This window comes from Pinus tabuliformis, chromosome 3_1 (assembly GCF_031772625.1).
Source record: "Pinus tabuliformis cultivar Carrire ecotype Pingquan chromosome 3_1, CPIR1, whole genome shotgun sequence".
NCBI classification, from domain to species: Eukaryota; Viridiplantae; Streptophyta; class Pinopsida; order Pinales; family Pinaceae; genus Pinus; species Pinus tabuliformis.
The window spans coordinates 24681323-24753411 of record NC_142301.1 but is presented as its reverse complement, the minus strand read 5'-3'; the positions used below and the strand labels follow the sequence as shown (position 1 = coordinate 24753411).

The following is a 72089-nucleotide window of genomic DNA, read 5'->3' as shown; positions in this document are numbered from 1 at the left end:
ATGGCAAGACATCAACACTATTTCTGCATGCAACTTTGAGGAGAATCTGGAGGACCGACAAGTCTATGTAAATATTCATAAGTCAAGATTATACAAGGTTGCACGCAGTGGAGTAGAGCTTGTTGCCTTCAGGACGGAATATTATCAGCAGATGTATCATTTTCCACAGTCGGTGAATAGGATGGATGCACCATTCTACACTCCCAACAGCAACGCGAACACAAGAGACATCTTGAAGCGTTGGGTAAGGGATCCATCAAAGTTCAGGACGGAACCCAACCAAATATACAAGACGAAGACACTCAGGAAGGCTTACCAATTCTTGGTCATCTTTGCATGTCGCTTGTATGGCCAAGAGAGTATGGAGACCTTCCCGCAGAGTTGGGTTGTTATGTTGGATCAGCTGGAAAGTGAAGGAAAACATTTCAACTAGTCTGACATGTTGGCTCTCCAGCTGAAAGTGCATGTATCAAATGCCCGGAGTCCGCCCAAGGATCAGCAAGAAATATTCTTCATGTCTGCCTACCTGCTCGATGCAATATGTGCCCATCAACAGTTTCCTGGCATGGATTGGGCATGGACACCTTCAGAGAATGTTGTGAACATATATTCCAAGTTGTTCTCGAAATGCAACTATCGAGGAGTCATGGCTAGACTATCTGACCACTTCATCGCCCCTCTGTACATGATGATCTTTGAACAATATCTGCCTTACATGTCCCAGGCAGCAATGGAGGCATTGTTGAACATTGATGATTGGTATGCCTCACCTAGTGGCACCTTCATCAGGATGTACAGCGCGGAGAAGGCTTCACATTTGTTGTCGAGGTTTTCCACGGAAAAGTTGGTCATGCAGGAGGTTGCATACCACATCTCGACAGGGTTATCAGTTGGATTGCACAAGAAGAAGAAGGCACCATGGCCTATGCTTCCTTTGCGAATTGGGTTGTACGCGATCTGAAGTTTGAAAGAAGCGGATGCCGAGGTCGAGGACTTCAAGAAGTTTAAGTTCGGCACCAAGAGTTTCAATCTGTACAATCCACATGGCTTATGCAGGGACCACTGTGCGAGAGTGTATTATTCTTGGATCCACGGGGCGTGTCATTGGCCAGAGGAAGACCCATGGAGATATTTCTATAATTCCTCTAGGATCAATGAACCAGTCAACATGGCAGTAGAGTGGCTAGCAGCACTCAAGGCAGCAGCACCACAGGGAGCATCAACGACAGCAGCAGCAAGCAGCAAACCTGCACAAGACAAAGGCAAGAGGAATATTTCCGAAAGCGCAGAGGTGGAGCAAAGCTACAAGTTTAAGGAAGACCCACTTGTGGAAAGAGTAGATTTGGAGATAGAAGCAAAGAGGTGACAACGCGACAGGAGAGGAGCGCAGAAAATGAGAGATGAGCAAAGACTGGAAGAGACAAAAGAGGAAGTTGCAGGAAGTAGAGCAGAAGCTCAAATAAGAACCAGAGTTGCGTAGAAGAGAGAAAGAAACACAGCAGGAACAAGAACAAGAACAAGAACAGGAGGAAGTGCAAGGTGCACATACAGTGCAAACTATGTCGATACAGGTTGAAGACTCAAAACCAGTAGAAGATGAGGAACAGGGTGAGAAACCGCAGGGACAGGAACTTTCTCAGCAGGATGAACTGATAGTAGAACAGATGGACACGGAGATGGAGCAATCGGAGCAGGATCAAGACACCGACCTCATGCCAAAAGCAACCGAGGTCACCCCACAGGCTTCACCATCTCCATCAACAGAGCAAGTCCCAAGTGAGCAAGGGGATATTGTTCTCCTTGAGGATAATCTAAGAACAAATGTGTACAACATAGCCTTTGATGAGTCATATCACAGAGTTGTACAAGCACGTAGAGCACACACCCCGGATGAGCATACATCACCTGCGCACTTTGAAGAATCGGTGATTGTGTCATATGTGCGAAGGCATCCAGATGCCTTGGCCGATGCTACAAAGGCTTATGCCAAATCCACAAGTTCAAGTGTGAAGTTCTTGATAGCAGAAAACAAGCACATGGCTAGGGAATTGCAAGCATCCAGATAAAGAGAGGAACAATCAACATGATCTGACAGAGCAGAGATGAAGAAAGCGATACTGGCTGAAGTATCATCTCTTGAAACAGTCATGCAAAGACAGTATGACAGGTTCCTCACCATGCACAAGGCAATTGTCCATCTACATGGTCATCAGCAACGCTGCATCAAGATAACGCGAACACTCAAAGATATACATGTCGTTGTTGGTACAATGAGGCACAAGGAAGACCCGCTTTACTTGCACAAGATGATGAAGCCGCAGGTAGATTTGGACAAATCACGTATCCGGACCCTGATCCGGATTTATGAGTAACTCTCACCTCTCATCACCAATATTGAGGCTTTGTATGCACCGTTGTACAAGAGTTTGGATGTCGTTGATCTGGGTCCGGGTGTGACAAAGGACCCTTCCAAGACCTTTTACTTTCGTGATGTCTTAAATTGCATTTTTAAAAGAACATAAATGAATACATTTGCATGTTGTAAAGAAGAGGAACATGACATTCATCAACACATGAAAACATAAGTCGTTGATAACGGAGTTCGTCTAGGAGGGACTACATCTCCGGGCCCCGGTGTCACGATGGTGCAGGTCGCTGCATTAAGTGCCATCAATAGTGATGATGTACATAAGAGGTGATGTCGCTATCATACAAGGAAAATGCCCTCACGCAGGAGTGGCGCCAAGAGATGTTCCACTACAGGAACTCTCAGTCAAAAGGACTCTTATCAGTATGACACAAAATCATGCATGATGATAATGAACATCCCGCCAACATGGCATAAAAGGGATTTCAATGCAATCATACATGGCAACATGTGTATCCCATCAACATAATGACAAAGGGATTTCAAATAAAACATGACGAATAATGACAACAAGTACATCTCACAAATGATTCCGCATCACATCAAGTAGGAATCATGAGACAAGTAAGAAAACAAGATCCCACATCAAACATCAAATAGGGATCAGTGCAGCACAATGCATAGCAAAAGAAGTACATGAACGCACTACATATACCTCACATCCAGGGGCCATCTGAAGAAAAGGATGTCAAGCTGCTAAAGTTGTTCGTACCATCGATCTGATGGTGTCGAATAGCATGGAAATGACTGCTCACACATGAATGCTGACACCTGCACTCCACTTTGAAAAGTGGCCGAAAAATTAAATGATCAAATGGAAAATATGAATGCACCATCATATTTGTGGCATCAAACAGTGAAAAATCGACTGTCAAATTTCTGAATTCTGAGAAAGTGGAAATCTAGGGCTTAAGGAATTTTTTAGATTCCCCCTGGATTCCTCAAAGATTCCCTCCTTCGGGTCTTCTGCAAATCTGTTGCTCAGATTAAAATTCTGATTTCTCCATCAAGTTTGTGTCCCTGAGAGGTGTAATATTGACATAAAATTTGTCCAATTTGGACACTGCAAAAATTTCACCCTCTTGAGAATTTCACCCAATCATGGTTCCACCTGCAATAAATTAATTAAAAGAATTACAATCTCGGTTTCCGTGCCCAATCCTGGCTCCTCCATGCTGGGTGCACTAACAAAATGAGTCTATATGTAAAATTTCAGGTGTATTTGTCAACAAAAGGGTCGTTGGCCTAGTGGTTAAGTCACCATATTAGGCGCGCAGAGGTCGAGGGATCAAATCCCGCCCCCGCCATATATAACAAAATCCTTTTAATAAAACACGCATGTATTTTGTTGTTTTTGGGGTTGGGTCCGCATTGGGCGGCCCGCCCCATACCCTCCGCAATACGTTGGCATTTTGGTATATATTAAGTGGGCGCATTTATTATTTTGTTGTTTGGGTTCATGGTGGCGTGTTATATGAGGCCACCGTGTGGGCGGGGCCGACCCTCCCGCCGGTCGTGGGTTCAACTCCCACCGGCCTCCCTTTTAATATGGCATGTGGAGTTGGGGTGTGGGCCGGGTCCACCAAAGGTGGCCCACCCATCCCTTTAATAATGTAACATGTGTGCAGTTGAGTTGAGGCCGGCGAGGTTCATGGCCCGTCGGCGATTTTTTATATTAATTTTTGTATAATACGATTGGGGGGGCTGACGGGGGTCACGGCCCGTTGGCCATATTTTAATAAAATGTTGTTAATATAGTTTTGGAGGTGGCAGGGGTGGTGGCCCGCCACCACATTTATATTTTTTTGACTTTTTATTTAAAATAGGAATAATTTTTTATTTTGTCTAACATAAGGGTTACTAGACAAATTAAAGAGGCAACAATTTCTCCCACTTTCAGGGGCTAGGTTTTATGCCTTGGGGTCAGTCAAATTGTAGGACACTTGAACCTGGTCCACAACCCAAATTTGACCAAAACTTTGGCTGGCTCGTTATCCCTCATATGAGCTTGGATTGACGAACCGTTTGCACTGACGCGATCAAGACGACAAGATCTACGGTCTGGTTCTGGTTCGAAAGCATTCTGATCATTTTTATTTTCGAGCTTCCATAAGCCCTCTTTGTCTTGTGTGTCTCTGGAGCCACCTGGATCAATCCTCCCCATTGAGGAGCTTTTGGTCCTCCAAAAGCATGAAAAATAATTTGCAACTTCTCTGTACCTTGTCTGCATCACAAGTGTCCTGAAAGGTCTCACTTCCATCTCCTTCACCTTTGTTCTTTGGAGCCTTAAGCAATAAGCCGACACCTGCGACCTCTGCAACCTGTAGTACATTGTTTTTCAAATTACATGCTTGACTTTCATGACCAACTAATGACCCAAGCATCCCACACTTGCCACGAGTTTATAACACATACTCGGTGGTCAAGTTTACATCAAGATGGACACAATACCCCAGCTATGAACACAAGGCCAACATATCATTGTTGCTTCAACAAGTGATGGAAAAATCATTATCACTGCAACACATGATTTACAAAAATAAGTCTAACACAAGTGATGGAAACACAACATCACTTCCACAGTTTATCATGCAACTCAAAATAAGACCAGACATCATTGTTTCTTAGCAAGTGATGGAAACCACATCATCACTTTTACATTTTAAAACGCAACAAATGATTTACAAAAGCACGACCATGACACACTAACAGATCTAGAAACCATTTTTCACTTATCGTTGTGAATGGGTCATCCCCCTGTGGTGATTTTGCTTGTCGAACAATCATTTCATCTGGTTCATGTACCAAAACTTTGTCTTTAAGGCGCTGCTCTTGATGGAGCCTCCAACAAGTGGCTCTTTGATGGCCACTTCTGTCGCAATGACTGCAATAGGTCTTCTTCCTCTACATCTGCTTAACATGTTTCTTTACTTGCGGTTGAGAGGGTCTTTCATCCCTCCTCCTTTTGTGTGCTTCCATTCTTTTCCACCACTTAGAAAATGTATAGTTATGTAATCTACAAAAGGTACATGTTTTTTGATGTCTTGATTTACGTTCATCTTTAAAAACATGATTATAATCGAAATGACCATTCGAATATCGATATTGGTTATACCTTTCCTTGCCGTCTCTGATGTCAATATGGCGATGAGAGCTTGCCACGGCTCTTTCCCTGCGATGGGCACTGCCATGGGATGATGGGGATGTGTTCCCATCGTTCTCTTTCCTCGACGATATCTTGGAACCATATGACACCTTTGAGCATTCTCCGTTGGTGTATCCCAAGCTTGCAAATTGAGGTTTCTACACAATCTCCAATGGTTGAGTTATGCCTTGGCTATTAACACCAGGTTTTTCTTCCTCCTCGTGCCTCATCCTTCTAAGGAACCTCATGTTTGTCCCTGTAATTGTGATCCCTAAATCCCCAACAGAAATCATACTATGTGAAGACGAAACCGAAAGGAAATCAACATATTTTACCTCCTTTGTCGATTTGGAAAGAACTGATGAGGGATTCTCATCATCTGTTGTTGGTGGTTCGCTAGTTGTCTCGACGCATTCCCCAACTTCCTTTTTGACATATCCAAGTCCTATCTGACGGGGTAATTCCTCCACTTTGATGGGGTTGAAAATGCCTTGGCCATTAATGCCCAAGCCTTTTCCTTCATACCCCATTTTCTTCAACAATTTAAAGCCAATTCTTGTGGTATGATTTTCAAAAATAGAGAAATCATCATCAGGAAACATACATGAATTTAGAGAAATACTTTTTACCTCACATGGGTCACGTTGTAGCTTTTCCAAGGCCTCGTCCTTTGCCTGCAACGATCGTAGAAAATTATGTTTCTCCTCTTTCTGTTCATGTAGAAGCATCTTCAATTCAGCATTCTTTGTTTGAAGATTTTGTTTGTTGTGCTTCAATTATTCCAAGGCCTCTTCCGTGGCTTGCAACTGAAGCTGCAATCGCTTATTTTCCTCTGTCTCTTTTTGTAGAGTTTCATACATTATTTCCACCCTTTTGGAAATTTTGAGCATGGTCTCGTACATCGCTTTTTCTTCCTCTGTCGTTGCACATTCCATTGTTCATGCTTGCAATTCACATCCATGCAAAGACCGCTCTGATACCACTTGATCTGGGTTTGGGTGTGAAAAAGGAACCTTCCAAGACCTTTTACTTCTGTGATGTCTTGAATTGAATTTTTAAAAGAACATAAATGAATACATCTACATGTTGTAAATAAGAGGAAAATGACATTCATCAACACATGAAAACATAAGTTGTTATCGTCCAGGATGGACTACATCTCCAGGCCCCGTGTGTCAAGATGGTGTAGGTCGATGCATTAAGTGTTGTCAATAGTGATGATGTACATAAGAGGTGATGTCGCTATCATACAAGGAAAATGCCTTCACGCAGGAGTGGCGCCAAGAGATGTTCCGCTACAGGAACTCTCAATCAAAAGGACTCCTATCAGTATGACACAAACTCATGCATGATCCAACATGGCATAAAAGGGATTTCAATGCAATCATACATGGTGACACATGAGTATCCCATCAACATAACAACAAAGGGATCTCAAATAAAACATGACGAATCATGACAACAATTACATCTCACAAATGATTCCGCGTCACATCAAGCAGGAATCATGAGACAAGTAAGAAAACAAGATCCCACATCAAACATCAAACAGGGATATATGCAGCACAATGCATAGCAAAAGAATTACATGAACACACTGCATATACCTCACATCTAGGGGCCATCTGAAGAAAAGGATGTCAAGCTGTTGAATTTGTTCGTACCATCGATCTCACGACGTCGAATCGCATGGAAATCACTGCTCGCACATGAATGCTGACACCTACTCCCACTTTGAAAAGTGGCCAAAAAATGAAATGATCAAATGGAAAATCTGAAAGCAACATTAGATTTGTAGCGTCGAATAGTACAAAATCGACTGTCAAATTTCTGAATTCTGAGAAAGTGGAAATCTGGGGCTTAATGAATCTTTTAGATTCCCCCTAGATTCCTCAAAGATTCTCTCCTCCAGGTCCTCCGCAAATTTGCTGCTCATATCGAAATTTTGACTGCGCCATCAAGTTCGTGTCCCTGAGAGGTGTAAGATTGACATAAAATTTGTCCAATTTGGACACTACAAAAATTTCACCCTCATGAAAATTTCGCCCAATCATGGTTCCACCTGCAATAAATTAATTAAAAAAATTACAGTGTCAGTTTCTGTGCCCGCTCCTGGCTCCTCCATGCTGGGCGCACTGACAAAATGAGTTTATATGTAAAATTTCGGGTGGATTTGTCAACAAAAGGGTCGCTCACCTAGTGGTTAAGTCACCATATTAGGTGCGCGGAGGTCAGGGGATGAAATCCCGCCCCCACCATATATAACAAATCCCTTTTATTTAAAACACGCATGTGTTTTGTTGTTTTTGGGGTCGGGTCCGCATTTGGCGGCCCGCCCCATACCCTCTGCAATATGTTGGCGTTTTGATATATATTAAATGGATGCATTTATTGTTTTATTGTTTGTGTTCATGGTGGCGTGTTATATGAGGCTGCCGCGTGGGCGGGGCCGGCCCTCCCCCCGGTCGTGGGTTCAACTCCCACTGGCCTCCCTTTTAATATGGCATGTGGAGTTAGGGTGTGGGCTGGGTCTGCCAGAGGGCCCGCCCACCCCTTTAATAATGTAACATGTGTGCGGTTGAGTTGAGGCCGGCGGGGTTCATGGCCCGTCGGCCATTTTTTATATTTATTTTTATATAGTGTGGTTGGGGGCGTCGACAGGGGTCATGGCCCGTCAGCCATATTTTAATAAAATGTTGTTAATATAGTTTTGGAGGTGGCGGGCGTGGTTGATATTAATTTTTTTATAGTGTGGTTGGGGGCGCCGACAGGGGTCATGGCCCGTCAGCGATATTTTAATAAAATGTTGTTAATATAGTTTTGGAGGTGGCGGGCCACCACGCCCGCCACCACATTTATATTTTTTTGATTTTTTTATTTAAAATAGGGATAATTTTTTATTTTGTCTAACATAAGGGTTATTAGACAAATTAAAAAGGCAACAATTTATCCCATTTTCGGGAGCTAGGTTTCATGCCCCGGGGTTGGTCAAATTGTCGGACACTTAAACCTGGCCCACAACCAACTTTGACCAAATATTTGACTGGCTCGTTCTCCCTCATACGAGCTCGAATTGACGAACCATTCGCACCGCCATGATCAGGACGACGAGATCTACGCTCTGGTTCTGGTTCGAAAGCATTCTGATCATTTTGATTTTCGAGCTTCCATAAACCCTCTCTGTTTTGTGTGTCTCTGGAGCCACCTGGATCAGTCGTGGTGAGAAAGTATAGCACCCCGTCAATTGGAACACTCACCGAGGCCAAAGAGAAGAACCAAGTCTGGGTGGAGCTCAACACGTACTTTGATTAATTGATGCTCATGGCCACCAATGCAGATTTACAAACTCAGCGCAAATAGCATGCAGATGTATATCGTCGGTCCGACCTTGCTCAGGACTAAGCTCCGCATGTTACAGGACGAGTTGGACAGAGTTTCCAAATCAGTATACCTAGAAGCAATGGAGGCAAGAGTTCATTTCCAGGAAGACATCATCAAAGAGTACATGGACACCATTGCGCATTACCAAGCATGGAATCAGTTCGTCATCGAGGATCACGGAGAGGATGTTGATGACCTAGTCTTTCCACAACCATCTGAGTCTTAGTGTTGTCTTGTCTGGCTGACTCAAGCCTATTTTTGTCCCACATGGGTATATGTGTAAAATTTATTGTGTAAACATGATGTAAAGTGGAATTCCAAATGTCATTAGTGGAATGCAAACAGTGATATTAATGTAACGAGTTATGTAATGAAGTTGAAGAGTCATGAGGGTATTCCAAGAGTCACAAAGGGGAATGTCAAGGGTCACCCCACCCTTTGTTATAAATAAAACCTCATAAATCATAAAAAAGGCTTTTGGGAGCCAAGTATTTGCTAGGCATTGCTTAGAGAGAGCTTGAAGAGTCTTGTGATGAGCCTTGGCTTATCCTCAATTGCAGAGCGAGTATATCTCTTTGGAGGAGCAGGCGGTGTTGACTGTAACGTTCCACTATTGGGGCTAGTGGTTGCCATGGTCGTATGGATGGATGGAACTTTTACTTTATATAATATAATAGATCCAACACGTCTTCATGCATATTTTGTTGTCATTTTATCAATAATTTTCTTCATGCAAAAGTATCTTCTTGTTGTTGATAGGTGAGTGGATAAGCTAGTTCCCCAAATAAGAGAGGGAATTTGTATTAGGAACTTTAGGGATGAAATAATGAAGAGGAAGCTACCATGTCATAGCCCAATAAATGCCCAATAATCACGTGATGTCATCCTAGCTAACATCCCTACTAAAAATAGAGAATGCTAAAAATAAGAGATGATCCCAAATGATAATGAATGTCTAGTAGTGAAAAAGTGGTCATATATACCCCTAATAATGTATGTTAAAGGATCAAATAATGGTGTCAATGGCGGTCCTACTAAACCATTAAGTGCAATGAACCCCAATACCAACTACAATCAATGCAAATTACAAATACGACCACAATCCACTTGACCTCATCATATTATTAGCTTGCACTAACTACAATCGATGTGGATTATGAATACTCAATCCCTATAAACTTTTTATTCAACTAAACTTTTAAACTTTTATTTGCTATGTTTGCAGTAATGGAATTAGTAGCCAAAGAACAGAGTGGCATATGAAACCATTTAGAGGTACCAAAAAATAAGAAAAATGTATTGATAATTAAAATAATATGAACATCATATAAAGAACAAACAAAAATCCCCATCCAATTGTGAACACATGGAAAGAGGAACAAACTTGAAGATCATCTTCAAAGAGAACAATCAACCTAGAAAAATGGTTTTTAGCAAATGAATTTACACATAATAATCAGTTTGGTCCATCTCAATTTAAACTCTTTCAATATGAATGTTAATCATGTAAATCTTGAAACCTGCAAAAATATGATTTATCATCCTACTTTTACTTCATTCAATATGGATGTTAATCATGCAAATCCAAACATCACTGATTTTAAGATGGATAGAAAATATTGTTAATTGGATTGTATCTAGGATTTTTTTTATTCATGCAGTATCCAATTATTTATTCGATAGATTCATTGTGCTTGCAATGCCCATTAGGGATCCATTAATGAGATTGAAAGTCAAAACATGGGAAGTTTTCGTTGCAATTTCCTCATGACAATGATAAATTATATATGTTTGTCAATTGGGTCTAGCCCAAGTAGTTGAGAGGTACATTATCCTTTCCACTTGGGTCAATTGCCACAAGTAACATGTTGAGCTTTTAATGAGTATACATTATCCTTTCGACTTGCGTCAATTGCCACAAGTAACATGTTGAGATTTTAATGAGTATATTCTATCAATCGTAAACCGAAAAATAAATTTCACCCTAGATACTATCATTGTAATAAGAAGAAGTGTCAGTTATATATCCTTAAGATATACCCCTGCAAAATATACTTATGTAAATTTGAGATATATATATATATATATATTGAAAGAAATAAAAAATAATGAATTTTTTATCTATAAATAAGAAACAAACATAATCAATATTATGTTCGTTAGGTCTATGCAAAGCAATGTTAAAATGGGTGACAAAATATTAATCTGCATTTATAATAAAACATTAAATAAATAAATATACAACTAATTTATAGTATAACATTAAATAGATAAATATACAACTGATTTATAGTATAACATTAAATAGATACCAACTAGATTATAATATAACATTAAACAAATAACAGCCAAATGGTCACACTCACTCTTTGTAATGAGATTACAAATAGTAATATCAAAACAAGTTGCACCCAAAAATATAAGTCTAAATTTATGGTGTAATTAATTAGATAAATTTTATAACATAACATTAATAGATATCAACCAGATTGAGACATTCACTGCTTGAAATTACAAATAACATTGACTGCTTTTCAAATTGAGATGGATTGGAATGAATAAATAATGAAGCCAATACTTCCATATTCTTAATCCATCCTCACAAATAGATAATAAAAAAAATATAAAATATAAAAAAAAAGCTTTAATTTGTTAAGGAATAACATCCATTCTCACAAATAAATAAAACACAAAACTAAGCTCTAAAGAATAACATCGTCTTAGTTGAAGGACATCTCCAAATATAATATTTGTTGCTATTTATTCACTATTATAACCCAGCCATGATTTTGTAAGTAATAACTTCATCTTAGTTCAAGAACATTTCCAAACACAATATTTGTTACTATTTATTCATTATTATATACGAGCCAAGATTTTGTGTATAGGGTAAATAACTAAGAATTTTGAAATTACAAGAGCATGCAAATAAATCAATTGTAACAAGTTTAACTAACTGAGTTTAAAAACCCTAGAAAAATTGTTTATCAGTGCCCAATAAATAAATTACTTGTAATATAAAGATTTATGGAATAATGTACTTCATCCACTATTTGATTGTTATTTACATATAAAAGTTGAAAGATGGCCTAAGGGAAGTCTTTTTGTTATTTAAAGAGAGAAGTCGAAAAATGGCATAGAGGGAGGAGTGTGCAAGCACAAACCTAGCAAGGTTAGTTATCATCCCCCTTTTCTGTGAATGGTATTGGTCTTCTAGCAAGAAACCCTTCATATATGTGTGTGTGTGTGTTTTTAATTCTAAAGATAATAGCATTAACTCAAGGTTTATGAACATTAATTTAATAAAAAAAAGAGATAATGATCATCAAATCTATAAATGTCACATACTCAAAGTTTGTTTACAATAAGCACAACTTGCAAGAAGTCATTTCATATATATATCATGGCGTTGACATCCCTCGTAAACTAAATAATGCTCCCAAATATTTCAAGAAAGATTCATTGAGGTTGGAAAAGTTGTCCACCCTATAGCAGTTAAACATTAGTAAAACTCACTTGATTAAAGAGAGAGTGGACAAAAGATGTTGCGTTGCTCCTTATTTCCATTATCGAGGGAAGTAGCATAGGAGAATGTCATTCCAAATATCAACACCATTCATAGTATTGTCATCACCAACTTTATAGAAAACTATAATGTTACAACAATATTGAAAATAAGAAAAACAATAAATTTGCTATGAAAATACCATAAACCTTAAGTTAAAGGATCATTGCTTTATCAATTCTTTTACCTCCGGGAATAAAATAAGTAATACAAAAATAGAAACAAACGCCCATAAGCTTCAAAACAAAAGTAAGAGGTGAACAAACCCTAAAACAACACAATAAGGGAAACAAAAAAAATTGTAAAGTTTATCAATATAACAAAGTAGAAGGTGAGAGCACTTTGTCTTATAGTAGAGTTATCAATACAACAAGGTAGAAGGTGAGATCACTTTGTCTTGTAGTGCATATAGCCTACACAAAGAATAAGTCTTATTTTCAAAGCATTTGTAATCCCACCATGTATAATGTGTTCAAAGCATTTGTAATGCCACTAACATGTATAATGTGTCAAAACAAAATCCAAAATGAGCTTAATAATCATCTTGCAAACTATTTGATCTTATCACAATGTAATAAAGCCAAATAATTATTTTTTTGTCTAATAGAACAATGTTAGTCTCAATGGACAATGACATCATCATCAATATCCTTGGATGGGGTGATGCAAGAGGCACCCGTTGGGAGGGCACATGGCAATCATCCCACCAAGCAAGCATAGGCGAGGACATGCCACCACACGTTCCCTAATTATCATAGTTGGTAATTACCCATGTCATGGCAAGGTATGTATCATTACTCCACTCCTATAATGCACCAAAATGAAATTGATAACAATGTGATGAGAGAAAATAGGTGGAAGATTTGTGTGGTGAAATTACTCCATTCTCATTATGTAGAGCACCTGCAGAGTCAAACTCAACCTATATCTCCAAGATTGTTCATCGTGATCTAAATAGACAATTAAGAATGTATGGACATAGTTGTAACTTGTTAATAACAATCACTTCTTCCCAGCATTTGGTATTGATGGTATTCTATTTCCTTGCTAGCACAATCTCATCTGAAGAAAATTTTGGGGGCTAATATTCGCAAGTGGGCTAAATTTCCATGGTTTTCCAACAACAAAAAATCACCAATTTCCATTTTCCAATAAACAATTCACCTAAATTTTACATTATAAAATTATTTTATCTTTAAAATCACAAAAAAAAATAGAGACTATATAAAATCATTAAAAATTTGAATATTTTTACAAAAATAACACCAAACATTTTATAGTTTACACATTAAGAACTAGTAAAATTTGTGAATAATTCTAAAATTTAAAATAAACTTCCATCCATACACTTTTCCTTGGTCTCATCATGTCATTCTCGTCAACTTTTCCTTGGTCTCATCATGTCATTCTCGTTAAATTGGCATGATCATGTTATCCTTCAAGGGTCTCCACAAAGTGCTTGCTTTTCTCCGCTACATCTAGTCCATCCTCAATGCACACTCGCTTGCAGGTTTTCAATACTTGATCTTTCCACCCTCCTCATGCTGTCTTCTCTTGTTCACTCTCTGCTCTCGCCAATCTCGAGCTCCACGAGCTCCATTCTCACCGGTTGCAATCTCATCCCCGCTTAGGCTCTATAGACGTCAATTCTTAGTAAGTGGGAAGTCCATCATGAAGGAAACATGCTCTCGTAATCATTAAGGGGGGGGCAGGGGGGCATTTTATCAAAGCAAGGGGTGGAAATCCTGCTCACCAATGAGTGGAGTCCTTAGCACATCACTTTCCTAAGCATATGCCATAAAATATTCAGGAGATAGAGAGAGATACACATTACCGAGGAGCATGATTGCTTATTGGATATAGATATATTAGTTGAGATAGCTCATGGATACCCAACATGGGTCATACAATAGACAAACACAACCAATATATGTACAACGTTGATCTATAGTGGACTCGAGTTCTATTGCACAGTGATGAAGGTAAGGAAGAGATCCTCTTAATGCTAGATGAACTCCAACTATATATGAAGACCTTGGTCAGGGGAATGAAGCGGATTGAGGACCATCTTGGACTCCCACCCAACCCAGCAGCTCCCCTCAACATGGACAGGAACCCATTGAGGTGGGGCGTTTGGACTCCTTTTAGCCTCATGCTCACCTTTTTGTTATCATTATGTTTCCTTCTGGTTTTTACTATATAAATTAGATGGTCATGATTAGGTAGATAACATCCAGCTATGGATAACAACATTTTCAATTTTTGGGTATAATTTTGAATCTCAAACTCGGATTTTTAGAAGTTTATGGTTTCACCACTGGTCTGGTTTTTAGAAGTTTATGGTTTCGCCTCTGGTCTGGTTTCCCAATGATAAACCAAGGCAAACCAAAATTGTGTTGTATATGTTTACCTGATAAAACAATAAACTTTAACTTGAATTAAAACACTTTAGAGCGATATGGCTTGAAGTATGAATTGGTCAACCTTCAAAGATTTGAATTTGTGATGGCTACTAAAGTGCTACTTTGTACAAAAGTAGAAACTAATACCAGAGAAATATAACAAGTAATTCCATGTCTCTCCAGTCTGACAAAGAATTCGGAACAATGAGAAGTAAATGCAGAAAACATCCCCTTAATTTCACACTACTGAATCTACAGAAATTCACAGATTTGGTACTTGCACAACACCCATTTAGTTGAATCACATTCAAATGTCTGATCCAAAATAACAACACAGTCAGATATCACTACATCTAACGTGATGTTGATGTTTCCCATCTGTTGGAAACCTAGACCCCGAGGCATTGTAAGGAAAAAAACACTGAAAAACAATGACCAGAATAACTGAATTTCTTGTCAACGTGGACAACACGGGTCCACGTCTCCATAACCAGAAGAATGAATCAACAATCTTAAACATCCATTTTAGACAGAACTACTGGCTTAAATGGAGAAGAATAGTCTAAAGTTAATACGTGTAAAAAAATATAACTGCGATGGATAACAATACTCATTAGTAGTTCAATAGTTTTCCACAATAGATTATTACCCCGATCAAATAATCTCCCACAGCGAAAAGAAAGGATCTCATCATGAGTTCCCGGAGCAGAATAGTCTAAAACTAAGACGCGTGTTATTGAAAAATATAACTGCAATAGATTCCAATATCGATAATTCCATAGTTTCCGGATATTAGATTACTAAGTGGATCAAATAGTCTCCCACCGGGTAAAAAAAGGATCTCATCGTGAGTTCCTCATTAACCATGGTTTCACAGAACAAACTTAGTGGCGTAATCATAGAAAGCATATGGATCAATACACCATAGTCAACGGAAGTATTGTCTCTTGCATGAACTTTTTACTACCTACGCCATGTACATATTTGAAAACAAGCTTTCAAAAAAAACATTTTAAACCCTGTTGTTTTCAAAAGATATATATATGCCACGTAGAAAATTTGGAGATCCGTCTTCCATTACCCAAGTGAACATTAAAAATATTTATGTTTTACACGGTATCATCATGGAACCACCATCTGGTCTCCTTGGGTGATCTTCCATTTCTACAATTTTTTACATAATGATCATTATCTGCCGGCCTTTGCTGCATCCCACAAATATATATTAATGATGAATTTGAGACAACCACCTATAATTGGTGATAACATATAAAAAGAATCGAAGATCAGAATTACTAAAGATAGGCATTAGTATAGAACCTTGATAGTGGAGCTTGATAGCATTGAGAGAATGCTGATGCAGATAGAGCTGACGGTCATAGCTGGGGACCACGAATCATACAGAATATCTGCTAAAGCAAGAAATAAGTCAGATATATCATGTATGCATTTGGTAAATATGAATGGGGTAAAAAGCTGGAAGTTTTGGAGTCACTCAAGGGTCATGCAAGTCATCAGACATTTTTCTAAATGCGAAAGACATAAGACTATTTTCACAAAACAACTGAAAAATAACTTTTTCCGCAGAAAAACTGAAAAGATAACAATTTTGGTACAAAAGACGTAAGATTCCAGTAAAGAGTGAAAATGCACTTGTAGACACGAGTAAGACATGGGGCAAAACCTGGAACATAACAAAAAGAAATACAGAACCATGGCCCCTGCAAAGTGGATATTCCTCACTTGCTAATACAATTCCCAACAATTCCCCAAGGGGCAACTTGATTGCTAATGGTCGTGCATGGGCACATAAGGGTTCACCTAGAGAGTATAGTAATGGCAGTCGAAATCAATGTTATCGGAACCGAACCGGTGACTGAACCGAAAAAACTTGTGGGCCAGAAACTCGAGTGGAACTGATAAAAGAACCAGACCAAAAAAACAGTGGACCAAAAACACATAAATATTCAAATTCTAAAGAAAAACATATATATTCATGTGCATCCATATGATCCAAACCTTTTCACATAGCATGTAAGGGTGCACATAACCAAAAAGTAGCATAGAGTGGAATTCATCTCTGAAGCAAAAATACATCAACAAACAGACAATATGGTCTCTAGCATCCAAAAAAAACCTACCTATCATCAAAATCATTGCCTATATTGGGATGTTATTCATCAGTATCACCCTCTAAGCATTAAAATAAGTCAGATATATCATGTATGCATTTGGTAAATATGAATGGGGTAAAAAGCTGAAAGTTTTGGAGTCACTAAAGGGTCATGCAAATCATCAGACATTTTTCTAAATGCGAAAGACATAAGACTATTTTCACAAAACAACTGAAAATTAACTTTTTCCGCGAAAAAACTGAAAAGATAACAATTTTGGTACAAAGGACATAAGATTTCAATAAATAGTGAAAATACACTTGTAGACACGAGTAAGACATGGGGCAAAACCTGGAACATAACAAAAAGAAAATACAGAACCATGGCCCTTGCAAAGTGGATATTCCTCGCTAATACAATTCCCAACAATTCCCCAAGGGGCAACTTGATTGCCAATGACCGTGCATGGGCACATATGGGTTCACCTAGAGATTATAGTGATGGCAGTCGAAATCAATGCTATGGGAACCGAACCGGTGACTGAACCGAAAAAACTTGTGGAGCAGAAACTGGATTGGAACTGATAAAAGAACCAGACCAAAAAACAGTGGACCGAAAACACATAAAATATTCAAATTCTAAAGAAAAACATATATATTCATGTGCATCCATATGATCCAAACCTTTTCACATAGCATGTAAGGGTGCACATAACCAAAATAGCATCGAGTGCAATCCATCTCTGAACCAAAAATACATCAACAAACAGACTATATGGCCTCTAGCATCCAAAAAAAACCTATCATCAATGATCAAAATCATTGCCTATATTGGGATATTATTCATCAATATCACCCTCTAAGCATTAAAATAAAATAGAAAAAGCGTAGCATGTCAAGTCAAGATTTTGTTTGACTAATGGGTACATTTTCACATGAGTATGAGCCTCGCCCATATTCCTCTAGATACCTAGGATAATTAACAATTATAAAATAAAAAAAGAGACAACACAATTCCTAACAAAATAAAAGGTGAGTGGAGTGGTCCTTGTTAAATAACCAGACATTATTATTTTGTTGATAAGCAATCAGGATGATAGTAAACCGTAAATGCCATTCAATGCAATAACAGATATCATTATAATAAAGGAGCAGAATACCATGGAAGTTTTGCACAACAATGTTGAATAAACAAGGAGAATCATATTCAACTGTAAGCAGCAACTGACTAGGCCTTGTATATATACAAGTCTATAGTGCTCGTGTGGTCCCTATCAATTGGTGATGTAAACCAGGTTAGATAATACGCCATGTGTATGTGATACAAGATTCTTAATTTTGGTGGCCTTGGAGACTGGACTCAAGTCCTCTAGTGCAGTTTAATAATTTAATGAGAAACTGGCATTTATCTTCAGAAAATAAATATGTTATTATACTATTATATCATTAATTAATTACATAACGCTAGGACTTCCACTTATATTGATCTATTGCTATATAACTAATCCTCTATCCATCCATCAATATCCTATTCTTAATATTGTCTTCTATTGATCTAATGCTATGTTACTAGTCCTTCATTTCCGTGCATTTCTGTAGATTTGCCAGTTTTGCATCGAAGTTGATCTCTGATAATACTTCTTGCATAGTTGCTTTTAATTAATTACATAACGCTAGGACTTCCACTTATATTGATCTATTGCTATATAAATAATCCTCTATCCATCCATCCATATCCTACTCTTAATATTGTCTTCTATTGATCTAATGCTATGTTACTCGTCCTTCATTTCCATGCATTTCTGTAGATTTGCCAGTTTTGCATCGAAGTTGATCTCTGATAATACTTCTTACATAGTTGCTTTTAATTATACGCATTGTTCTGCTATCTGCTTTCCTCAAAACGCAAGTGACGTCTATATGCATCAATGTTGCAAACATTGTGTTGGTGAATATTGCTGCGTCTGGAAAGGAATTTATTGGCAACATTGAGGAAAATACTGAAAAATATCAACAAACTTCAATGTGTGTGTATTCAATTTTTTTCAATTTTTAAAACTTCTAAAGCAACCCCCTACCCCTCTAGCCCTCATATGGGCAAATGTAGCAAATGAATAATCCCTTTGTTCTCAATCGCATGCTAAGTCACATGACACGAGGACACGAGACACGGATGACACATAAATATGAGTATTCGACACAAAACGCAGCGACCCTGAAAACAGGACACGTGGAACACGTTATATATATATTAAAAATACTGAAATATAGTGCTTGATCCATATAGATATGAATCATGATGATATCTATTTAGTATTTAGTATACACTATTTACTATTTAGTAATTTACTAGTTAGTTTATTAATTTACTACATCAATGATGTTCACAATTCAATGTTCATTGTTCATGTTATAATTTTTGTTATTAACTTCAAACAAGTTTGATCATGTTTAAACTTCACATAAGGTAGTTTATGAGCTATAAATTTATATGTGTTCAAACTTCATTGTTGACCAGAGCTTTAATCGAGCTTTCCCTCCCTTTAGAACTCGAAGGTGTAGTGAGCAATGAGCACATGACAGGGATCTGGGATTTTTATTTCAACACACGATCTATACGTGGTCACTCGTGTATAATTAAGTTAAGTTCCATAGGCTATAACACAACTTACAAGAAATTTAAGTGCTCCAAACTCTCAGCAAAGCATGCGAACGCTCGTCTCCTACATCTCCAGGTCCAGGTCGATGTGAAGTTGTGAGCATTGCGCTCGAATCTAATGGAATTCTTCACACTGCACAACAAATTGGATTCCAGCGACGAGCAAACTCAACTTCGGTGGTGAACAATGACAAAAAAACCCAAAAATAAACCATGTTGCAGGTTTTAAATGTCACTTTTCATGGGACACATGTCCTAAGAACCAAAAACGTTAGGGCACGTTTTCGACACGTCCAAAACACGTGTCTCGATTGGAGGACACGAAGAAAAACGTTTTCGACACGTTTTAGGGCAGTTTTCGTGTCCGACACGTGAAATATGGGACACGAGACCCTGAGGGACGTGTCCTGTGACTTAGATCGCATGTTTTAACTTTTTCCTCTTCAAACTGAGCTGAAAAATCCAAAAATCTGCTTGCTTAGTCAATGTTTTCCATTTTCTCGCAATATTTTGCAGGTATATACGTAATGATCTGTTCAAAATTTGAAAAATCTAAGATTTTTTTCTGGTGATAATATTGCCACACTAAAAGAATGTTGATTTTGGTGATATATTGCCAATAGCTGCAACACGGATATGCATCCCTTTGTCTTAATAACAGACTTTCCTAGTAATGAGAATGTGGATGTGGCTCAAATTTTGGTCATTTTTCTTCAATATTGTGACTCGTCATCAGCCCTTTCTCCTGTCTTCTTAATCAATTCTCTTGCGTTCTTTTCCACTTATGCTCCCTTATTTCTCATTTCAGCAAGAATACCTTCCAACCTTTCGTTTTTGTTATATCTCAGATTTACTCTCCTCAAGCTGAAGAGCAATTACTTTTAGCATATCTTTTTGGCACTCTTAATTCTTTTCTTCTCTTTTTCAGTTTTAAAGGTAACGTCTACCATCATTTTCTTCCAATCTTCAATTCTTCATTGCACTTCAGACTAATTTTTGTTTAATACTCTTGGTAATCTCTTCATCAATGACCTTCAGTTGGCCTTCATGATGAGGTTCTATTCTTTTAAGCCTTTAATTAAAAAGAACTTGATTGTAATTCCACAACTTATATTTTCAATAGCTTTGCTTGCAAGTTATCCTCCTTTGGCTTCCTTTCTTCTCTTAGACTTCTTAAATACCTTATCAAGTACTTGATTAAAGCACTGTAACTTTAATATCCTGTCATTTTTTTCTAGCGAATTCTTTCTTGAATTCATCCAATAGTCTATTGGCCTTCAAATGCTCATCAACATGGCCATCTTCTTGAGTATCCACCCGAATTATGTTTGTTTATTCTGTCTATCTAAGACAATTTGACTTTTTGGGTGGAACTCTTATGCAATATTCATGATTAGTGTGCCATTTCCAAACTTCATCTTCAAGATAAAGACTTATTTGAGTACAGCTACTACATGTTTCTTATCATTATAGAAGAATTGTCTAGGATTTGTATCATCTCGTTCTCAATAGAATTTTGATATTGTATATTATCGTGGTCTCAAAGTTTTGTCTTCTCCAACTTCTTAAATGTCAGTCTCCTTTTGCTTCAACAACAAAAAAAGAAATCACATGGAAAAACGATTAACAAATGAGAGAGAATATAATGACTTACCTTTGTTTTGACATTCAATCTTCTTGCAATATTTTATGCAAAAAGTTCAAATTTCATTTCCATTTTTAAGAATCCAATTTTCACAAATGCCTAACACTTTAATTAATTAATTATATATGTGGCACCTGTAACATAGGCTTGTATGTTGTCAAGATTGTAACACACTAGCAACCTACTCTTGGGGTATCAAGATACAACTTGCCTCATTCTGTGTTTGTATGGTCAGCAGTATATACTATAAACAATATTCGCCACGTACTTGTTACCACTGAAGGTACTAGACCATCCATTAAGCACAAATCATTTTAGTGCATATTTGAGTGTTATTACCTAATAGCTTTGTGTTTAGAAGTTATGTTTGGTTTCATTGATTTTAAAGTGACTCCATGAATTAGTAATTTTGAGAGAAATGTAATGATAAATGTTAATACAAAGATTATATCCTTTGGAAAATATTCAATTGCACTCCATTTTCTCTCATATTAAGGACTTGCAGATCGAAAATAATAAAGATCATTCTAAAAACTAGGGAAAATAATTTTTCCCTTATTTTTAGTTGACACAAGTTAAAACCCTGTACCCGTATGATCCACAGGGAAGAGCCGGGATAGCTCAGTTGGTAGAGCCGAGGACTGAAAACTATAGCTTTAGCTGGTCGTGATCAAGAAACCACTGGTTTTGTTTGGTGGGCCAGTAATGCCCGGCTTATCAATTTGTCTGGTAAATTGCTTGGGGCTCACATGGCTCATGCTGGATTAATTGTATTCTGGGCCGGAGCAATGAACTTATTCAAGTGCCTCATTTCATGAACAATGATTGATTCTGCTTCCTCATCTAGCTACTCCAGGATGGAGAGTTTAGGTGGTTTAAATGTTGAGGTTAAAGGTTAGGTGGTTTACTAGGGGTGATATTAATATTGTTAGACACCTAATCTGTTAGGGTTGGTGTGAAGGAATACAAACCATCATTGAGAGTCCAAGAGACATTGGAAGCTGAACTCAAAGGTCATAAACACTGTATTTAGATCTATATCATTCTAATGAAAGGCATTCCACACTTATCCTCTAATATGGCCTGCAGCGCAACAGTGGTATCAGAGCAGGTTCTAATTCCACCTGCCCTCAGAATTCGCATTCCATCATTCGTTTCCATGCCTGCTCCACGAGTCCTTTGGATCTCCAATGCTGGAGAGGTTCATGAGTCAAGTCTTGTCCCGTTGAAATTTTTGCTAGCTTCATGCTTAAGCAACTTTCTGTAGAAAAACTCTAGCTCACACCATTTTATTTCTGGAGGTATATGAGAATGAGGAGCGAAAGAATCTGCTAGATTGTGAGGATGCATTACATTGTCAAGGTGTAGCAACGTTCTCTATCACCATCAATTCCGCTGTATTCCACTGTATTTCATACTTAGGAGAGACATGAACACCCAAGACGACACGAGTAATTCTCACATTGTAGAACCCACACTCTCAATGTATTTAGAGAGGGTCAACATGTTACTTTTGAGGCATTTTCGTTCATTCTTACTGTTTTAAATTTAAAATATAAAACATGTATTCATAATAAATTGAAATAGACACAGTTTTGGGCACTCATAAAAATCTGCAAATATATGAAATCCTAGAATGTTGGTATCATGGAGATTGTCTAGGTGAAGATGGATTTATTAAGAATCGGGAATTTTACAAAATGAAGAAACAAAATATGTTGTAAAAATAGAGAGAGGGAGAGAGAGAGAGAGAGAGAGAGAGCTTAAACAAGTGAAACAAAGAATGTTTACAAGACAAAGCCGAAAGAGATGAAGCATCAATTGGTTACCCCTACTAAAAAGGCTCCAAGCAAGGGGTGCTCAAGATGGAAGGTTGTCTCAGCCATATCTACCTCCCACGTCAAAATGGAAGTGAAGGCACCTTGAAGAAGCACCAATAATGGGATTCTGGACAAGATGTTGCTGCTAAGAATATTTAGTTGTTGACATGAAGTTAGATCATATAGCCAGCAGACTCTCCTAGAAAATAAAAGGGCACCACAACAAGTTACCCAATTCACATGATATATGGGAACTCGACCATAAGCAGTTTTCACATCAACATCCAGAGGGAATAAAAAAATTAGTAGTATTATTCCATGTTAAGGGAACTCGGCCATATGCAGTTTTCACATCAACATCAAGAGGGAACAAAAAAATTAGTAGTATTATTCCATGTTAAGGGAACGTATTGGAATAGTGACTCTAAACAAAATTAAGTTGACATTAGCTTTAGAAGTCATTGTTAGTTATGTTTTGTTAAAATTGGCAACTAGGGCCAAATTCCACTTTGAACAGCTCCTTTGGGGAAGATAATTATGTCATTAAATTCCTCTTTTCGAGAGGACCAAAATCGACCTAAAGATCATCGAATTTGGACAAGTAGAAGTGGGTTTTTGAATTTATTCTCTCACACGAAAATGATCAAGGTCGGCCTTATCTCTATGTCGGCTCATCAAGCCCAACTGACATGTCTCTTCACCCCTCTCCATATTATATAAATAGAGACGTCCTCCTATCTCATAGGCACCGGTGGCAAAAGGATATCTCTGAGGCAGCGAGGCTTAAGGACAACTGCTTTGGTTAAGGTTCTGGTCTCAACAGGTCCAAGTTTAGGAGCAGAACTGCGCTGTGGTTTAGGGCATGTTTGTGGATGGGTTATGACTTGTTTTGCATGGGTTTCTCTCTCAGCAAGAAGGCCGCAGCTAGGAGACCCTCTTACAGTTGGGCCACAGGTCTAGAAACACCTGCTCAGGAGGCCAAGCTGTTGTAGCAGCCGCAAACATAACATTCTAGTAATCTGGTCACTGTTGGAGGTGATTTGGATACCTTAAAGGAGGCCAGAACAACAACGAAGTATAGTGACCTTGTTTAGAGTGTTAGCTGCATTGTTTGAAGGCCTTCAAGTTCTACAAGCAGCATGACATTGAAGCCCTATCCAAGATCCACTGAGATAAAGTCAACAACAACTTTCATATGGTCCTTGCCCAACTTCTAGAGCCAGCAAAGGACAACATCATGAAGAATAAGGAAGGCCGCAGTTGAAAGAATGAATTTTGATCCTTGACTACAGTGATCAGCAATTGCCCTAATCAAATCCACCTTCTTCTGTTGCCCTAACCACAGGATTGATTGGGTCTTCGAGCAGTGTTATCAGATCTTTATATTGGCAAGTCATTCTGACTCTAAATCATTGTACACTCTCTCTCTGCTGAACATTTGATTTTAATAATAAGAAGATTTGATCAAGGGTTTTCCCCATCTTGGGGTTTTTCTCTGGCTTGAGCCAATTTTGTGTTCTCTTGTCTTGGCTTGTCTTTTGTGATTATGGTTTATGTTCTTTCCTCAGTTACTGCCAACATAATAATGGCTTATGTGATTGCAATAAAATGGTGAATTGGGCTAATATGACTCTCTGAAGTAACTAACCTAAGCAAAGAACATGTCAACTGAAAATTAACATGTTTCAATGATTTTGTGATGTTTTTCCCAAACACTCAAGGAAACCCCTAGGCACTTCCTTTCAATTGCAGATGGTACCCAACGCAAAACATCGACATTGATTCAGTCTTTAACGCAATAGGGACATCCAATAAGGCATGCAATCACTGTAAAAAATTCTCATTTCCCACCCCGGTTTTCAATTTCATTTTATTTCTCCAAAATAGTTAAATGCCCTTTTCCCATATCCATACATTCAACAACTGAATAAAAAAAAAAAAAAAAAAAAATTGTTGAAACACAAATTCTGGAAATATTACAGAATGCTGAAAATGCAGAAATAAATATCAGCACATACAAATAGCCATTCAACACATTTAAACGAAGTGATTTTTTGTCAAGGTGACCCTGGAAAAACCCCCTACAACTCTTGGGGAAAACCAGTTCGAAAGCTCCTTCTTATTTCTGGAAAACGCCTTTTACAGTGAGAAATATTCAGCAAAAAATCAGCAAGCAAACTTTTACAACTTATCTCGTTTTCCGTGCCTCACAACCAACTGGAAAAACTTGCAAACAGCAAAACAAAACAGCAATAAATGTTGTACGGCCTCCTCGAAAGTACAGTTGTACGGATTTCTGCCTAGAAACGCGTACCAAAGTACAGCCACTTGCTGTACGGATTTCTACTCCTCGACTTGCTGAAACTCCACTGTACGGACTTGCTGAAACTCCGACTTGCTGAAACTCCGCTTTGCTGAAACTATGACTCGCTGAAACTCCGCTTTGCTGAAACTATGACTCGCTGAAACTCCGCTTTGCTGAAACTCCGACTTGCTGAAACTCCGCTGTACAGACTTGTTGAAACTCTGCCTTGGAATGTGTGCCAAGCTGCTGCCTCCTTCTCCTCACTGTCTAGAAATCTCCCTTGCTCTCTTGCTCTCCTTCTCTCAATCTGCTCATGAAAGAATTAATGACATTTTCCTCCTTTAGTCTAACCCTAAGTGACTTTTGGGGGATCCCTAAATCCAATGGCTGAAATAGATTGAGATCTAGGGCTGAGATTAAATGCTCATTTAAATCTCACTTTCTATTTTTTAATTCACCCCACTTTAATAAAGACCCACTTAGTCATTTATTTCCAAAGTCACTTTTCCTTTCTAATTTTATATTGACTTTATTGAAGTCACTTTAAAATTAGACTTTAGTAACTTTATCAATTAAAGTCACTTTTAAATTAGATTTGACTTTATAAAAATTATAAAGTCACTTTAGGAGAAAAATTAAATTCTTTTGGACACTTTTCCCTAAGCCAAAGATCAAAGCCTTAGGGAACCACCTGTTCTCCGGTACCAAATTTCAACACTCCCTCTTACCGAGGAAGGTGTTCCTCACCACACCCATCTTGTCTCTGAAGTAGTCATGCTTGCCCCGTGGCAAGGCTTTGGTAAGAATATCTGCAACCTGCTCATCAGTGGGAATATACTCAAGCTTCACAGCGCCCTTCTGAACACAGTCTCTGATGAAATGATATTTGATCCCGATATGCTTTGACCTTGTCATGAAACACTGGATTCTCCGTGAGTTTAATGCAACTCTGGTTATCACAGTAAATCACTAAAGGTCTCAACGGCTGACCAAATAAGCCAAACAACATCTTGCGAAGCCAGATGGCCTCACAACTAGCTAGACTGGCTGCCATATATTCTGCTTCCGCTGAACTCAATGCTACTGACTGCTGCTTCCAGCTGAACCATGACACTATTGCCGAACCCAACCCAAAACAGCACCCTGAAGTGCTCTTCCTATCAGAAGCACAACCTGCCCAATCAGAATCAATATAACCTGCCAATCTCACTACATCCCCCTGCCCGTAGTCCAGAACATAATCCACTGTCCCCTGCAAGTGCCGCAAAATGTGTTTGCAGCCACCCAGTGAACCTTCCTAGGCTCACACATAAACTGACTCATCATGTTGACTGCAAAACAAATATCTGGTCTAATGTTGACCAAATACATCAAGGAACCAATCAGCTGCCTGTACAATGTGGGATCCACCAACTCGGAATCCGAAGCATGAAGCTTCTTCCAGTTGGTGATCATCGGTGTCGACATGGGTCTACAATCCTCCATGGGGGATCTGCTAAGGATGTCCACAATATACTTCCCCTGCCCCAGGAAGAAATGCCCCTCCTCCTGCCACACCTCCAAACCCAAAAAGTAATGCATCAAGCCGATGCAAAAGGAGTATGATGCTCTCATAAAGAATGGCACTTGGAAGCTGGTTGATCCTCCATTTGGAACCAAACCAATTCGCTGCAAGTGGGTCTACAAGAACAAGTACAAAGCTGATGGCTCACTTGACAAGCACAAAGCTAGGCTTATGGCAAAAGGTTTTGCACAGAAGGAAGGGGTCGATTATGAGGAAACTTTTGCCCCCACAGCAAAATGGGCCACCATCCGAACACTCTTTGCACTAGCAGCTCAGAACGGTTGGAAAGTCCATCAAATGGATGTAAAAACTGCATTCTTGAATGGAGATCTACAAGAGAATGTTTTTATGTCCCAGCCTGAAGGATTTGTTGTGAAAGGACATGAACATAAAGTATGCAAACTTGTGAAGTCCTTGTATGGCCTCAAACAAGCACCGCGAGCCTGGTATGAAAAACTAACTGAGCATCTTCTGAAACTCAACTTCAATCATTTTGATCTTGATGATGCAACTTTGTTTGTCAAGAAAGTTGGCAAAACAGTTGTGTATCTTGTGGTATATGTAGATGATCTTTTAATGACAGGGAACAATGAAAGCTACATTGCATCCATAAAGAAGGAATTGGGGAAAAGTTTTGAAATGACTGATTTGGGCTATGTTCATTACTATCTTGGCATTGAAGTAACCCAACATCCAAAAGCCATATTTCTTTCTCAAAAGAAATACATTGGAGATTTGTTAAACAGATTTGGCATGACAGAATGCAATCCTCTTTCTACTCCAATGGAACAAAACTTAAAGCTCACATCTATTGAACGAAAGGAATTTGAGGATGCAACAAAGTATAGACAGCGTGTAGGAAATCTCATCTACCTCACTACTACCCGACCAGACATTTCATTTACTGTTGGAATCCTCTCCAGGTTCATGCAAAAGCCTTGTGAGGGACATTGGTCTGCTGCAAAAAGAGTTCTAAGGTACTTGAAGGGAACTCAAGACCTTGGAATCAAGTATACAGAGGTGGACGACTTCAGCTTGATTGGATACTCTAATTCAGACTTCGATGGAGACAAAGAAACTGGGGTATCTACTTCAGGATATGCTACGAGTCTTAGATCAAGAGCTGTCTCCTGGAGATCACGCAAACAATCAGTTCCAGCAGAATACGTGGCAGCAGCTGAAGCAACGAAAGAAATTGTGTGGCTCAGGAAAATTATTGAAGATTTGCAGGTAAAACAAGTACAATCAACTCCACTCATGATTGATAACACCTCTGCAATAAAGTTGGCCAAGAACCCAAAGTTCCATGATCGAACAAAGCATATCAATACTAAATATCATCTATTCGACATCATGTTGAGGCCAAAACAATCCATCTCCGTCATTGTTCCACAAATGAGCAAATTGCAGACATCACCAAAGCACTTGGAAGGGAAAAGCTTGAACGATCCAGAATGATGCTTGGACTCACCAACATCCCTTCAGATTAAGGGGGGGAATGTTGACACCTAATCTTCATGATTGGAAATTTTATGTAAATAAATAAATTGGGAAGGTGAACAGTCATCGGGAGATGAACTGAACAATCACTCCCTATTGTATATAACAATGGGTTACCTATGGAATATACACGAATCAGTTTTTTCTGCCTTTGGAGAGTTACTGCCTGGCCTGACAACCCCCCCCTGAAAAGATGTTTCCCTCATTCCCAATACCGCTCTCCTACTCGTTGCGCTCCCGCCACTTACCTTCCGCCACGTAATTTGTTCGTTAACTCCATCAAATCACATTCATTCGCTCCAAAATTAACCCGTTAAACAATTAATTGTTTAGCCGTTAATTCAACGGACCCGCACTCCTTCAACGGAAAAACCAAATCTGTTATATAAACCTCCTTTCCACTTGTGAACAGGTTATTGAATTCATGCTTTATCACTGATAATTGATTTGTTATAGGTTCGTTGGACTTAATCCCGACATTTGCAACCGCCAGCGACACTCTCTGCTCGATCATTTTCAGCCTGTTACCTCTGCTTTTGCCCCCAAAACTTGATTTCTCTCTGTATATTCAAGCCTCCAATCCAGTTTTCACTCATGTTCTTAGCCTTAGCCAAGATGCCTCCAAAGGACAAAGGACCAGAGGAACCTATCAATCCTTTGATCTATCCTCCCATAGATCTTCATCACGTTCCTATGGCTGACAGAGATTATAAAATCCATGAGACTCTCTGTAAATTCGACTTTTTTGAGATGTATTGTTGCCTCGAGAACAAGTACATAAACAAATCAGATGATATCCAGCTATGGGAGTCTAATTTACCCCACTACATTTTTCCTCATACCCACAGTACCCTAGAGTTAGGAAGTGTCATACAACTTATTTGCCAAGCCAAAGGGCTATCATAACTCCTACTGAGAAATTATGTTTACCATTACTCCTCAGGCCATTGATCAGATGATGCAAGCCCCCATGATCCAGGTGGATGTTGGTGGCCACCTGGACCCCCACCATTGTCTTTCTTAGCATTTTCAATTTCCTTAATTGTAGCACAACTTACTATTTTTAGCAGTTTTTCGGGTCCTGAACTTCCGGAGCCGTTTTGAGGCCCTAAACAACGTTTTTTGGGGAATCTGAGGGCAACACGAGTCCATGGAATGGACTGGTGTTGCCCGTTCCAACAATGATAGTGCTCGGATAGATCTTTCTAATGAGCTATTGTACACGTCAAACGGAGATCATATGCCAAAGTTACGACCCCGGGAAGTTGATGTACCAACTTACCCCCAAACGGGGCCCACAGTTTGGCGTTTCATCTCCTAGGGTTAGGTTTTGGAATGTTAAGGGTTTTTCCATTGTTTCTCAACAATAAATAGGCCTTCGAGCCTCATTGTAACACAGTTCAGAGGCATGTAGCCATCACATCTCTTCTCAGAGATAAGCTACCATCGCCCTAGCTAGTTTATTACCATTTCTGTTTGTAAGCATATTTCAGTATTTTCCATTAATGAAATGAAGTATTATTTCCGCTGCATCTTTGTGTATATGGTTATCTCTGTAATTTGTTGCGTTCCTGTTTAAATCCGGATCACCCCACAGTAGAGAATGCTACCCCATTTTCCTATGAAGCACTAATTGAACTATACCAGAAATTGGACTTTGCCAAGAGGGCCAAAACCTTGGAACTTTTCTTGACAGGAAATGCTTCATTACCAAAGAAAACCCCTCCTTATGCCTCCTCCATTTTCCCTGAGAGAGCCAAGCATATTATCACAGTTTTCTCCTACCTCCTTGGCTACTACTTTGATCAGTGGGTAGATGAGACCATTATAGGATTTTTGTCCATTTTCCCTGTTGATTATAAGCCCTCCATTGTGTTTAACTTCAGCCAATTTCTTGCAAAATCAAATTTCCAACTGAGGAGGTATTCAAATATGCCTCTGTGTCAGTTTACATGTTCTTATACTTTCAGGGGTACAACATCAACCTTGCTTTACAAAGGCTGGATACAGAAGGGAACTAGCAGTCGGCCATCTTTTGGACTACTCTGGTCATGAAGGAACAGAAGGAGTACACATATAAACAGTTTACATAAATGTTTGTTCATTCAGCAATCAGTCTTATGAGCAACAGGATAGAACCAAGGATTAGCAAAGAGATTAGAAAGGTGTTGCAGCTACCAGACCAAGTTCAGACAGGGGATTGATACCTCTACCAAAATTCTACAAAATTGAGGAATTTTGGATGTGAGCTTGCACCTTACATGCTGCCAAAATTTCTCCCAATGAGGATTTTTGCTCTCGAGTACATAAGGCAAATGCTAAATATGGATGAAATCCACTTTGTTGCTGCCAAAAAGAAGTCCCAGTTTAAAATCAAAACACAGATTGGGCCTTTCATTTGCAATAGCAGGGCAGCAGGGGAGAAGCAAATAAGCTCTTGAAGGAAATGCAGTTCAGCCTAAGCTTCACCTAGTCATATGATCCATTAGGGATCATTTCTAAATTAAGGGTAGAAACCAAGTGTACTCCTTACTTTCACACATCCAGGCCAGAGATAGAGAAATACAAAAATCAGCTAGAATGGGTTGAGAATACCCTACAAGAGGCAAAAAAACAACTAGTATCTTCATCCTCTAATCCTCTGTTGGTTGGAAACTTCGACCATTTGTCCTCCCGATCTCACACCCCGGCTCCGGCACTTGACCCCGACAGTTCCTCGGCAAAATTTCGGACTCCCTCTGAAGTTTTGCGCTGCCACAGCGTAGCTCTGCGTGGCCCTGCGTCAACCTCTCTAGACATCTTTCTACCCTCTCTGCCTTGTACTCTCCGACTCAAGAAAAATTCCTCTGGAAAATTATCTCCACCCCTCACTGCAAGAAATCTCCTCGATCGATTCTCTAGTAATTGTTGCGCTGCCCTCTCTGAGAAATTCGATCTCTTGATCTCTCTCTCTCCCTTGTTGACAACCAACGGCCCAAATTAGATTCTAATCAATGGCTCAAATCATTTTGGCTTGATCCTCGTCTTCTTCTAGAAGTTTCACCACCAGTTTAATTAATACCCTTTAATTATTTTAATTTCCTAAGTTTAAACTTAGGCCTCCATTAAAAATAATTAATTAGTTTAATAAAACCTTCACCGGGTGGAATTTCCCAAAACGATTTCTGGGTATTTTGGAATACGTGTCCAAACCTCCCTGCAAATTTTAAGACTTAGAGCACATCCGATGCTACTAGAAATCAACAAAAAACACCTGCAAGAATATTGATCTCTACTCCTCTATCAATCTTGTGCACAAGCTTCTCTTGCACACTCTTCCTCTCACAAGCTCCACACACAAACTTGTGCTTCCTATTGCTTGGTCTCACCAACTCATGCTCACCAAAACAATAATTAAACTTGTGCCTTCGCTCCTCCTTTTAAAGGCAATTTGAATGGTTAAAATTAGTGAGTTCTATGTTTGGAAAGTCGAACTAGTGCTTTTCTAGTTAACAACTTGTTAACTAGTTCCTCCTAAAATTTAGGAGGCTAACTCCACTTGTTCTTTTAGTTTCCAAACTAACTCACACTAGAAAATCAAGAACTTGACTTTCAATTTCAACACATCAATTAACTGCCTCATGCACTCCTAATTTTTAGGGAAACTCCTAAATTTTAGGAACTCGACCATGCACAAAAAAGGAACTCAACTTTGACTCCTTGAATTAAGGCACAAATCAAGGAATCATGTTTATCGCTAATTTTCAACATGTTCCCTTTTACTAAACTATTAATGGAAAACAAATTCCCTTTTAGCATTGTTAGCACTTGAACTAAAATTTAAACATTGTTGAACTCAAACTACAACCCGAACCGTGTTACATCGCTAGAGACAAGCCACTAAACATTGCTACAATTGGGTAGAAGAAGACTCTCAATGCAGAGAGGGGAAGACAAAGTCCAAATGCGTAATCCGAAAGATCTTTGTACTATGCTTGAGAAAAACCTCCATCATGCTCTTTTCTCTCCCTTTATTTTGAGTAATCCAAAAGATCTTCATTTCATACTTTGGATCTAACCTTCACTGTGTTCTCTCATTTTATTTTGATGAGTTCCATGGGATGTAAACATCTTTGTCCCACGGGCCAATTGACCTCGCAAAGATTTTGATATAAGCCTATATCTATCTATCTACTCCTATCAAATTTTGTGAATATCCGATAGCTAGCAATTATATACAGAAACATACAACATAACATTTAAAGTTTCTGCTATTAATGAATACTAGCAAAGAAAAGCTGAAGGCAAATGAAGCTGTAAAAGATGTAAAAGAATTAAAGCTATGAGGCTGGAATGCAATGTGGTTAGGTTGCATTGTTAGAAAGCTGCAGTGTGAGGGAAAAGCTCATGGTCATATTGCAATGAATGGAGGACCACAATGACAGATCCAAGAATTGCAAGGTTGGACTCAGATATGCTAAGGGATTGCAATGGTAGCTTGCAAGTTGCAGAGGGAAGCAACCAACAAGGGCATCACGAAGACAAAGATGATAGAACAGAAAAAACAAAGAAAAGTTGAACAGCAGCTGTGCAAAGATGAAAAATCCAAGTAGCCGATAAGACAGAAAAGAAGATGAAAAGTTGATTGTAAAGTCAATAACTCAATGTAAAAAGAGTAATGGCTTTTAAATATAAACTTGTGTTATTACAGTATTGTGTGCGAGGACCAAGTGAAGTAAGTATCCATCCACTTCAAAAGCTTAAAAGGATATTTATTGATTGACATCGTTATCCAACAAAATTGTGTCTCTGTGAATATGCCTTGTGCGTCAAATACATTCAGATTAACAAGTACACAAATACTTCAGCATAGAAGAAGACAGAGTTGACCGTAAAATTTGTAACTCACTTTACAACAACCTGTCCAAGTATCCTCATCAAATTCACTAATTAAGGCATGATTGAAATCCAGTGCATTGTCTATTCCTTTTGGAAAAGTTCACATCATTATTGTATTCACTAACACTTCATCATTGTCTTCACTATCCAAACTAGCTTCATGAGTAGCACTCTCTTGATTGTCTTCAGTACCCTGTTTAGCATATTTCTTTTCACAATAGTATAATTTTTTCATTTGCAAACAGGTCATAGTTCATGCCTAACATGACTTCTGCAGCATTGATTTGCAGATTAAAAGACGTTTCTGTTGAAATTTGGTATCGGAGGACAGATGGTTCCCTTAGGCTTTGATCTTTGGCCTAGGGAAAAGTGTCCAAAAGAATTTAATTTTTCTCCTAAAGTGACTTTATAATTTTATAAAGTTAAATCTAATTTAAAAGTGACTTTAAGTGATAAAGTTACTAAGTCTAATTTTAAAGTGACTTTTATAAAGTCAATGAAAAATTAGAAAGGAAAAGTGACTTTGGAAATAAATGACTAAGTGGGGTGAATTAAAAAATAAAAAGTGAGATTTAAATGAGCATTTAATCTCAGCCTTAGATCTCAATCTATTTCAGCCATTGGATTTAGGGATCACCCAAAAGTCACTTGGAGTTAGATTAAAGGAAGAAAATGAGGAAAAGGTCATTCAATTCTTTCATGAGCAAATTGAGAGAAGGAGAGCAAGAGAGCAAGGGAGATTTCTGGACAGTGAGCTGCGGAGTTTCAGCAGAGCAGAGTTTCAACAGCGGAGTTTCAGCAGGGCGGAGTTTCAGCAAGTCTGTATAGCGGAGTTTCAGCAGGGCGGAGTTTCAGCAAGGCTGAGATAAGTTGTAAAAGTTTGCTTACTGATTTTTGTTGAATATTTCTCTTACTGTAAAAAAGCATTTTCCAGAAATAAAGAAGAGCTCTCAAACTGGTTTTCCCCAAGAGTTGTAGGGGGTTTTTCCAAGGTCACATTGACCAAAAATCTCAGTGTTTAAATGTGTTTTAATAGCTGTTTATTACTGCTGATTTTTGTTTCTGCAATTTCCAGCATTCTGTAAAATTTCCAGAATTTGTGTTTTCAGCAAATTTATTTTTTTCCAGCTTGTTAAATGTATGGTTATGGGAAAGGGCATTTAACTATATGGGAGAAATAAGGAGAAATTGAAAACCGGGGTGGGAAATGAGAAATTTCTACATGGTATCAGAGCTTGAGTGCTGAAGGACAATTTGGGGCAGCAAAAGGAAAAATTACAGCTGCTGATTTTTCACTCAGAAAATTCGAGCAAGTTGATTTTTTCATAAACAGCAGTTTTATCTTTACTACAGCAGTACTATTTTTCAGTTTTAGGACAGCAAGATGTCATTGGGATTGAGGGTGGAGAATAGGTTGGATGGGCATACAAATTACAGCGTTTGGAAGGAGAGAATGCAGAGCATCTTTGAGGAGGCAGAAGTCTGGGATATCATGATGCATACCACACAGAACCCTGTTGTTGTGCCTACTGATGCTACTCAATTGACAGCTTATATAATAAAAAGAACAACAAGGGTAAGAGGCTGATTCTAGACGGAATCAAAGACCATTGCATTCCTCATGTGAGAGAAAAGAGCAATGCCCATGAGATATGGACAGCATTGTCCAATCTCTACCAGAGTACCAATGAGAACCGGAAGATGGTCTTGAAGGAGAAGCTAAAGAACATTAAGATGGGTAATGATAGTGCAACTGGATATCTCACAAAGATTACTAATGTGAGAGATGAGTTGGCAGCGATTGGAGAGGCCATTCCACCCACTGAGTTGGTGCGGATTGCAGTGAATGGCCTCCCCCGTTCATGGTTGAACTTTGCTGATGGGGTTTGTGCACGTGAGACCCTTCCCACATGGGAGAGGTTTTGGAATGATTGCATTCAGACAGAGATCACGAAAGGTCAGCTTGGGGCAGCCAAGCCAGTTGAGCAAGATGAGGATGTAGCACTGGTGGCAGGAGGCAAGAAAGGCAAAGGGAAGAAGTAGACTTCCACAAGCAGTGGTGGGGGCAAAGGCAAAGGTAAAGGTAAATAGGGGAACACACAGAGGACTATTCCAAGGTGAAGTGTTGAAATTGTCAAAAGATGGGACACTATGCAGTTGTGTGTCCAGAGAAGAAGAAGAAGAAGGGGAAGAACCAAGACGTGGCAGCTTCAGTAGAGATTGAGGACTTTGCAAGTCGTTTTGACCGGGAGTATGCGTTCACTACGTGTGAGTCCTCTAGTGCAAGATCACCTGCCACACAGGTTCAGAGGGAGCATGCTTTTCCCTCGATTAGCAGAGCATCTTCAGGTATCTAGTATGTGGACAGTGGGGCTTCACGTCACATGACAGGAGTCCGTGAGTACTTCTTAGAGCTTTCAGAGAGTGGCACTGATATAGAGGTAGTACTCGGTGATGACAGAGTTGTTAGAGCAGTCGGGGTGGGGGCACTGACATTTCATAGGGAGTCCAAACCTCCCTTGAAAGTGTCAGATGTTCTTTATGTGCCAAGGATGAGGAAGAACCTCATACCCGTCTCAGCTTTGGAGGATAGAGGATATGAGGTACTGTTCAGGGGAGGACAGGTGTTGATGTATCCTAGGGGCACTCCAGCTGATTCAGCTAGAGTGATAGGTGTACACCATGCAAAGGTGTACAAGTTTGCATTCCAACCCCTTTTGGCATTGAGCAGTAGTACCGACAGCAGAGCTAGTAGTTCTGAGCTGTCTGAGATTTGGCACCGCGGGATGGGACATATGTATCATGGAGCCTTGAGGACATTGCGGGAGATCACTACAGGTGTGCCAGATTTTAGTACTGATCACTTTGATACTTGCAGAGGTTGTGCGATGGGCAAGTTTGCCAAATCCCCTTTTCCCAGCAGTGACAGCAGAGCGACTGGGATACTTGATTTGATTCATTCCGATGTGAGCGGTCGGATGTCTCATGTTTCCTTGAGTGGATACGAGTACTATGTTTTATTCATTGATGATCACTCCAGGAGGACCTGGATTTATTTCTTGAAAACCAAGAGTGAGGTCTTCAAGCGGTTTCAGGAGTTCAAAGCTCTTGTGGAGACACAAACAGGTCGAAAGATCAAGTCCCTGAGGTCGGACAATGGAGGAGAGTACACCCTTGGAGAGTTTGTTGACTATTGTGCGGAGGCAGGCATTAGGAGGGAGTTCACTGTTCCTTACAACCCCTAGCAAAACAGGGTTGCAGAGAGGAAGAACAGATCCATCATAGGGGCTGCCAAAGCCATGTTACATGATCAGGGGTTGCCATTGTTCTTGTGGGCAGAGGCCCGCAACACAGCTGTTTACTTGCAGAACAGGAGTTTGCATCGTGCCTTGGGGCACATGACTCCGGAGGAGGCTTTCTCTGGGAAAAAGCTTGATATTGGTCATCTTCATATCTTTGTATGCATTACATACTCCTATATACCCAAGGAGAAGAGGACCAAACTAGAGCCCACCGCAGAGAAGGGTATCTTTGTGGGCTACAGTGAGACCTCAAAGGCCTTTCGGATTTACATTCTTGCACAGAGGAGAGTTGTTGTCAGACGGGATGTGAAGTTCGAGGAGGACAGGGCCTTTAGGAGGTCAGGGAGTTAGAGTATCTAGATCAGCCAGACCCTCAACAGCAGTTGAGACAGTCGCAGGGATCCAGTGGGCAGGGATCAAGAGGATCAGGAGGTACATCTATGAGGATGTCAAGCCCGTCAGTGAGCAGTGGCTCACCGAGCCAGAGGGGTGGTGCTCCGGGCAGCATGCAGAGCAGTTCACAGAGCAGTTCACTAGGGAGTCCACTGATGGACAGTTCACACGGTACCTCAGCTTCTACAGGTTCAGGTGCAGGCAGGAGGACAACAGACAGACAGTCAGGAGTTCAGGCTCCTGATGATGATGAGGAGGAGGAGTTTCATTCTCCGGTGGGAGAAGTGCGCTCAGGGAAGAGGAAGCCCAAGTGGCTTCAGGACACCTTGAGAGATGCCTCATCTGTTGCTGAGCCGAAGAGGCCGGTCAGAGAGAGTAGACCACCTGAGATGTTTTGTAGCTATATGGCGATGGTTACCAGCATCCTTGACTCTAAGCCTTCTAGCTATGAGGAGGCAGCTAGCCAGCAGGTCTGGAGAGAGGCCATGTAGGAGGAGTATTCTTCTATCATGAAGAATGATGTTTGGGAGGTGGTTCCGAAGCCTGAGGGCAAATCCGTGGTTACTTCCAGATGGCTTTACAAGGTAAAGCATGCTGCAGATGGCAGCATTGAGAAATTCAAGCAAGGTTTGTGGCTAGAGGGTTCTCCCAGGTAGAGGGAGTTGATTATGAGGAGACCTTCGCTCCCGTGGCTCGATATACTTCGATCCACTCCATTATATCGATAGCAGCAGAGATGGGTTGGAAGATCCACCGGATGGATGTGAAGACTGCATTTCTCAATGGCTTCATACAGGAGGAGGTGTACATTGAGCAGCCACAGGGCTTTGAGGTGCATGGGAAGGAGTTCCATGTGTGCAGACTGAAGAAGGCCCTTTATGGCCTGAAGCAAGCTACCAGAGCTTGGTACTCCAGGATAGATACATATTTTCAGGGGATGGGTTTCATAAAGAGTGAGGCAGATCCGAACCTTTACTTTATTGTGATTGGTGAGGAGCCTCTCATTCTGGTGCTATATGTGGATGACTTGGTCATTACAGGTGGAGAGAGACTCATAGAGCACTACAAGAGAGATCTTGCGACGGAGTTTGAGATGAAGGACATCGGCTTGATGCATTACTTTTTGGGCTTGGAGGTGTGGCAGGAGGAGGGGCATTTCTTCCTGGGACAAGGGAAGTATATTGTGGACATCCTTAGCAGATTCCACATGGAGGATTGTAGACCCATGTCGACACCAATGATCACCAACTAGAAGAAGCTTCATGCTTCGGATTCCGAGTTGGTGGATCCCACATTGTACAGGCAGCTGATTGGTTCCTTGATGTATTTGGTCAACACTAGACCAGATATCTGTTTTGCAGTCAACACGATGAGTCAGTTTATGTGTGAGCCTAGGAAGGTTCACTGGGTGGCTGCAAAACACATTTTGCGGTACTTACAGAGGGCAGTGGATTATGGTCTGGACTACAGGCAGAGAGATGGAGTGAGATTGGAAGGATACACTGATTTTGATTGGGCAGGTTGTGCTTCTGATAGGAAGAGCACTTCAGGGTGCTGTTTTGGGTTGGGTTCAACAGTAGTGTCATGGTTCAGCCGGAAGCAGCAGTTAGTAGCACTGAGTTCAGTGGAAGCAGAGTATATGGCAGCCAGTCTAACTAGTTGTGAGGCTATCTGGCTTCGCAAGATGTTGTTTGGCTTATTTGGCCAGCCGTTGAGACCTTCAGTGATTTACTGTGACAATTAGAGTTGCATTAAACTCACGGAGAATCAGTATTTCATGACAGGTCAAAGCATATCGGGATCAGATATCATTTCATCAGAGACTATGTTCAGAAGGGAGCTGTGAAGCTTGAGTATATTTCCACTGATGAGCAGGTTGCAGATATTCTTACCAAAGCCTTACCACGGGGCAAGCATGTCTACTTCAGAGACAAGATGGGTGTGGTGAGGAACACCTTCCTCGATAAGAGGGAGTGTTGAAATTTGGTACCAGAGGACAGGTGGTTCCCTTAGGCTTTGATCTTTGGCCTAGAGAAAAGTGTCCAAAAGAATTTAATTTTTCTCTTAAAGTGGCTTTTATAAAGTCAATGAAAAATTAGAAAGGAAAAGTGACTTTGGAAATAAATGACTAAGTGGGTCTTTATTAAAGTGGGGTGAATTAAAAAATAAAAAGTGAGATTTAAATGAGCATTTAATCTCAGCCTTAGATCTCAATCTATTTCAGCCATTGGATTTACGGATCACCCAAAAGTCACTTGGGGTTGGATTAAAGGAGGAAAAGGTCATTCAATTCTTTCATGAGCAGATTGAGAAAAGGAGAGCAAGAGAGCAAGGGAGATCTCTGGACAGTGAGCTGCGGAGTTTCAGTAGAGCGGAGTTTCAGCAGCGGAGTTTCAGCAGAGCGGAGTTTCAAGGGCGGAGTTTCAGCAAGTCTGTACAGCGGAGTTTCAGCAGGGCAGAGTTTCAGCAAGGCGGAGTTTCAGCAAAGCTGAGTTTCAACAAGGCTGAGATAAGTTGTAAAAGTTTTCTTACTAATTTTTGCTGAATATTTCTCTTACTGTAAAAAGGCATTTTCCATAAATAAAGAAGAGCTCTCAAACTGGTTTTCCCCAAGAGTTGTAGGGGGTTTTTCCAGGGTCACATTGACCAAAAATCTCAGTGTTTAAATGTGTTTTAATGGCCCTTTATTACTGCTGATTTTTATTTCTGCAATTTCCAGCATTCTGTAAAATTTCCAGAATTTGTGTTTTCAGCAAATTTATTTTTTTCCAACTTGTTAAATGTATGGTTATGGTAAAAGGGCATTTAACTCTATGGGAGAAATAAGGAGAAACTGAAAACCAGGGTGGGAAATGAGAAATTTCTACATCGTAAAAAGCTCATGGTCATATTGCAATGAATGGAGGACCACAATGACAGATCCAAGAATTGCAAGGTTGGACTCAGATATGCTAAGGGACTGCAATGGTAGCTTGCAAGTTGCAGAGGGAAGCAACCAACAAGGGCATCACGAAGACAAAGATGATAGAACAGAAAAAACAAAGAAAAGTTGAACAGCAGCTGTGCAAAGATGAAAAATCCAGGTAGCCGATAAGACAGAAAAGAAGATGAAAAGTTGATTGTAAAGTCAATAACTCAACGTAAAAAGAGTAATGGCTTTTAAATATAAACTTGTGTTATTAAAGTATTGTGTGCGAGGACCAAGTGAAGTAAGTATCCATCCACTTCAAAAGCTTAAAAGGATATTTATTGATTGACATCGTTATCCAACAAAATTGTGTCTCTGTGAATATGCCTTGTGCGTCAAATACATTCAGATTAACAAGTACACAAATACTTCAGCATAGAAGAAGACAGAGTTGACCGTAACATTTGTAACTCACTTTGCAACAACCTGTCCAAGTATTCTCATCAAATTCACTGATTAAGGCACGATTGAAATCCAGTGCGTTGTCTATTCCTTTTGGAAAAGTTCACATCACTATTGTATTCACTAACACTTCATCATTGTCTTCACTATCCAAACTAGCTTCATGAGTAGCACTCTCTTGATTGTCTTCAGTACCCTGTTTAGCATATTTCTTTTCACAATAGTATAATTTTTTCATTTGCAAACAGGTCATAGTTCATGCCTAACATGACTTCTGCAGCATTGATTTGCAGATTAAAAGACGTTTCAAGAATTTGGTAACTTGAGACTTGAGTGCAACATTAGACTTGAACAGACATAAATTAAGATAATAAGATCACATCATAAGCTGTTCATTTTGCATCACTTTTAATTACATTTTCTGCCAAGTTTAAAGTACCTAATGACCATTTTGTGAAGGCTTGATTGTTGTGGACATGACATCAAGGTAAGTGGAATCAACGCAGAATGACAAGAAAGAGAGGAAAATAATGATGAATAATTACGCTTATATTGTGATATGGAGTACATAAATCAGATTGGGTAGCACTCTGCTTGCCCAGAAAATGATGATGATAAGAGACAAGAAATTCTATCTATACCCTAGGTAGAGCTACCAAAACCCCAAGGATGTAACTTTTGAAAGGATGTAAAATTACTTCAAATTAACCCGTGACTAAGTCAATTAAGTAGTGACCTATTCTTGACTGAATTATGAACAGTAAGCTACTGAGCCAAAACATATAATGTGGCCAGGGCAAAAACTGATATTCAGGAATCAGAATAAATTATTTTAAGATTGCTAGAAGAGGGTAATGCCGAGGCAGTGTTATTATGTTCAGGCTGCTTAACTAAGACTCTTTGTAAAGAATTTTGCAGTATTTCCAACATGATTCTGCTTGGAAATTCTGTAAAGGCTAAATAGCCATTTCATACGGGCTGACATTTCAAACAACATTTAACTAACTTAGCAGGAAAAGAATAAATTGAAGTTACACCGACTACAACTCTTCAAGTAACCACCCAAAGGGGTTGGATCCAAAGGTGGAAAGCAAGAAGTTTTTCACCATTGGGCAAGATTCAAATCCCATGAGGGCCAAACCTGAAGCCATGGGGCCACCTTGAGGTAGTGATCAGACATGTGGTTGCACCCAAACAGATTATATTAAATGCTCTAATGAGCCATGCACAATGCACATAAAAGTGAATCAAAGCCTACCGCCATGTCCTTCAAAATTTAATTTAAAGTCTATTGGGTTTAACGCAGGTGATTGGGAGGAATGATTGCTACCTTTCCCACGCAGGTTCAATTCCCACAAGTGACATGTTGAGCTCATATTAGCTATATTTTTGTAATGGGTTTGCGCCTTCTTGTTAAACAGCCTTCAGCCATGAAAAATGTCTTACCTTTGCCGACAGGCTGTTGGGTAGGGTGCTTGGTTACTTTAACCTTACCCAGAATATTTGCAACAACAAACCCCTGGTATAGTAGAAAATAGCCCAATTCCATTTAGAAAATCAAGTTTATTTAACAAAGAGAGTAAAATTGCCTAAAAATTGACAAAATCCTACAGATCTCATTGCTCTCTTTAAACAACTCCTGATGATATTTTCATTTACACTTCATGCTGATTTAGCTATTTTACTTCAATTCGATGTAAAAGACAAAACTGTCAGACTCAGACTCAGCATACCCTGAAAGAACAAGAAAAACTTCGCAAATATAGAAGAAAAGATAAACAAGAAATATAAAGAACAACCATACTCAGACTCAGACTCAGCATAACCTGAAAGAACAAGAAAAACTTCGCAAATATAGAAGAAAAGATAAACAAGAAATATAAAGAAGACAACAGAAACAAACAAAAACAGGGCAAATTTTGTCTAAAGCTGAATCTGAGCCAAGTCAGGCAAGTTTGCACTGAGTCTCAGCTGAGCCTGAGCCAAGTTTGAGCGATTCAGCCAAGTCTGGCAAGTTTGCACTGAGTCTCAGCTGAGCCTGAGCCAAGTCCAACCCAAGTCCAACCCAAGTCTAGCCAAGTTTGCCAAGTCTGCCTGAGTGGGGATAATGAGTATGAGCCAAGTGATAGGCTCACTGTGACTCAGGAAGTCTCATGGTGACGCATGAGTCTCCAACATGTCAAACTTCACTGCAAAAAATCGCAGCCTCTACGAAATAGTAATTAAAAATTAAAAGGTTGAAGAATAACATACTTAGGCAAATACAACCAGTTTTGTAGTCATTTGGATGCAAAGGAACAAATGAGATAAAAATAACCAGAGGTGGAAAGAAAGTACAGTTGCGGACTCGTATAAAGTTACCTTCCAAATTTCAGTCCTGAAATTCTCAATGGCAGTGCCAATAAGACAATTGCTCCATACTACCAACAAGATTCAGCAAATAAGAAGTGGCTTATGCTATTACTTTAATTATCAATATCACCCTGGTCATCAACATGTGTACAAACACAACAAGAAATTTCCTCAAGTGGAAGGACAAGCTAAAGAAGAGGTTGAGAATGTCATTGAAGAGCCTCCCAATTAAAAAGAATCAGACCGCCACTAGGATCACCTCGACGTTGCAGACCCAAAACTTTCCCTTTCTGATATGAATGGTTTCACCATCTGACAACCTCACCAGAAATGTCAAGATGTTTCTTAGTGTTAAGGATCCAGTCACAAAAGCAACCCACAAATTTAAACTTTCATATCTTTCTATAATTGCAGCCACAACTCAAGAGATTCATCCACAAGGAGACAATTACCATAATGTCAGATACAGATCCCTCCAAGGCCCATTGTTCAGCGAACACCTTAATCTCAAAACAATCATCTCCAAGCACCTTTCCAACATCCAAGTCTCCCCATTACCAGGGTATGGATCACACTATTGAGCTCGTCCCTAGCCATCACATGGACACAACAATAAAACAGTGACTGGATGCTTAGTGTAACAACTCCTTTTGATATAAAAGCCACACACCCTCACCAGGCACATATGTTGCTCTAGGCATTCTCACTTACAGGATAGATGACCACATCTATCACTATATCAATTACCTTGGGCTTAATAGTATTACCCTCAAGAATAAATTCCATATCATGGCATCCTTAACGAACATCATGGCACCTCCTACTTCTCAAAAATTGATATATGCTATGGTTATTATGGAATTTTAACATGTCCTTTTTATAGTCAAAAAAATAACCTTTTATGCTCATCTCAGCCTCGTTTATGGACCTACAGCCTTTCAAACCACTATAAACAAAGTCACCCATCACCCCATAAGTCTGTTCATGTTTTCATCAATCTTATTCTTGTTTATAGCAACACCTAGCCCCTACATCTTCAACATATTGGTTGTGTCCTCTCCTTTATTTGCCAAGCAATCAATGTGCTCCTTTGGCCATTATAAGATTGAATAAGTGGACCACCTCATATCTACCAATGGGTTTAAGGTGGATCAAACTAATGTTCAAGCTATCTCCAAGCTTCAAGGGTTTTGGGGGCTCATAGAATAGAACCAACATTTTGGCCACCATTACTCAAAACTTGCTATCCTACTCAGAAAACTACATAAACAAGATATCTTTTCTTTGTCAATTCAAGTCAAACGTTGTTCTGATAATCATAAGATCATGGTGTCTACTCGCTATCCTACTCATAAAACTACATAAACAAGATATCTTTTCTTTGTCAATTCAAGTCAAACGTTGTTCTGAACTTCTGATAATCATAAGATCATGGTGTCTACTCAAGTGCTTCACAACCATAGCTTCTCCTTACCATTCTAAATCAAACTTCAAAACAAAAATCCTCAAGGAATGATCTGTCTCTCAAGGCCATACAAGGATACTCCAAACATATCACAATGTTTATCATTCGTTTCACTAGAGCAAGCTAAAACATTATGTCCACAAATTTGTCTTGAAATGTTACACAATTGAAAAGGAGAAAATTTAAAATGATGGCTTTCATATGGATTTCTTTCCAGGACTACCAATTGAAGGAAAGACACCACCTTTGTACTAGATAAGTTGACCATATATGCAAATTTCTAGTTCATATAATCCCCCCTCACAACAACCCAAGAGGCTGATCTCTTCGTTTAAATAAACGATAGGTTACATGGGCGGTACACACTCTTTTTTCATGCACAGCTCTTGATAAGTACTTGGATGTTAAAGGGTCCTGAAGTAGACTCTTTTCAAAACAGCTTCATCTAAATTGCATTCGGCAAAACAATGAATTATGTGACATGACAACCAGAGCCCACTGTGAATAGTGTTACTTCATTACCTTGCAAAATCAATTATATAGCCTCTTAAATAAAAGGCTTTGATATGTTCACAACCTATTACAAACTGGAAAAAGCAAAATGATGTGATCTAAGAACATTACAAGTCTATGAAAATAAAATGCTCTTCCAAAATTATGCAGCTCAAAAATTATGGTCTGAATCCCATCCTCAAAAGGAACGTCTAGGAAAGCAAACCAATTCCATACATGATTCAATGGATGAAGTGATCATTTTCATAAAAAGAACATCGTGAAAATTGCGTAGATTACAAGCCATCTGTTTTTCCATTGAGAGGCACTGGCATTTACATATATTAAAAAATAAAAGCAATCCAATTTCCACTAAAATTAATACTAAAGTTCTGGGTCACCATTCTTGTACCATGCACCAGTTACGAATTTACTTATTTCCATTGCCTTCAGGCCCAGTGTTAGGCAATTAAAAAATTAGATTGCTCCCTTAAATTGTAACATTAAGCTTTAATAGATAAATTGAAATAAACTCTAAAAGGCAATTTATGTTTAACCTTTAAAGTCACCTAATGGTCATGTTGCAAAATGCTGATTGTTATACAAGAGGTTCATAAAACGACATAGAGTACACCCTGCAACCCTGAGACACGATTGACATGTCCATTTGAACTTAGGATGAGCAATTAAATACAACTTATAATGATCGAGATGAAAAGTTGGAGACGAGAAGATGTATTAATACCTAGGTAGAGCTACCGAACCCCAAAGAAGTTACCTTTTAGGATGACTAATCTTTGATTAAGTGGTGACTTTTACTTGATTGAATTGCATTTGTCAATGTGCTTTACCAAACATAAGTTGTGGCCAGGGGTAAAACACAAATACTTCAGAACAAACTGAGTTAACATTACTAAAATAGAATAGAGTAACTCAAAGTAACGGTAATTTCAATCATACTGCTTGACTAAGATTCTTTGGGAAAGGTTTTTCAGCATTCCATACATGGTTCTGCTTCGCACTTCTAGAATGAATAAACAGCTATTTCAGAGGTACGATATATTGACCTAACAGGAAAAACAGTAAATTGAGGCAACGTTAACTGAAATTCTTAAAGCATCTTACCAGATATGAATACTTAGTCAAACTTCAGCTGAGTCTAACCTTAAACCCGAAGAATTTAAGGAAAAAGTGTATAGTGGAAAATGGCCAAATTCTGACATAATGGTAACTGGAATTAAAGAATTTAAAATAATTCAACGAAAATATCTTTATTTAACGAGGGGTGTAAAACTTCCCAAAGATTGACAAAACCCTAAAGAGTTTAAGTGCTCTCTTTAAAAGGCTCTAAGGATATTTCTAGTTACACCTGAATTTATTCAGATTCTGCTATTTAATTTAATTCAATCCAAAAATGCCAACCGGTAGGAAATAATACTCAAAAGACCAATAGTGAAGAAGAATATCATACCTAGACAGATATGGCCGTTGCTGTAGATGTGAGGATGCAAAGGAGCAGGGGGGACGAAAATAACCTGCAGTGCATAAAAAAGTCAATTGCGGTCAAAAATCAAGATGCCATGAAATAAATATAAATGACACAAAATAAGACGAAATAACCATAACCTGAGGGGCTTCCATGGGATAATGCTCCGGAAAATCAACTTGCAGTTGATAGGACTCATTGGAATATAAAGTGCCCGGTGCACCATTCACTTCAATAATCCACCTACACATACACATACATTTAAATTCTCAAACACCTCCAAGCATACAGAAGGAAAAGAAAGAAAGAAATTCCACTTGCACTGTTAAAAAGGAGCAGAAACCTTTGCAAATTATCTGTTGTTTTGTGCTTGAATCCGACTGGGGGGTTAACCTGCCACTCTACCAGCTCCTTCTGAAGCCTGTTGCAAGCTATCTTGCTCAGGCCCTGAATATCGAGAATATAAAACGTTAAAATCCAATCAATCGATGATTGTAACTGAAAAATGGGAAAAGAAATAATTGAAGTGGCAAACCTTGCGAGCAGTGGAGGTACTGCTGCTGATGGTGGCATTGGCCATTGTAATTCGCGGTGCAAATGGAATAACGGAGTACGATTGAGGAGAGAGTATGCCTAGATATGAAACTGCAGAGCCTCTCGACGCCCAAGCTAGACAAATGTAAATTACTCCATGGCTTGCGCTCACACAGAAGAGAAAGAACAAATCGATCTTGCTTCGCTCTCAAGCCAAAAGCTCAGCTCTGATTAATTATGCTTTCAGAATGGATTATTCTTGAGATATACATGGGGACATGGGGAATTAAACTGCTGGGTTCTACTCTTAACCCAAGTTTGACCCACGTACCGTCACACAGCAAGTTGGCGTGGGTTCCACGCAGTTTCTCCGCAGCCCGGATCGCTAGACTAAAAGTGACTTCAATTTTTACAATTTAATTTTTATAACCTTTCCATTTCAGAATTTATTTTAGCTTTATTATAACCCTCAAATTTTATTTTTATTTTATTTTAGTTCTATGGATTTTAAGTGAAGTCGGTTCGAGAAAAGGTCGCGGGTGAGGTCTTGTGAACCTAAACCCTACAACCTGACCCATCACAATCTTGACAAACGAGATGACTACATTTATTTTAAGAAAATTTAGATACACTACAAAATGACGATGTCGACCAAGGTTATGATAGAAAAAGCAATCAGATTAGGTATCGGGTATCGATTAAGGTTGTTTTTATTTTATATTCTTTTGGACAAAGAGTTGTGTTTTTTTCAATATATTTTAATTGTTTTAAAATAATAATTTAGTTTTTTTGGATAAATTATATTTTTCCAATAAATTTTATGGATTAGTAATTGCAGAGGTACATAAGAATTTTGAAATGGGGAATGTGGAAAGCAATAATCAAGTGAAATATATGGATAATGAAATATGATCAAAATTTGTGTTTCTATATATCTTATAAAGAATGTAGTACGAGTTTAAATTTAAAAAGAAAGTTACACTAGCATAAATATCTGAGTACAATGGCAATCCTTGCAAGTAGAAGGTATATAATAGAGGAGTTCAATTTCTTTGGGGTTTTTTAAAAGGCCTAAAATAAATTCTAAACATAAATGAACGTGCGTAAGTGTTGGGAGGAGGCGTTCAATGATGTTGAAAGTGTATATTTTAATAGAAAGGGTGAAAAATAAATGATGACATTTGATCTTGGTGGAGAGTCTATGATGGATTCTAACTCGTTTGAAACGAGGAAAAAGTCCTTTGTTGTTGCAGCGAAGAGTTTAGCTACAATATCATCGAAAGCAATGGCGTTTTCTAGATGGCTGGTATGGTCATACAATTCAAGACAGAGTACATAACTGTGGTCACATTCAAGGAAGGTATCAATGCATTTCATGCAATGCCACATGTTTTCTAGTTGTTGGACAACCTTTTCCATGCATTTAATCCCATCAATGTGAAGGGGGCATGCAAGGAAGTAAAAATATTCCATGTTAATTGTTGTAGTAGTAGCACAGACGACAATCCATGGAGATTTCTTGGAGCGGGACATTGCAACAAGTTTATCGATTATTTTTGTTTTGAGGGGCCTGTTAGAGACACCTGTGTATTTTTGACTCAGTGAAGGCAAGGATGCATTGGAACCTCTTTCCTGAAACCATTGTTGGAACTGATGTGTTTCGACAATATATGGGTTTATAAGAAGGAAAGTAGTGGGGATAGTTCCAATAGTCCTTCCATTTAACTCGATGACATGATCCCCTTTGATTAGAAGGAACGAGTGGATTTTGAGGTGCCAAGGTCAGAAATTCCATCCCCTTCAGCATGGCATTGCACGCCCCATAAGGTGACATCGATGATGCAACCTAACATGTCATAGAAGGCGAGAGTTTTTTTGGGATTTTGTAAGCCATAATGTTGGCATATGATGGATGTAGGAGAAGTTGATCTAACAACACCAATAACCAATTGAGTTGATAGTTGCAATGTTGAGTGAACTTATTGGCGTGAAATGAAAGCAGTGGGAAGGAATCCACTAATCATGTGACACCCCCTCCCAGGTCTACCCAAAGTAACCATGCCAATCAGGGTAAACATGAGAAGAGAGGCTACTATGATCAGATTCGGCCTCCTATGTCACCTTAAGGAAGTGGAATAGACGGAACATCACATATAGTCATCCAACATCTTCAATAGACCCCTCAAGAGACAAGTCAGCCACTTAGACAGCATGTCCCTCGGTCCCACTATTATTCTAAAACTCTTAGGCCATAGTCACTCTAATGTTATGGGCAAGGGAGAGACCAAAAACTCAAACTCACTCTCACAGGCCTGCCTGCTAGTGACTGTGGTCCAAAATTTCTAGTTTTGTGCCAGCGACCCCAGGATTGAAGCCATTTTTCTATCCCAGAACCCTGACCTCTGCCCAGAACTTGTTGTAACTTCCAGAATTCACTAAAAACATGATAACAATGTTGTCCAATCAAAAATCACCCTTGGGACTAGGCCTTAGCATCCCCAATCAGGACTAACATTCTATCAAACACTTGGCATCAATGCAACCTACAGATCTAGGATACAAGACAAAGCATGAATGACTTAAGCAACTTATGAAACATCATCAGAAGGATCCCCTCCTTCTCCATTGAACTACTAATTCATCAATTAGGTCTTGCATCCATCCATTTAACAGTTACAAGTAAATATATGAAATAACCATGACATAAACCAGTCATTCAACCATGCTTATAACCAGCATTAAACCATGTAAATATCAGAGATATGACAGCCATTAAATCCACATATAAATTAGTGCAAAAGTAAGAGAACTTAGCTTTTATTAATCATAGGCAAATTTGACTAGGTTCGGGACTTCCATGTACCACCCAACCATAGACATGGCTAAACCAAATCTCTCTTTCAGCCAGTCACGCCCATGCCATATTCCAAGCATGAATGTGGGATCTCATAGAACAATCTCCACCGTCATCAAATTGTGATCACACCAAAATCGGTGCTCCGATCACAAACGAATAGAACTTGGAATACCATCTGGAATCCATCACTATCCTTGAGGACTTTTCCATCTCCCTGTCTCTTAGGCTTTACCGTAATCCAAACCCAGATCACTAATCCCTAAACCAAGACTACTCCCTCAGGATTTATCATGTATCCTGCCAAAACCGGTCAAGGGATTCCTAGGCCTTTGGGAATGAACCTTAAAACCACATTCGCCCTGGATTCTGAAATCCATCCGGTAAACCAAAGCTCACAAACCGAAATAAACATTCCAACATACCATGGCATCCAGAAAAGGCTAGGCTAGGTTGAAATCCACTGTCATAACCTAGCAAAACCATGCCACCGACAACAAGAGAACCATACACCAACATACAAAGCCATGCATGTCCAAACCAGCTAGGAAATCACACATGCAAAAGGTTACCTGCAAGTATTCCTGCTGAAGTTGTTTGATCTTACTTTCCTTTCCTTGATCCTTGCTTGCTTTTCCTTTCCTTTCCTTGTGTTTCCTTCCTTTTCTCCAAAACTAGAGTGCTCCAAGAAAATTCTAAGTGACCAAGAATGAGAGAGAGAGTGAATAATGAGAGAGCTCCCAAGCTAAGACTGACAAAAGGTCACCAACTAATCCTCATAAACCTTTTTATGAATGAGGCCTCTATTTTCTTCACTTTCCATAATTTTCCTTCAATTTCCTCCTCACATGCAATCTGTCACCTTTCACCTTGCTTTTCTCCTAATTTCCTTTATTTTCGTAAATAAATGTGCCAAAACTGCATTTTTGCCTTTTAATGCCTTTGCCAATTTTCCTTAGCCAAAACACACATCCAGCGATGCCCACTAGGATCTATTTACCCAACATTTAGCTTGGAATAAGTGTCTCTTAATCATGGTCTTGTTTTGCCTTTATTAACTTTTATTACATGAACTTTTCACCAAGGCTATTACAGAACCCTCCCCCTTGGGCAACACTATCCTCGGTTTTAAACCACACCATGACCTCATCAAAACCGCTGAAAAGCAAACATACTGCCTATGTAGCTTTATAACATATCTCGTTGTCATATTTACAATGAAAGACATTCTCAAAAGCAAATCATCATGATAACATGACAATATAATAACCATAATGCATACTGGAGCTTTATAACATAGCTATTTATGGTATTTACATTCATATACATATACATTTAAAAAACATCAACAAAACATATGCCAAACATAAACCAACATCAAACCAAAATTGCTTTGCCTCAACCGGCAAACAATGAAGGATATAGGGCCCGCATCTGATCCACCATCTCCCATGTAGCTTCTTCAGGCCCAAAGTGCTTCCACTGCACTTTAACTTGCTCTATGGCTCTATTCCTAAGCATGAGATGCTTTTGTTGCAATATGCACTGAGGCTCCGACTAGAACTCTCCTTCTTGCTCCACCTATAATACAGACCAATCAATAACATGATCAACATTCTGTGTATACTTCTTAAGCAATGAAATATGGAAAACATCATGGACTTTCATTGTTGGAGATAGTGCAAGTCAATATGTCGTATTTGAGAAAAGATCCCAGACCCGCATTTGATTCCTTTCCTTTGGATATTGTGAATACAGATTTTGATTTTGATCAAGACCCTTCTTCTAAATGTTATGTTGATCATCTTCAACTTGATGAGCCTCAAGAGATCAAGACTAATCCTACAACTTCTGTACATACTCCTACACCTTATCAAATTCCAGATAGATACAAGCCACTCATCTTACCTCCTATTCTCCATGATTTCCCTGAAAATTATTACAAATCTCTTCCCAGGTTTGATGGAGAATATGGTAACATCACTGCTAAAAAACACATTCAGAATTTTGAAAAATTTCTCAACCTTTTTGAGGTTGAAGAAGATGATGTCAGTATTAGGATTTTTTCTTTATCTTTGTAAGGCAAAGCCAAGAAATGGTTCAAGAACTTACCAGCTGCAAGAATTTTCGATTTCCATCAGTTTTTGAAAGTCTTTCTTGATAAATGGGTGATCAAGAGGAATCCTTTTCTGATTTTAGAAGAATATAATCATTTGAAAAGACAACCAGGAGAAATAGTGCAACACTTTTCAGCTAGGTTCAATCAAGTATACCATTCAATCCCTGCTGATATAAAACCGCCACCCGGTTTAGCTCTCTTACACTACCCGGATGCCTTTGATCTAGAAATGGAATTTCAATTGAGAGAAAGGAACACTACAACACTCAAAGAAATGCAGGACAATGCAATAGTTGTGGAAGCTAATTTGCTGGTCAAAATTGAAGGCAGAAGAGAGGGAGAACATAGAGAAGGAACACCTGAAATATTCAAAAGTGAAGCTCAACATTTTGGTAAGTACAATGGAATAAATGATACAAAATATCACCATGAGAGATGAACTTGATGTTCAAAAACATCATGTTCCACTTATTGCATAAGAAGAAAAGGTTGTTGTCCCTAATCATTTTCTTGCTAATTCCAGTTACCATAGATCAGAAAATGAGTTTTTTATGTATTCATTTGTTGACAATCATGAAAATGGATTTGTAGATCAACCCATGGAGAAGTAATCTGTTGATCTAATGTGTATGCTTGATGCCATTCCTTATATTGATGAGTTACCCAAGTATGATCAGTATGATGATGATTATGTTGTTGAAGTAGAGGCTGACTCTTCGAGGTAATCATCGGCATGTTTTTGGGAGGAAGAAGTTCAGCTACAACAACTCAAATATAACACTCACCCTATGCATATCAATCATGACAACAATGAAGAGAATCCAGAAAATTTCAAAGCAGGTGAAAGGTCTTTGCCTTAAGTTTTACTTCATTTCAATTACTAAGAGAAAACTTCCTAATATTAGAAATCAACAGTCTTTCAGTTGTGATATTGAGCACGAAGAAGACAATGAACTTCTTGATCAAGGCTCCTTACCCTTGTGTTTCTCCTCATTTGAAAAAATAAGAGAAAACTATAAGCAAGCATATAAGCAAGTTATCAACAACATAAATGGAAAATCCTTCTCATGAATCAGTTGAGGATGTCACTTGTGATATGGAAGCTTCTTTCGCTCTAGAATCCCAGCCACTGAGTTACATTGAGTTTCAAATCACATATGAAAGTTTAGAATTTGAAACATATTATGAATTGATGTAGGATAATTCTATACCATTAAGTTTTGATTCATTTTAGTTTTTGATTATTTTTTTTTGGATAATATCTCTAAAGAAAAGAATGAAGAGCTCATATAAAATCATGTAGTCCCATTGGAACCAATGTATGACAAGTTGCAGTAGTCCTCTCAAGTTCTCTGTGATCCAATAGCTGATGTTTTGGATGATATCTATGATCAAAGTCCTTCTCCAGTAGCTAACTATGACCTTAAAAACAGAGATGAAAAAAACTTGATCAGATGACCAGTTTCATTGTCTTGTTTAGCAGGAATCTCATTACAAAGCTCATACAAAAATTTGCAGTCATATTAGGAGAGTAACGAAGAAGATTCTTCTCTTTTTGTTGGTCATCAAGAAAAGGTAGTCATTCACAAGTTTCAGGATCCTTTCATTGATTGGCTACAGTCAACAGGGAAGATGGATTTTCTTATATTTATGGATCATGAGCACATCTTCAGTGGACACTTGGAGTTTCATAGTTTTTGTTTTTTCTGCCTGCTCAAGGAAAGTGTGATCATGATTCAAGTAAGTAGCCATTTGTTGGATTGGTTACGTTGGAGGGTTCATTTCACATGATTGTATATATATCTTCAGTAGGTGGGCGGTTATCATCAGGATTTGAAGCCCGAGGGAAAGGACTTAAGATCTCGATGGTCTGCTGCCATAAGTAATTTCAGTTCATAAAGGTGTTACTGCAAAACACCTCACTTTTGGTTTCAAAATGAAGGATGATGTCATGTCATGAAATATGCAAAAAAAGTGAATTTAACTCTTATAAGAGACCATAGAAGCATTTATTTCACTCATTCCATTGGCATTGAGCACTAATTCACTAGCAAAGGCCATCTTAGTACAACAAGAATCAAAGGACACTCTCAAAAGGTGATTGGCACCCGCTCCAAAGCTCCATGATGCGTTTTTAGCCAACCACGCTGCGTTTTTTACCCTTTGTTACGTTTCACTTCTAGAGGCAAAGGATACATCTCCAAAGGTTTCTATGGCCACTGAAGGTTCCATCAGCCTATTGAAAAGTAAGTTAAAGCTCTTGCCACCTCCTATCAACATTTATTTCATCTTTTTAGTGGAGAAACCCTCCCACAGTCCCCATGCTACGTTTTTGGTGGGTGAGCTCCATAGTTTGGGTTGCAAGCAAATATACCTATTTCACTACCTATTATACCCTTCTCCACACCCAAATACACTTCCCACAACATTTCTTACCCTTCCTCCCTCATTTCCCTAACCCCTAGACCTAACCCTAGCTTCTACGTTGTGTTTTTGGCAGTTTTTAGGGTTAGGACTGTGTTTAAATTTCCTACACTAATCCCTACCCTCTCTTTATCATTTTCCACCTCCCTAAGTTTCCTAACACACCTCCCTACCTCCCCAATTTTTCTTACCCACATATCTTCTCCCTAACCCCTTCATCCCCTCACCTAAATACACTAATCCCAATCCCCTGCTCCCTCTAAAAACTCTGTTTTTCCCATCTCTTACACTAGGGTTTTGCTTTGCAATTGTAAACAATGGAGGGAGGAAAGAAGCCATACAACAAAGGAGGTCAGGTGTCAAGGTTTGAGCCACTTGACACCAAAGAATTAAGGTCTTCAACATTTTCCAAACAATTCAGAAGCTTGTCTTGGATCTTTTGCTTAATTCAGAAGCCTGTCTTAGGCTAGCACGTTTTCACGCATGCTTTGTATCTATTTGTAAAACTATTCTTTAAACATTTGTAATGCATGTTTGCTTAACATGTACTAAGATAGTTGAACTACATGGGTTATTTTAGTACTCATATTGTTGAAGATGTGTTGTATTGTTTATCATTGTTGTCCCGTCTGTGTGGACTACATTACCGAACATTAGATAGAGCATCTTTGTGTTTTCTCGGTTTTAACGACCGTCACCCCCGTGTGGACTACTCAACTGGATGGTGTACATGTTTTCCCTTGAAATTTGGTTTTCACGACTGTCGCATCCGCTGTGGACTATTCCGTTGGATACTGGAGAGACCCTTGTTGTTGTTTGTGTGTGTTTCTTTCTGAGTTGGGACTATTCCCTCTCATCAAGAGGCTCACTTTAGTTTCCCCCTTTTGACAGTAAAAGAACCCAGACATAGAGTTACATTACACACTCACTAGGCATACTCACCTCATTTTCTTGAAGTTACAAGCATAACACTCTCATGTGTTGAACATCAAGAGCTAAGACAAATATCGAAGATAATGGCAACCAGGCCATCATACTAGATGGGACTCTTATACTAAACTGTATGAGGTCTAGTTGGGAATTCATACCAAGGAGATCCCCTTTGTTGGCGGGTCCAACACCATCAACAGTATGATAAGCCAAAGAATAAGAATCTAAAGGTTGCAGAGACTGAGGGAAAGGAGTTAGGAAAATTTGAGTTCGGTCTTATGGAATACCACCCATACGATCCCAGGAGTGTTTGCAAGCATCACTGTGCAAAGATTCATTTCAACTGAAAAGTGAGACTTTTTCAAGGCTGGAGGAGGAAAATATCAAGAATTGTTAGAATTCCTCCAAACCCCATGGCCTAGTTAGATTTGCAAGTACATCAAAGGTTACTCCTCAGAAGGAAACCACTCCAGAAGCAGAACCATCAAGGCATGACTCAGTGCACGAAAAGGGTAAGAGGAAGGTTGTGCATAGTCCAATAGAAGAGCAGAGCCGCAAATTTAAAGCGGATCCAATCATTTTGAAAGCGATTATAATAGTAGAAAAGAGAAGGAAGCAGAAGAAGCATGAGGAAGAATCAAGGAAGAAGGAAGAAATAGAGTAGAAATAACGAGAAGAGAGGTGAATACAAGAAGAAGAAAGGCAGGAGAAAGAAGAGGAAGAAACAACACTGAAGCAAGAAGAAGAAGAAGAACAGAATCAACTACTTGAAGAATAAAGCAAGCAGTTGTAGGACAAAGAACTTGCCCAAGAAATTGAAGACTTGATAGTGATCCAAGATATGGAGGTAGAATTGGAGCAGTAAAATCAGGATGTTGATCTTATGACTTGCATGCAATGAATCACTACTCAGTCTCCACCTCCTCCTACAAAAGGGAAAGCTATAAGTGAGGAAGAGGAAATTTATCCTCTTGATGAAGGTCTGGTGATGGATATCTACAGTTTAAATTTTGATGAGATGCAAAAGAAGATTGTACATGAAATAAAGAAACACTTCCCGTATGACCTCACACATCCTGCTTTTATCAAAGAAAAGGTGATCGTGATGGACACTAGGAAGAATCTAGAAGTTATTTCCACAACCAACTTGGCCTTCATAGGAGCCTCCAAGTCAAACACAAAATATTTGATGGTCGAGAATAGACAAATGGAAAAGAACTTAGAGGTTGCAAAGCAATAGATTAAGCAGCTCTACACAGAGGTTCAGAAAGTAGTTCCCACACAGGTGTATTTAGAAGAACTCAAGGCAACCATACTTGGTGAAGTATCGACATTGGGAGAAACCATGAGGAACCTCTATGAGGAGCTAGTCACCATGCACAAAGTAGTTGTCCGCCTGCATGACATGCAAAAAAAATGTAAAGAGAATGCTAAATCTCTCAAGGTTGTTCACATAGCGATCATTGTTTTGCATGAGTGGGGAATGCAATATATACGTGCACCACCTGAGTTGGTAAAGAAGACAAGGAAATAAGCTGAAGTTCAGATGATTATGTAAAGCAACAAACAACTCGACTCTTTCATCACCAACATTTAGTCCTCTTATGCACAATTTTATAATAGTGTGGATTTCATGGTAAAGTCACACAAGATCCCTTCAGTCAGCACAACCATCGAAGCTAAAGGCAGAAATAAGGTAAAACAGGAAGTTGATGAATACTTGGACTAGTTTAGGCATATTTCTACCAATGGAGATCTAGAGGTTAACAGACATGATATGAAAAAGTACATTGGTGGCCCTGCCAAGATCAACACCATGTTGTTCTTGTTGAAGAAGGAAACACAAACAGGCTCCAACATTATGTACCTAGATGCAATGGAGGCAAGAGTCCACTTCTAGCCTGATCCTATCAGAAAGTTTGGGAAAGTCATTGCACAGTATAAAGTTTGGCATCACTATGTGACTGAAAAGCTACAAGTTGAAGTGGTTGAGCTAAAGTTTCCCCAAACTCAAGCTTGACATGTTTTTTGTCTTATTAGGCTTGTTTAGTTGACTCTACCCAATTTTGTCTTATATGGGTATTTTTAATATTGTATTTAAAATATTTTTGTAAGTGGAAGTCCAAGTGTCAATTTTGGAATATGAAAGGTCATTATGTAAAAGAAGTCAAAGAGTCACAAAGGAAGATGGATAGTCATCTCATATGTTATAAATAGACCCTCATAACTCATGTAAGGGGATTTCGGCCTAGGATCGAAAGCTAGGGAGTTTTGTTGAGAGCCTTGACTTCTCCTTTAACATAGAAGGATTATCTTTCTTTGGAGGAGTAAGTGTTGGCTTCATGTTCCACTATTGGGGCTAATGGTTGTCGATTGTATATGTATGTTTGGAACTTTCACTTTTACTTTAATAAAATCTTGGAGCCGACACGTCTTCATGCATATGTCATGGATGTAGTAAGACTATTCTTGTTATGTTTGTGATATGTTTGATTTCATTTACACTAATGCTTATAAACTATTTCGTTTTCCTTAGTATGAATATTGTTGAATACGTGTTATTATGTTATTTCGATCATGGTTATCCTGTGAACTATTTTACAAGTTAACTTATGGCTCTTTTACCACTCGTGTGTCCCTTTTAAGCTAAGTACTATTACAGGCTTCTAAGGGTCACACTCTCTTTTTCTTTAGTGTGGTAGAACTTCTCATGCATTTCACATGACACTCCATAAAGGCCATACACTTGTTTCCACCAAAGTTATGTATATTCCATTTTATGTGGTTATTCCGACCAAGGCACACCATTAGAACCCATTACTTCGGAAACCAACTGTATTCCAGTTGGGGCTCCTACTCCAAACGATGTGGGGTCTAATTGGGACTTCACATTGGGGAGCACCCCTACTCCTGTTGGAGGTTTCCAGCACCGTCAAAAGGTTTTGGCTCTAGAATGAGGGCCAGATGAAAAGATGAGCCCGTGAAGTCCATTTGAACCTTCCTCATCTCTCAAATGGCTTCTTCCCAAATCTTGACCTCGACATGTTTTTCCAAAAATTCAAATCTAAAAGTGCCCTTGGGAATAATTGAAGACTTGTTAAATTTGAAGTTTGATGGCGGGAGTGAAACAACCATTCTCAAGCACACCACTCGCTTTCTTGAAATCTGCACTTATTATGAAATTCACTATGAGGATACTGCTTGCAGGTTGATCGTCCTTGCATTTGAAGCATGTTTTAAAGAATGGTGTTACACCATTCCAACCGCTTCCATTCACTCTTTCAAACATCTTGTCAAGGAGATTCATCATGCCTTTTACAAGTATGACTATGAATATGTTTATAAGAAAATCACCTAATGAATCTCTTGAACATTTTCACAATCATTTTATTCATTTTTGTTATGAATTTTCCGAGGATGACATTGATTGGAAGTTTCTGAAAGAGAAGTTCGAGTATCTTGTTCACATTCGATGAATCCAACTGAATATGAATCTTTCAAAAGTCTCCCAACATATACCAATTATGGAGCTACTAAATCTACGACAAAAGAAGTTGTTATTCCAAGTGACTCTTTGTCTTTTTCTCATCAAACAACTCCATGTACGCAGGTTGAGATTAGTGAACATGAAAGTCCATCTGTTAATCTATCATCATCTTCTCCCACCCCACATGTTCAAAACTTAAATGCAAGTTTTGATTGTGAATATGATTTTATCAATGATTTTCTTTTTTCTCATCCGCCATCTATTGGTACCTTTGATTCTCCTAATCTTGAGTTTTCACATCATCTTGTTTTAATCACTTCTTCTAATTGTCAAGGGGATCGAGTTCATGATGGAGTTAGTGTTAATTAAGAAACTTGTGATATCATTCATGATGACTATGTGTGGGAGTCTGATTCTGAACAAAATGATCTTTCTTTTGGTTTCTCAAATTCTCTCTCACCTCTCCCTCATTTTCCTGACATTTTCCACGAACCTGTAGCAAATGTCACATATATTGAGTCAATCTGTGAGAATGTTGATTATGATCACAGTCAGGAATGGTGGAATGTTAGTTTTACATTAGAAATAGGGTGAGGAAAAATCTTCTCTTTCTGATCCCTCTCATCCATCATCTAATCAGTTTGAAAAAATAGAGTGCAAAATTCTTCATTTTCGATTACCCCCTCTCTATGACTCATTAGATCATGAGGATTCCTTTCCTCATTAGTTGATCACAAAAGTTGAAAATCAATCCATCTCACAATATTCACATTCCTCACTTGTTTTTCATGATCCTATGGCTCAGTCGTTGGAGGAATCATACCTGGTACTCTCGTTTGCGAAACACAAGTTTTTCACTTTCTTCATGTTTTCCAATATTGAAAGCTCAGAAGAATTCTTTAGCATGACAAAATGTTGCGATGTGCGCAAACACCATAATGCATTAGCAGAATGTTTAACATATTCTTTTTTGTTATATTTTTCTGCTTGTATTTTCGATCATCAGGTGTTTGATCATTTCACTCTTTACCCTTCTTGTTAGCTATTACTCTTGATGATCTTTCTTTCTGTTGATTCCCTCGCTTGTATAGGTTAAGTAATGCTTTGATGGTTACATTGGAAGTTTCATTTTACATGAGCCTAATCTATCTATCGCTAATTTAGGAGTAGGGTTAGTTTATTTTAGTTGTTTTGTTTTTTTATTTGATTTTTTCTCACTCTTTCTTTCCTTTCTGTCGTAATAAATTTTCGCATGAAACCATGCTTAGCGTCTGAAGTGAGCATGGTGAAGTTCAAGAGGACATTGTACAACTGTCAATGCTTTGCTTTCTGTTTATTCCTTCTCTTTCCATGGGCCTTGCACCTTTTAGTCGATGATACCCTGATGGAAAATACATTCTTTTTTCAGAGAGGGCCTTAGTGGAATTGCGATGCTTAAATCTATAACTAGTAGCATCATCTCTAATCGTTTTTTATTTTTAGTTGGTTTGGTCTTGTCAACTAAGTCAAGTAGAGTAAGGAGGAGAGGAAACTTAAACAAGTGGACTGTATTTCAAAGGTGTGTAAATATCCTTCTCTGAAGGGAAAACCTTTGTTGCTCTCAATAAGTCGAGATCCCTCTTCCGCCCCATGAAATAAATAAGCGTCAATGCACAATTCTATAAACTAAAATGAATGAATAACGAGAAAAAGAAGAGAAAGGATTCCTGTGTAGGGAGGTGAAGCAAGCAACTTCGCTGGGGTAATGTCCAGGTTCGCCGACAATAGAGTAATGTTTGTGTCCATAAAGTGACTCCGTCGGGGTACTGCCGAGGCCTGCTAGCAGCTGAGAAACACCAAATATGAAAACCAAGACTATGATAATCCTTTCCCACTTGCGTACATATACACTCCTCTTCCCCAATCGAAACAACTAAGTCTAACTTTCTTTTGTTAAGTGTTTCAATGATGAAGAAAATGATAAATGCTATATACTTAACTCAAGCTAAGTAAGAAGCTATGGTGATCAACAAAATGAACAATACTTCCTAAAGAGCTACACCTAATTTACAAGATTTCATACCCATACAGAGAGTTGGAGTTCTACCAGTGTGTACCCAAGTGTTGTAGTTGCTACAACCCCCCTCTAATTTTTTTTCCCATGCATCAATTTTGGAGCCTACCTTCTGTCCACAAGGACCCGTCTTTCACTATCATCAAGTATTTCATCTTATTTTAAAGGCTTATCTTTGCATTAGGAGTTTGTGATAACTTGATTTGACCTTAATTAACCAATTTACCACAAGCCCTTTCCTGGCCTGATGCTACACTCCTTGCCAATATTCCCTCTTGGAACTGGACAATCCCTTGTCCCTGGGAATTGTGCTAGGCCTTAAGGATAAAAATTGCGCAATCTTTGAAGGCAGGTAGTCATTGAGCTTAGAAACTACACTAAGCCTTCTTCTCTAGCCAAAAACTATGAAATGCATTGAGGCAATAAATTACACAGTCCCTTGATTGTGCAATCCTTTTTGTCAGTTTGAAAGGGCAGTTTCCTGGAAAAATCTTAGTTGTCATCCCTAGAAATAGGGATTCCGTAATTAATGTCCAACAAGTGGCACTAAGTTGCTAATTTGGATCTTAAGACAAGTGTAATTTTTCCTTCATTTTAGCCATGCACGTCATAAGCCCTAACCCTACTAGATCAATATAATAGATGCCTCTAGAGCTCATTTGCACATTTGATCTTGGAACTCTAACCTTCCCAACTAGATGTAGGAGCTTTCGGTAGAGTTTGTGGTGCTTTTCTAGGTAAGTTTTGCATGTGTCATTTTTTGTCGTTTTTTCTGTCACTTTTGTCACTTTTGCTTCTATGAGTGCTATTTTTATTGTTTCTTTTCATATTAGTTGGAGTTTTAACTATTATTATATTGTACAAGTGTTGGCTCGGTCTGTCGTTCACATTTTCTAAGTGTCACTTTGACTTCTTTCTTTTTTCCACCAGTAGTTGCCTTTGCTGGGTTAGTTTGTGCATGTTCATTTTTCCTTTTGCATGCTTGTTTCTAGCACTTAATTTTAGTTGATCTATCTTCCCCTTAGCTTGATCTACATTCCTTCCTACCCTAACACTCAATTTTTTCACTTTTATCTCTCCTCTCGAGCAGATGAGTGTTGTCTTGGCCAACAATTACCCATCACAACTGCGCAATTCACATTCTCAAGAAACAAGGTTCGAGCTTGGCCTCTAGGACTATGCAATGCGCAGTCACCAGTGTTATAGGAAATTTTGTCACATATGGTCAATAGGCCTCTTAACCAGATCAATCAACATCATTTTTCTCCTTGTCATAACCCTTGCACAAAGCCCTAAGCGCGACTCTCCCTAATCCCTAAATTTATGCCTTTAACTATTTCATTTTAATGCTTTTAAGGCCCAACACACCCTGCTGCCTTAGGAGACTACATTCACCAATAGGTTGACCCTATTTAGACTTGGGTTGATCACCAGCAAGTTTCCCCTTGATGGGGTTGTGCTTATTCTAGAAATTCGGGAAAAATATAAAGAATCTCAAAGCTTCCTCTTCCAAAAGATTCCAAAGGTTGTTCTAACCATTTACCTTGGATGAAAGTCTTGGATCCTATCCTATCCTTCCTTGGAGATTTCACCCCTTATCCTTTGAGCTCATACTCCCATCAAGAGTGGATCTCAAGCCTAGATTGGTAAATGCATAAGAATTCCTAAACTACCATCCTCTCTTATATATTATTGCCATCCACAAGCTAGGGGTTGGCTTTTGGAGAACGATTCTACCCTCATGCTATTATTATGAGAGTCATTATTCCATGCATCAGGGTTACATAGAGGTACACTTTATGGTAAGGAATGACAAGTCAAATTGGAGGATCTATTCTGTTAGTGCCTGTCAGTCATGTCAGTCACCAATGATCAAAATTACTCTTTTCACTATTGGTTATGGTCTTAGGTCAAATTATAATATTTTCAAATTAAATTTGACATCTCTCTTGGTTGGAAAAGGGTCTTGAGTCAATGTCTAAATGTATAATGTATATGCTACTCTCATCACAAGCCTAAGGTCATGGTCATCATCAAAAGTATCATCAGAAAATCTCATGGGTATTTTGAGGTCATTTGCTGCACACAGGGACAATTTTACTTCAAAATCAGTTTTTGAAGTAATGGAAATGAATTTTACAAAAGTGAAAGAGATTTTTGTCAATAACATACCAAGGAACAAAAAAATCCTTCAGTTTATGCACAGGTGTTATTATGTGGGAGATATGCAGTGATATTTGAGGCTTATGTTCAAAAAATCAGTCATTTTGAATTTGTTTTACTGTTTTAGTAATTGTGTTTTGGCGCTCTTTTCTAACAGATGGAAAGGAATTTTGAGAAACCCAAGGAGGTTTTTTTCAAGAACGAGCCAAATATAAAAAACCTCTTTCCGTTTCTTCACAGGTGTCGTGGATTGGAATATTTGACTAGATTGTTACAACCTAGTTTTACAGATTTAAACATTTAATGATTTCTTGTTTTAGTCATGATGTTGCGGCACATATTCCGAGGATATGGAGATGAATCTGTGAAAAATGAGAGAGGTTTCTCTCAAAAACAAGCTAATATACAAAAACCTCCTTTAGTTTTGTAATATCTGTCATGATTCAAGAGATACGAGTTAATCTTTGACCCCTATTTTCATAAATTTGGTCCCTATTCCTAGCAGGGAGTGCCCATTTAATGCAATTGTTTCTATCTTTAGGGAGATGGTTGAATTTGACTCCCTTAGTCTAGGGATGAGCTTATTGTATATATTGCATGAATTTCAGAGTGTAAAGGGTTGGACTCAGTTGGATGTTGTACTAGTGATCAGAGACACTATTGTATCAGATTTTGGCTAGTTTTAATAGATGAGTTGCAACTATTTCTTTGGGATACATGTGGTATGGATGTTTAGCATTGTTTATTCTTTGTGATAATTTGTATGAATGTTTTGTAAGTTCATAAACCATTTCATGCTTGTTATATGGTAATTTTCAAGTTGATAGGCAGAATACATGCTTGCTCATGCTCTGTTTTGGGAAATTTATCATAATTTGTCCATTTTTCTTTAGTTTAGGAAGAATACATTTCCTATCCTCTTCCTAACTGCTCATCAGTCATAAACCATCTCATCAAAACACCTTTAAGTGTTAAGCCTTCTGCCTATCTTGCCCCTTTAAATCACTACAACAAAACGCTATGATTAGCATCCCTTTTTGCTTCCTTTTTTGCGTCTAGAGCCCATTTTTGGTGTTATTTGTGTCCATTTATCAAATATGGTGCAAAACTTGATGCAAAGTTTGCACCAAGTCTTACATCAAGTTTAACACCAAGTATTGTAATAGGTTGTGCACCAAATTTTACACCAATTTTTACGCCAGGTTTTATGCCAGGTTTTGTGCCATCCTTTGCACCCTGTTTTGCATCAAGTTTGGCACGTAATTTTGTTTCACCAACTTTTTCATCATCTCTTGCTTCCTCTTTTGCATCATTTTTTAAATTATTTTTTGCATCCATTTTTGCATATTTTTTGCATCCCCTTTGTGCCAAGTTTTGCATTGAGGTTTATGTCTAGTTTTGCATCTAGTTTTGTTGCATTGACTTTTACATCTTGTTTTGCATCCATATTTACATCCTATTTTTCATCTATTATTGTGTCCACTATTGCATCCATTTTTCTTATGCCATAATTTGCATCGAGTTTGACACCTCCCTTTGCACCCTTTTTTGTTTCTAAATTTGCATCCACGATTGCATCCTCATATACATCTAGGTTTTCATTGACTTTTACATCTATTTGTGCATCCCTTTTTATATCCACTTTTGCATCAAGATTTTCATCAGGTTTTGTGTCTCATATTGCATCTACTTTTGCATCGAATTTTGTTGCATCAACTTTTGCATCCTATTTTACATCCATTGTTGCACCCATGTCTACGCCCACTTTTACATCCATTTTTGCATCTTATTTTGCATCATCATTTGCTTCTTTTTTTGCATCTATCATTACATCCACTTTTGTTGTGACACAATTTGTGCCATGTTTTGTACTTACTGTTGTACCCACGTTTGCTTCCAATTTTGCATCCATCTTCGCATCCTATTTGCATAAAATATTGCATCTATTTTTGCATCCACTTTTGTGTTTGGTTTTGCGTCTCATTTTGTATCTTCTTTTGCATGTACTTCCATTGCATCCATATTTTACATCCAATTTTGTTTCTTCTGTTGCACCCGTGTTTGCATCCACTTTTACATCCCTTATAACATCTTGTCTTGCATCTAAGTTTGCATATTTTTTGTGTCTATTATTACATCCACTTTCTCATCCACTTTTGTTGTGCTATGATTTGTGACATATCTTCTGCCTATCATTGCAACCCACATTTTCTTCCACTATTGCATCCTCTTTTGTGTCCAAGTTTGCATCAAATATTGTTTATGTTTTTTTCATGCCATTTTGAATCTACTTTTACATCCACTTATGATTCGTCCAATTTTGCAACTAATTTTGTGTCCACTATTGCACCCATGTTTGGCCCATGTTTACATCCCTTTTTGCATCCAAGTTTTCCTCCTTTTTGCATTCAAGTTTGTCTTTTTTTTTTTTTTACATTCATTGTTGTATTCACATTTGTTTCACCACAATACATGCTAAGTCTTATGCCTACTATTGTTCCCATGTTTTCTTCCACTTTTTCATCCATGTTTGAATCCTATTTTGTGTTCAAGTTTGCATCAACTATTGCATCTACTTTTTCATCCACTTTGTGTCAATTTTTCTGTCTTGTTTTGCATCTACTTATGTTGTGTCCACTCTTCATCCAATTTTACGTCTATTTTTACCCCCTTTTTTTTGTTCACTTTTGCATCCCTTTTCCAACGCACATCATATTTTTTGCATTGATGATATTTCTTATGACATTGAAAACTATGAATAACTGATGACAATGTCAATAATTATAATGATGATGATAATGAAGATGATGATGATGACATGAATTGTGATTGTTATCATAATGACAATGATGATAAATATGATGCGGGTTACAATGACAATGATGATGACGATGCTAATGACCTTGGCCATTCTTCCCAATTTTTAAATGTTGTCATGGTCATAATCATAATAATTATCTTTGGCGTTGTCTTACAAGTCACCAACATCTAATCATCATTATGTTTATTTTCATCTTGGTCATCATCAACAACAATAATGACATGAATGATGATTATGATGTTCATGATGAAGATGACAACGATTATGATAAAAATTATATTAGTTATGATGATGGGGATGATGACAATTATAATGACGATGATAATGGTAGTGATGATGATGATAATCGATCATCTCTAAAAGATAAATTTGTTATTTCTCTTGCATATATCATGTGTCCTAACAACCCTTTTCGAGCACTCATAACATTTTTTGGGTTGATGATATTTCTTACGATACCTATAATTATGAACAATTGACGACAATGTCCATAATGATGATGATTATGAAGACATGAATGGTGATTATGACAATAATGAAATGATGGCAATAATGATGACGGTGATGGTGGTGATGATGGCGATAATGAAGATGATGACCCTACCTCTAAACTAGGGAGGTACTCATAATGAGACAAAAAATTACTCTCAAGTTGAAATATTCATATAAGAAGGGATCTGGATTGATAAGCATCAATGATGATTTACATCATCATAGCCAACATTTTCAAAATAGCAAGGCCTTGACTAACAAGTTTATCTCTCCATTAGATCAGAGCACAATGTTGGGAGGCATAAATTTGAACACCACTGCCTCTCTAGGAACTTACCCCACTAGGATGTTCACCAGGTATGTCCTCACATGATCATTTCCTAATCCATTATCATAATATTTGACACTAGGAAATGTCAATCCTCATGACTATTCTTATCTTGGATTAATGTACTTGACTTATGGCGGTTAATCCTAGTCAAAGTCCAAATTCTCAAATAATATTGGTCCCAGATGTTTATCCAATCCACCATTCTCCCTACTGGTGTCTTTACTAGGTTTACAACTGTTAGTCATGTCCATAGTACATGACACATGGATAATATGGTGTTTACCCTCACTCCCTCTTAACCAGAGAGGAGACATCCATAAGCATAATATTTTCTCAATAATACCCATCATTTTCAAAGAGAATAACATAATTAATTTGTTTTCATCGTATGACGCCTTTATGATTAAGCATTCATAGATTTGTGGCAAAATATTTCCCCTTTTGTCATTTGTGATGAAATAAAATCAAAAAGTGAAAGCCAGAATCATTAAAGATACACTACACTGATTTATCTAAGTCTAAACTCTAAGGTTGTAGTGAAAATCATGTAAATGTTATATCTATGAGTTGTGCCAAACTTATGAAAACCTTATTCCCTAAGTCCTATAAATAAGAAAAATAAAATAAAGAAAAATAAGGCCCAATGAATGGTAACTCATGTATTCACTCCCTCTTTGGAAAATATATGAATATATACACTCCTAGTCACACTTGATCACATGTTTGTGATGGTTAAACCATGAAGTCCTCTTTTCCCCTTGCATTTTCACTTCATCATTTAAGCACCTAATTGAGGATCTAGGGAATGTTTTTTGCCTAAGGGTTTCATGTCTACTCTTGGTTTACTTATGTCACACTATTGTCAATTTATGTGACATAGTGAAATACATAAGTTTGTGGAGTTATTAGAACAGTGTATTAAGTTAGTCACCACACACACATGTATTACATCTCATTGATCCACATGTGTGGGTTGGAGACTCATTGCTTGACAACTTTAATAGAGACTACTTTATGGCTTTAATGGTATAGCTTACAAAATATCTTGTTAAACATTGTGATTCATCCTTTATTTTCCTTGAGACACTTGATAATATTGAAGTCACTCCCAATAATCCATGGAGATGGGGAGTATAAATTATTTGTGCTAGAAATAGAATTGAGAAATAGAGGTTTTCCATTTTTGATATTGGAGTCATAGACATTGGATACATGGTAGTAGTCCTCGATGTCAATTAACTAAAATTGTATTGTCATAATGCGAAAAGAGGTAAACATATTGGTAACCTTGATGTCTTGATCATTTCAAATAATAACCATTCCACCCAAGTATCTCTAAGCATCAATCGCTACTACTTGGAAATTCCTCCCCCATTTGCTAATTATATGAGGTAGAACCTCACTTAATATTTTTGTTTCTTATATCAACATTATTGATGGGTGCTTCACGTACCATTTTTCTTTTAGGATTCTTTGTTTTCCTTTACTATTGAGGCCCCTCATGTTCCATGAGACTATTTTGATCGAGAATTTAGACACAAAGGAAGCATAATGTGACTAAAAAAAAGCATGTCTCAAGATTTAAGTGCTTGGACAATTCCACTTCATGACTCCTATATTTCCTTAACCTGGGACCGAATGGTGAACTTGATGGCCTTAAAGGAAATTTCTCAAATGAAAATCTAAAAAAGAGGTGACTTTTGACTTTATCACATACAATTTAATATACTAAAAAAAATATCCATAACAATTTCATCAATCAATGAATCATTAAAAAAAATATCCAAAACAATTTCATCAAGCAATGAATCATTGCATTATAAAATACAATCTATAAACCTTTTGGGAACGTTTTGCTAAACCATGCTAAAAAATCAACATATTTAATATTAATATTTAACATTAATATGGACAATAACACATTTTGATAAATTAAATAACATATTATAAAGCCTAAAAAATGTCACTAACAGAAAACTATAAAGCATGCAACTAATGGAAGTGACCACTCAAGGCCGCCATAAGACAATTAATCTATTAAGACCAAGATTAATGGGGACAAAGATCTACAAAGGACAAAGGCAAACCTATTTTCACTTTATTGTTTTATTAGGTTCAAGATGAACATTTCAAGATATAATGAAGAACATAATTAGTTTTATTGCATTAAGAAAACCCAAGCACATTTTATAACTTAGCAAAGAAGAGATGTATAATACCCATCTCAGCGACACAACACATGGCATTAAGTTACTTTTTTATATATAATTTAAACTCCTATCATAAAATCACAAATTTAGCATGAATGGAATGTTTAAAATCCATTTTTATAAAAACAAAATATAATTTTTCTTATAGAAAAAAAAAACCAAAAACTAAATATATTTTTTTAGAAAATAAAAAAAAAATACTAAAACTAAATATATATTAAAAAAAAACTAAAACATAAGCAAACTAGAATTTGAATTTGACACTCTTGTTCACTTTCGGAAACTCATATGGTGGAATGTGATCTCTTTATCCTCATCTTTATCTTTTTCCTAAAAAATAAAAGCATACAAAAGTGGGAAAGAGCCATAAAGCATGGGGAAGCTTTTTCCTAAGCACAAAAGCATCTAAAAAGTGGAAAAGGCCATTTTTATATGAAGAAACATTATTCACCCAAAAGATTTTGCCCAAATTGAACTAATGAGGAATTTGGGAAATCTTCATAGCCTTCACTTTCCTATATATTGGAGGCTTGGCCATTGAAAAAATGATGGGAATTCTTGTATTGTCACGCTGCTGAGATCTATATTAAGAGGGAGAGTTTTGGAGCTAGGAGTTGGGGGAGGTGTTGCTGCAACTACATCTGATTGTTGTAACTTTCCTCCAACTCCTTTATTAATATAGATAAGTTGTTCTTCCTTCCATATGTTTCTATTCATTATTTACTTATTCTATTTAACTAATGAATGTATGGGATTTTGGTTTATATTTATTTATTCAATAATATTTATATGTTTCTGATAGTTTCGATTATCAAGATATTATGCTATGAAGGTTGCTTTATTCTCTCTCTTATGTGTAGGACCAAGCTTTGGAGCTAGCTAGGAGCGCTTCCTAGCTATACTAAAAACTCCAAGAAGACCTGCATGCGAGGACTCACAAGAATTCCTTCTCTTTTTCTTAATCTATACTCTACATCTTGATCTACTAAGAATCCTGAGCCTTAGAACAACCTTTCTCTTAATTGGTCTGTCCTAGGTTTCTGGGATAAACTGAGAGGGTTTTATGTTCATCTAACCGTGCATTAAATCCTACAGCAAAATGATATTTAGAAACTTTAATATATCTCACTATGTAAATGAAATTAGTAAAATGAACCCATAGAGGGGGTCATAAATGGAAATAAAAGTAAAAATCTAAACAAGAAGCCAAAAGTGGATTTAACCATCGATGCAAAATTGGGAGTAGAATTGGATGTTAAACTAGCCATCAAAACAAGATGCAAACAATGACACAAAGAGGGTTTTAAAGTAAAATTAAAAAAGGGTGCAACACTAGACACAAATAAGGGAACATAATCGGGCATATGAAAGGATACCAAATTGGGCGCAAACAAGGATGCAAAAATGGACACCAAAAAGAGGATGCAAAGAATGGTGTAAAATTAGGATGCAAAATTGTGTGCAAAAAGGATGTAAGAAAAGACACAAAACAAGATGCAAAATGGGACTAAAAAAGGGTGAAACCAAGGATGTAAAAAATGATGCATAACTAGATGAAAATTCAAACTAAAATCTAGGTGCAAAATTAGATGAAAATGTGGACACAAAATGTGGCAGGAAAAAGGATGCAAATTTGGATGCCAACAAGGATTTAAAATTAGATGCCAAAAAAGATGCAAATTTGGACATAAAAGATGGTGCAAAATTGGACAGAAAAGAAGAAAAAATGGTGCAAAAATGGGCATATAAATGGCTCAAATTTGGATGCAACATTGGATGTAGAATGAGGTGCAACAAATCATTCAAAACTTGGTGCAAAAACAAATGCAAAAGTAGACGGAAAAAATGGCTCAAAATTGAACGTAACAAAAGACACAAAATGGGATGCAAAGGTGGATGCAACATATGGTTCAACATAGGATGCAAATTTAGATTCTCAAAAGGATGCAAAATTGGATGCAAGAAATGGTGTTAAAAATGATGCTAAATTGGATGCAACAAATGATGCAAAATTAGATGCAAAATATGGTGCAAAAATAGAAAAAAAGGGAGATAAATAAAACGCAAAAGTGGATGCAAAAAATGGTGCAAAAATGCATGCAAAATTTGGCACTAAATTAGATTCAACATATGGTGCAAAATTGGATGGAAAAAATGGTGTAAAGAAAGGTAGAAAAACTGGCGCAAAAATAGATGTAAAAATAAGCACAAAATTAGAAGCAAAAAATGGCATAAGACCAGATGCAAAAATTGTCACAAACTGGATGTAAAAAAGGCACTAAATCAGATGCCAAAGATGTTGTAAAACTCGATGCAAATTACGACACAAAACTAGAATAAAGTGATGCCACAAAAGAGGAAGAAAAAAATGATGCAAAAATAAATGCAAAAAATGGCACAAAACTAGAAGCAGAACTTGTTGTAAAACCAAATGAAAATATTGGTGCAAAATATGATGCAAAAAGTGATGCAAAATTTGGCGTAAAAAAGATGCAAAATTTGGTGCAAAAAAGGACGCTTTAAAAATTGTACAATAGAGCCAGATTCAGCGCCAGGATGATCATCCCAATTGAGAAAAAAATGCACTAAAATCTGGTGCAAATTGTCTGTTTTGTTGTAGTGAATGTCTGCAATCATATCTGATTTTCCCTTACCTAGCCTCTTTGACCTAATATCCTCATCCAGCAATAACCCAATCAAATAAAATCAAAACAAACCTCTACACTTTATACCTAGCCTAAAACCCTAATCCATCCAGCCCTTTTGGCTATGATTCTTTGGAGAGAGCCTTTTCCGGCCTGGTAGGGCTAGCTACCAAGTCAAAAGATTAGTCTATGGTTACCTCAATTGGACTCTTCCTCAGCCTTGGAGATCTGGAGGAGTGATAACATATTCTACAGTATCAACCCTATATTTGGTTCTAACTCTCTTGACTTCTATTAATACAAAGAGTTCGTTGTTTTCCTCTATGTGATGTTATGATTTCATATATTTCAATTGAAAAAAGTGATTGGATGATACTACATAGATTTCATAGATTGTTGGCTTGTATTGTCTAGTTGTGCAGGTTCTAATTATAGTGATCAGAGCTAGGATTGGAGCATACAAGCCAAGAGAGGAACGAAGATTACGACGGATTCCAGGTAGGCTTCATCCCGTTGTTCATTTACTTTAAGGTGAAATTTTGTTTCTGTTTTTTTAGACTAAGCCATCAAGTCTAGGGAATATACTTCTCTCCACAGTCATATATTTCATATAACAAATTGGTGACTCCACTGGGGAACGATGTATTCCCTTGGTGGTTTCCTTGTCCTTAGTGCTTATTTTACCTCTTCTTCAGTCAAGAATAGACCTAGGAAGACCTTTCATTGAGTTTCTATTGCAATTTTGATGTCATAACCTTGCA

The 72089-nt window shown here is 38.1% G+C and overlaps 1 protein-coding gene across 1 annotated transcript; it reads right to left on the bottom strand.

Moving 5' to 3' along the window:
• Positions 1 to 15632: 15632 nt before the first annotated feature.
• On the bottom strand, positions 15633 to 47153 carry LOC149185585 (putative ubiquitin-conjugating enzyme E2 18). The gene is made up of 6 exons (XM_089410731.1): positions 46801 to 47153; positions 46609 to 46712; positions 46406 to 46508; positions 46251 to 46314; positions 16242 to 16330; positions 15633 to 16126 (listed from the first exon to the last, which is right to left on the bottom strand). Exons 1-6 carry the CDS (start codon positions 46843 to 46845, stop codon positions 16031 to 16033), a joined length of 501 nt encoding a protein of 166 aa, XP_089266857.1. The 5' UTR covers positions 46846 to 47153; the 3' UTR covers positions 15633 to 16030.
• Positions 47154 to 72089: the final 24936 nt, after the last annotated feature.

Excerpts from the sequence above, each read along its gene's own strand:
- LOC149185585 (XM_089410731.1), bottom strand. The coding sequence starts at position 46,845 with ATGGCCAATGCCACCATCAGCAGCAGTACCTCCACTGCTCGCAAG. Across the intron at positions 46,315-46,405 it reads ATCCCATGGAAGCCCCTCAG|GTTATTTTCGTCCCCCCTGC; the intron begins GTTATGGTTATT and ends TATGCACTGCAG. Across the intron at positions 16,127-16,241 it reads TATCAAGCTCCACTATCAAG|CAAAGGCCGGCAGATAATGA; the intron begins GTTCTATACTAA and ends TGTGGGATGCAG.